Here is a 72,089-nt window from a genome sequence, read left to right as displayed (position 1 = left end):
TGCATATTCAATGCCTTTTAAATTCAATATTGTTAGAGTCAATTTAGTCATGGTAGTGACAACCTATGATCGTTGAAAGGTTAAAGAATATTGCAAGACATGAGTTGGAGATTTCTTTTAGGATATGGAGTTTAGTAGGCAGATATATATTGCAAAATAGCAAAATTGACCGAGAAAAAATAAGTTTTAAACCGATTCATATAGTTGTTGTTGCTATAGTAAATTTAAATCCTCATTAGTAAATTATCCTTCTTCCTCTCAATCAAGTTAAGAGATTGATTCGTGAAAATCAAACTCAACATCCTCAGAACATAACATGTTAGAAGGGATCTTTTAAAAGAAGAAATTTTATTCGTTATTATTGAAAGACGCAGTCATTATAATCATGGCACTAGTTGCTCATTATAATTTTGGAGTTACATAAGATAAGATGGTTATGAAAATTGTGTCTTTATCCTCAAGGAAAATTTAAAAGTGCTGAAGGGAGATCTTAAGAGGTGGGAGTAAAGAGCTTTTCTGTAATCTTGATCTTAAGATTGATGAGATGGTTGAGAAGGTCAAGTTTTTGCTGATATGTGGACTCTTATTAGCTCATGTTGATACCAATGTGTGTATTGTTATCAAAATCGCGACTTAAGTCCTAAAATCCAAGATTTTATGACTTTACTTGACTTCAACGACTCAAATTCATAGCGTAATCTAAAAAATAAGCAAAATTCATTCAAAATCGCACAAAATTGTGAAATCCATTCAAAATCGCAGGATTTTAAAGAATTTTGAAGAATTTTATACGGGTCAATTTTTGACCCAATTCGTCAAATAACCCGATTTGTACCTATGACCCGGTTTTATAAATAACAAAAGGCCAAATTTTTTCATTCTTTTCACTTCACACCACACTTCCTAGTTAGTCTCCATCATTGTTTCCTCTTCAATCCATCATCCATCATCTTTTCCATTTCTTCTTCACCAGAATTCATATTCGTTTGTCTCCATCGTCCAACTCATTTCTCCATATAATTGGTGATTTCTTCGTGATTTATCATTGCATATAGTTTAATCCATACGTTAGCCCTCTCGGATGCCAACATAATATATAACTAAAATTTAATAGAATATTGTATAAAAAAAAATCACAGTAAATACAAATACAACATAATATATAACTAAAATTTAATAGAATATTGTATCAAAACTGCAATTCCTAGTTTTAAGTTGAATCAATTTTATAGACAGAAACAATAAGCTGAACCAAACATAATTATGATCATTCATGAATCACTTAAAAATTGTGCTTATCGGACTTGAATTCCCTTTGGTTACATCACCATCCAGTGAAATATTAACTATAAAAAATAGGCTTAATTGCACTTTTGGACCCCTATCTTTCCAAAAGTTGCGGTTATGGACCCCTAACTAATTTAAATACAAAACAGCCCCATATGTTTTGATTCTTTGGCAGTTTTGGACCCCCAAGACAAAAAAAAAATAAAAAAATTGACACGTGGCACCTCACTTAGGGTGCCACGTCAGCGTTGACCGAGTCAACAATGGACTGGGGGTCCAAAATTGCCAAAGAATCAAAACATAGGAGGCTGTTTTGTATTTAAATTAGTAGGGGTCCAAAAGTACAATTAAGCCTAAAAAATAATTAGGAAAAGAGAGTTTAAAAATATATAAAGAAGAAATAGAACTTCAAATAGGAGAGAAATAGAATTCCACTAGCTAAATCTCTTGGAAAATATAGAGAGGGTTCCTCTAACAACCGCACCTGCCGTTATGATAGGCAACTCCACATCTATAACAAAATCTACAACTACACCTGCAATTTAAGAATACAATCAAATTAAATAATTAACTAGTTAAGAGAAGAAAAAAAAAAATTAAGTTTTTGGAAAACATGAAAAAATAAAATTTTGTTTCTACTTGAGTGAATAACTAGTCGAGGGAATATTTTCCAAAAGCTAGTTCTTTCGTGTTGCCCAACGTGACACTCGATCCTACCCCTCTACTTTCCTCGTTGATTATATCGTGCCACCGCAACGAGCATCTCTTTCTTGTTCAACATGCATCCTCCAACGCCATTTCAGTAGCAATGCAAGATTGAACAATTCAAGGTTTTTTACTCCTAAATCTCTCTCTTTTCTATCCTAACAGATTTCTTTCCAACAAACCCATGATGTTTTCCTATTTTCCTCATCTCCTCCCCATAGGAACCTTCTATCCATCTTCGTTTTCATAGGTGCTTTAAAATATGAGAAGAAATAAGGAGGCAATGAAGATAAGATGGAGTTGATCAACATCGCGCTACCTCAGATTGACAAGAATCTTCCTTTCCATGATGACAATCTAGACTTGAATGAAATGGATTACAGGTTCCTAAGTTGACAATCTTCTTGGATTTGTGCGAACGGATATTCCCAAGAACTTAAAGGGGATTGTACATATGGAGCAACCAAGAAAAGTTTTTGCATTTTTCACTTGCTCACTTACATTCACTCTAATCACGTTACGTTTTGCAAAATTGACGGCAAATGGTGTTATCTTCAAATTAAAATTACGAAACATGTATCTTGTCAGTCGTCACTAACCTTGAATCCTTCTAGGAAACCACCGACCGACGCGTTTTTTAAACTGTATATGTCCTATTTCATTTTTAATTAGTTGTCAAATAGTTGTTGATTTTTAGATGTTCAAATAACATTACGTTTCTTTAATATTTTAGTTAAGAAAAAGGCATAGATGCAGAGTAACATAGAAAAACCAAAGTCAAGGTTTGCACTAGAAAATTTATGTTGGAAGACACAATCTAGCAGAGTTATAGTGAAAGTTATCAGCAACATAATATATTGCATTCCCCTTGATTCAAAAAATTAACCTCCTCTAAGGTGAGAGTTTTGCTTGAAAAAGTAAAAGTGCACCATTAAAAAACTATGTCATTTCAAGTTATCTCTAAAATTGAAAATTGTTACTCAGTTTAGCCTCTTTTAAACTTCTGTCAATATGCTACAAAAAATATAAAGATCATCACTATGGAACATAATCATTATTATTATTATTTTCGGTACAATATTCATAAAATCACAAAGTAAGAGGATATTAAATAGAAAAGGTAACCTGCATTTCATGCTGTTGCAGCCATGAGATTTGGCAACATAAATTCTGCAATTAGGGCATCGCATCCACTTCTTATCCTTTGCAAGGCCTACCAACATAACATCCTCTTTCTCCCTCTCGTCCGCATTCAGCGTCTCGAACTCACTGCATTCAATCCCTTCATGCCATGGAACTTTACATTGTGCACAGAACATCCTTTCACAATAAGGACATTCTGCTTTCATAACAGCCTCCGTTTCATCATTGATCAACAGAGCTGAACAGTCTGCAAAGGGACAGTAGAATTTTTCCGAATCATCAATCAACACCTCGCAAGACGCGTTCCCCCATCGGTCAAAAACCTCGGCAGGAAGAATCGACTGGCAATAGTCCGATTCCAACAAACCACTGCATCCAGAAAAAGGACACCGAATGTTGATGATATTATCTTTGAGCTTGGAACCGATGTACATCGCCACACAATCAGAGCAATACGAGTGAGAGCAACCATTGATGCAAAAAACATCCTTCATTGTTTTCATATCTGTGCAGATTTCACAAAAGAACAGCTCGTCTTTCGAACTTGAAGCACACTCTCCTTTCTCAGTATTGTTATTTCCTTTTCGATTCAAACCTTTTCGTCTTCTGCATATGAATGGTAAATGATAGCAGAGATATTTCGGATGCTGGAAAATCGATAAGGTAGGACGTCTGCCATGAAAGGAAGAACGCCGCCTCTTCTTCTTGATGTTGTCCAGAACCATTGGAATTCAAGCCTGTTTGATTCAGTTTTCAAAAACAGTTTTTTTGTTTTTAAAAACTTAAAATAAAAAAAACTTGTTTGATTGACATGTTTCTAAAAACTGTTTTCATTTTAATGTTTTTTAAAACTGAAAAAGCAAAACTGCTAAAAGATGTTTCCGATTTCTGTTTTCAATTTTGTATTCTCCGGAGAAAAGTAACAATTTTCATTAATGGAAGTATTGTAATTTTGGCAATGCATGATAGAATACAATATATTTGAAAAAATTGCTTTGCTAAAGTAAAAAAGTTGAACAGTGTGATATGGCTTTGTAAATTTTAATGTACCAGCTTAATATTCTTTTTTATTTTTTACGTTAATTTTTTTTTTTTTGTCAAGTAGCCTAGTGGCTAGAGCTCACACAATTTAATCGTGGAGAAGTGGGATATCCGGTGTTCGAACCCCAACCTCTAAATATAATATGCAATATTCATACCAACTAAGCTAAGATTACAGGAATACGTTAATTTTCTTTCTATATTATATATATTATGGTAAAAAGTGTCAACGTAATAATTTGAATTACTGGGATTGCATATTATTGTCTTAATTTATTTTTATTGTAATTTTTTCGACTGTTCTTTTAGTTAATAATTTTTTGGGTTAACAGTGTTTTACCCCCTGTAATATAGGTCGTTTCTGTTTTCCCCTGTAAATTTTTTTTTTCTTTCAATTTCATCCTTGTAATTTAAAGATTTTTTGGTTTTGGACCTTCATGGAAAATTAATTTGACCAAATTTCGGTTTATTCCGTTGTAATTTGAGCAAATTTCGGTTTACCCCCTGTTAATTTGAGCGAATTTCGGTTTAACCCATGCCATATTTTCGATTTTGTACAGTCAAAATTCATGAAGGTCCAAAACCAAAAATCTTCAACTTACAAGGACGAAATCCAAAAAAATATATTTTACAGGGAGTAAAATCGGAAATGACCTATATTACAAGGGGTGAAACACTATTAACCCTAATTTATTTAGATAGACGAAATGACATCAATCACGTAAAATTTAGAACTCACACATATAAGTAAAGGAGTCGAGCACAACATCCGATCTAACAATTTTGACATTTTTGTCAATTAAGGTAGAATTTGTGAACATAATTTTTTGTTTAATTATAAAACTTAATTATATTTTTGGTCCTTTAATTTATCATATACATAAAAATAGTTTTTTTTACGATCAAACTTTTTTTGGTCTATCATATATCACATTTATTGCAATTAGAGTCTTATTTCAAAAATTTAACTCCAAAAATGAGGATTTGCAAAAACAAACTCATCAAACAATTTTTTTTTTATTTTCTCTTCTCTAGAACAGTTTTTAAAAATAGAACTACCAAACAAGTTTTTTTTTATTTACTTCTAAAAACCTGTTTTTGAAAATCGATTTATAAAATAGTTTTAGAAAACTAAAAAGCAGAAGTTAATCAAACAGGCTATGTAGAACACTGGGGGTGCACGTAATTACGCTGCCATTTCTTCTTGCTTAGTTATATTTAGGGTTCAAAATGAGCTGGGCCAACCACAAGAACCGGCCTATGAATATGAACAAAAAAAAAACAATTTAGCTAAAAAGACTAGGTTACATAGTGAAATCCCTTTTTTTTTAGAATTTGAAATTTTCTTAATTGAAATCCTTTTAAAGCGTACCAAATTGATCTATTTAATACTTGATAAAAAAATATTTATCTATTTAAATAAACATAAGACCCAAGAGCGTTTAGATGAGATGATACGGGTCTCTTTTAGCTTAACCAAACTCCTGAGTTCGAAGCTTTGGTCATGCAGCAACCTTAAAACTCTAAGGGAAAGTTTATTGTTCATTTGGATCTCACAAGGCTCGAGGGATTAGTCTCCATGAGTTGCGCGCGCGGAGAATACCCAGTTTAAAAAAAAAACATAAATATTTTTTTAACTATTTTTATCATATATATTTCTATCATTGTGTCATATGATGACACTTCAGGATATGATGTTTTTGCTATGTTTTGTAGTCATTTTAATAAGCAATTGAATATAATTTTGGAAAGTTTTAGATGAGTTGTTGATGGTTTAAGGGACATTTTATATTGCAATGATTTGTTCAACGGCTGTTGTTAAGTTTTGTATTGCAATGATTATATTCTTCACGCAAGTAATACTAATTTGGGTCACAATATCTCTTAACTAATGTAATTTAGGCTTAAACATATTTTTGACTCTCTAACATTACATTAATTTCTTTAAAAAAAAAACTTTACATTAGTTGTGATTTTAGTTCCTTATTAAAAAAAAAAAATTACAGCCTTCTTAGTTTCCACCATTTCCAATTTCAATTTTGATCATCCAAAATAACCATTCAAGATACTAAAAATAAGTGGGGTGTTTTGTTGAGCAAGTTTTAGATTTATAGGGCAAAGAATATGACTTGCGACTGGTTTTTTTTTATCTTCTACTGTTTTGAATGGTTGATTTTGAATGATCGAAATTGAAATTTGCAAAAAGAGATAAACTTAGGGACCTGAATTTTTTTTAGGGTAAATACCTCTTTTCGTCCTTGTAATATTAGTGAATTCCGGTTTTAGTCCCTGTAAAAAAAAGATTTAGATTCTGTCCTTGTAATTTCATATTCTTCCACTTTCGGTCCCTCATTTCACCACGTCAGCAGAATCTGCATACATGGCACGTAAAATGATGGACCAAAAGTGGAGGAATATGAAATTACAGGGATCAAAAGTTGGAGGAATTTGAAATTACAAGAACATAATTTATGTATATTCTGCTGATGTGATGAAAGGAGGGACCAAAAGTGGAAGAATATGAAATTACAGGGACAAAATCTAAATCTTTTTTTTACAGGGACTAAAACCGAAATTCGCTAATATTACAGGGACGAAAAGAGGTATTAACCCTTTTTTTTAATAGGAGACCAAAATCGCAACTAGTGCAAAGTTATGGGGTCTAGAGTGCATTTAAGCTTTTAATTTATTAATGTCACGCAAAACACGTTTGTTTACACCTAAAAATAATAAGTTTTTAATCAAAAATGGCTTAGAACCTAATTAAGGGTGAGAAGATTCTTAGATACCGGAGTGAGTGATCAGTCAAATTAGAACTTGATGAGTTGGCTTCAGTTTAATTTCTTAATACTTCATAATCTTTTTGTTCGTTTTGAATGTTGGTTTAAGGAGGCTACTTCTAATAAAATTAGAAGGGGTTTTTATTTGATTTGGGTTGATTCTATTTGGGCTATTTGGAAGAGATGGAATTGGTCGATAATATCAAGGTGTTATCTTGGTTTTGGAGTATGAGTAAGTTGAAAACATCATGTGTTTGTATTATAAGTGGTGTTAGAACCCTCGGTAATGCTTACTTAGATAGCAATTCGGTGTTCATTATTGGGGCTGTTTGTTAGAGGGCGTTGTAGTGGTTTTTTCGCTGTTTTAGCTGTGCAGCTGTGTTTTGGGGCACGGTATGTTGGCTACAGCGGGGGATGTTTATAGCATGCTGCTGTTTTTTTTGTTAATGTTTTTCAAGGTAACAACCACGGATAGAATATAAGGAAGCAAAGATAAAAATGACTCAAAACAAGGTGCATAGAAAAAAAAACACATACAAGAACAGTCACATTTGCAAAGGTTATAGACAGCAAAATAACGACAATCAAAGCTTAGTCTTTGTCGGTAACGATCATGACCTAAATTACATATACGCTTTGTAACTTTCGTCATAAATACCTTTTCTACATTTTATTTTAGAGCGGTGGTATTTAGTGGGAAAGAAAACATCAAGAAATTATCATGAATGGTTTGGAACCATTGGATTGAGGCCTTTAATACAATACATGGGTAGCTGGCAAATGATAAGATGGAGAAATGCAAGGTCGTGAAGTTTTCGGGAAGTTATTTCTCGGGAGAAGTAGCATTTTCCTTTATTTTAAACACGCTAATCAATAAAAACAATTTATTCTACTCGCATTTACCTATTTCTACATTTCCTTTAAGTTATATTTAAATTTTTCCTATTTTAGTAAGTAGTTCTTCAAAATCTTTAACTATGTCACACCAAAGGGACATAGTTACCTCATTGATGTAATTGTTTGAACAAAATGAAATCACTGTTGATACTTCCTCCGTTTTTAAATATAAGTAAAATTGGCTTTTTAGGTTCATTTATTTAATGATGAATGTGATCCATATTATGAACTACATTCATCATAAAATGAATGAACCTAAAAAATCAATTTTACTTATATTTAGAAACGAAGGGAGTACTATTAGTAGAAACATCTGCTAACTTTCAAGTTCAACAATAAATATGTAAGGGTAAGTACATCAAACCATACATAATATCTAATTAATGTTGATGTAAGAGAGGAACTCATGAGAAAAAGGAAAAACTCACATAAGATCGATAAACCCTTGAACAAAGAATTTGTAAGTCACTTCGTTTTCATTCAATGGAGTTGTGTTTTTTTTTTTGTTTTTGTGCGTTGAACGGTTGAATACTATTTTATTCAAACCATGAATAGTACTACATACAATAAAGTCGCAATAATTTTAAAAAACAACACAAAGCAGAACTATTATTAAATAGAAAAATAAATCCTTTAAAAAAAAAAAAAAGCAAAACAAATGGTCTTTTAATCAATATAACTTAACTAATCAAAACGAAGTTTAAGAAGCTTGAAATAAATCTTGTTCTGCCTCCTCTTGAGCAAATAACATGATTCTAATTACACAAAATTCCCCATGCTTTCATTTAATGATTACAATCTTTGTGAGGAGGATCAATGCCACGTCCACATTCGTAACAAAACTTGTGCGAACACCTACAATTCAAAGAATATAATTAATAAATAGTTTAAGTCATCAGTCATAAACTATAAGCTATCAACTAGTTTATCAGCTATCTACTATTTTTATTAAACAAAGTCATAGATGCATCACTTCGTGCATGTCGAGCGGCTTAGCTAATGAATTTGATTGAAGAGATTAGCAATGAGAAGTGTGAAGCGTTGACATTGAAGATTGATAACATCTAAGCTATCACCTTGCACGTAGTAAACATATACATAAGAAGTTCGATTACTTGATGTGCAAGTAATTCTGAATTAAGATGGAGTTCATAGTGTAATATTTTAATATTAGCCAATGATCTATTACTTGATGTGCAAGTAATTCTGAAATTTCAAATTTCAGTTTTGTTAGGTAAGGTAGTTAATTCGGTTATGTGTCACGCGTGTGTGATGTATCATATACCATATGCATATAAATACCTACAAGTGTGAAATGAATAGCAACATCACAATTACTGATTTTCTCCCCAATTTTCTAAAATCTTTATCTCCTTCTTCAACCTTTCTTTTCTGTTAAGAAACAAAAGTGTGTGAGCAAGAAAACCAACAGTGAGTTTTCTTGATCCAACGGTGGCTTTTTCTTATTATTGAAAGAAAATTTTGATTGTTTAACTCTACATCTATGAATCACTATCTCTTACCAGTTATCCTCCGCTAGTGGATAGTAGAATTAATCCTTGAGTTAGTCGATATTTAGGTCGGTTACCAAGTTTTCCAAGAAAAAATCTTTAATCAGTTATTAAAATACATATTAACTTCATTATTTTTTTAGAAAAGCAAAAATACTTCTACATGCAATCATCATGAACCCAGTGAATGTACTATATAATGTACTATACAATCCACTGTATAAGTAAGAGTTTGATTTTATATCATTAGGAGACGGAGTTTCGATCCCTGAAAATAAGGTCTAAAATTGCGATTTATGTCACTTTCATCGGTCTCATCTGATTATGAATGAAATAAATCCCCTAGATGAAAATATGTTATCCCCTCCCTATTACTAAACCATGGGTAGCCCAACTAATTTATATCGCTAATTTTGTTGTCGTGACGATACCTTTCTTAGTGAAAGATCGGAAAAAACTTCTCTTTGTTACATGAAACGCGCAAAAACATGCCACGCTAGCAAGAAATAAATGAATTCTAGATATTTTTGGCAAATCCAAAGAAGGCTTTTTAGTACGTTCATCATGAAATATTTCTAAATCCCAATAGACCCAATATCGAATATCCACCAAAAAACACAAGCTCGACAACTATGGCTATGGATTTTTTCCTTAACAAGGAGAGGAATCATTTTGGACTATAGAATACAATACGATTACTTTACCCGGTTCTCTCCTTTATCTTTCAAAGTTGTATAACCATGTAGTAATAAAACCTTAAAATGAAACCTTAAATAAGATTAATTGATTAATCAAGAATTCAAAGACATACACATTCAATGATTTTAAAAGAAAAACATTGTGTAGAAAGAAAAAAAAGAATAATAAAAAGGAAATGAATTACCAACCTGCATTTCATGTGATTGCATCCTTCAGACTTTTCAATAAACTGTTTACAAAGTGGACACTTTTTCCATTTCCTCCTATTAGCAAGATCAAACATAAGCTCATCATCACTATGCTTCAATTTCTGAAACTTCTCACAACTCATTTCTTGATGCCAAGGAGTTTTACATTGAACACAAATTATCCTTTTGCAATGAGGACATATGCATTGTGCAATCACTTCACTTTTTTGATTATTCTCACTAATTAAAAGTGCTGAACAATCATAAAAAGGACAATAGAATTTATTCTCTTCAGGAATCACTGATTCACTCAAAGATTTTTCCCACCAATCCAACACTTTGTTAGGTAAAATTGGTTTGCAATATTGAGCATTCAATACTCCAGAACAACTTGATTCAGGACAATTTAGGTTAAGCTTGTTTTCTTGAAGCTTTGAAACTATGTATTTGATTGTGCATTTGGTGCAAAAGAAATGAGTGCAACCTTGTATATTGAATGAGTCATTTAGAGGCTTTGATTCACAGCAAATTTCACAATCATAAAATGGAACTTCTTTTATTGGAAGAGGGGTGGGAATAGTAATTTCATTGTTTGCAAAATATTCATCTAGGGTAAAATTAGTTGAGGGATTAGGAAATGATGTTGGTGTTGAGAGGTTTTGTTTTATAGTCTTTCTTTTTTTAGTAGTTTTTATGGGGACACAAGCACAATTAAGCATGCAAACTTTGTTTCCCATGCTGTAAATTTTACTATCAAGAGTGGTTTTGTGTTGTTGTACATGAAATTGTACTTAAAACCTATTCAGAAAGTGTTAGTAATAGAAGTGATGTAGAATTTACCATATTTTATGGGGCAAGAGAGAGTAATCAGGTTGAAAGGGTCATTCAGATGTGATTAGTTATTTAACTGATCATGAATAAATTCGATCCAATTAACATGCAAAATGGTTTTTGACTGTTAACCAATTAATCAATTTAATTTGTTTTCTGAATAAATATTAATCAATTTATTATTTACATATCATTATCAACAATTCAATTTATCTTGACCCAAAGAAAAAAAATTACTTTAGAGATTTATTTGCTACTTAATAATGGCTGCGGTTATGGTGCATAAGGATTTCCTTATACACCCTACATAAATTCAGAAATGATTTATGTGAGTTATACTCCAAAATCATTAGATGTACTTAATGGTTTATAGCACCCTGCATAAATCATAGTATGTTTTGTATAAAATTATGCCAAAACCATTTTGCTGTGGAAATGGTTTCTGTGAGTTGTACTCCAAAACAATTTCTGAATTTATGCAGGGTGCATAAGGATTTCCTTATGCACCATAACTGCACCCCTTAATAATTAGCTTAAATGTATTATAACATAAGATGAACTTATTTGTAAATTGTCACCAAGATGTAGTTCAATTGGTTGAGCTCCGTTACAAGATATATACTCCCTCCGTCCTTATATCTAAGCACACCTTTTATTAGAGGAAAATGATGCTTACATATAGAGACAGAGGGAGTAAAAGACAAATGCAAGAAACAAAGAAAAAGATTATTGGTCGAGATGATAAGAAACTCTCATACGGTCCATCCTGAGCAACAAGGGAAGCTTCACAAGGGATCGAGGCACAATCAACATATCATTAGTACACATTGTTTCAAGGTTTGCCAAATAGTCGGCGCACCTATTCCCTTCCCTAAGAGTGTAACAGAGTTTGAACACCCAATCCTAAGCCATGTACTTTCTACTAATGGTTATCTCATTACCATAGAATTAGTATAGCAAACAATGTCTTTCAAACCTTTGTCCAACAAATTTGAATCTCGTGCATCAAAGCCAAAACTGTTGCATGAAGAATATTCAAGTAACCAATATTACCACAGAAACGCGCATGAATTCTCCATTGAAGTCTCTAATTAAGCCACCAAAATCTGCCATCTCTAGGTTAGTTTGAGCATTGTCATCCACGTTAAGAATATACGAACCAAATTGGCCTCTTTCCCAAGCAATGAGCCGAGGTTGACTGATACTAATCTCCTTATGGTTGCCACTGAAAGCAAGGTTGTCAAAATCGGGATTTTGCTTCAAGTTGAAAGGGAATAGCAAAATCAAAAATCGTAAAATCGCAATCAAAATCTAAGGATTTTACTTAACTACTTTTGTAGAATCGATATAGGATAGTAAAATCGAAAATCGTAATCAAATCGATGGATTCTACCAAAATAAAAATAATGTTAAATATATGATAGAAATTGCATGTAGTCATAAATGACTCAAAGTTTAAAGTCCACAAAATACTTTTGCATAAATGACTAAAAGCTTAGATACCAAAAATTCTTTACTAGTCATAATAATCAATCCTAAACAACCTAGACAAAATATTTGATCATAAGTAAGTGAGTGACTGTTAAGTTTCAAGACAAAAGACTAGATGCCTAACAAAATATTTAAAAGCAAAACATAGATGCAATCATAAATCACGAAGAAATTGTCAATTATATGGATTATCCCCTATCATATCAACACGTTCGTCTTCATCAATCTCTTACGGTGAAGAGACTGTGCGGTGTGAAAGAATAAAAAAAAAAAACATAGTCTTTTATGTGTTTATAGAACCAAGTCACATGTCAATTGACGAACGGGGCTAAACTTGACCTGCATCATAATAATGGACAGATGCATTCAAAATCCTTTAAAATCTTGCGACTTTGCATGGATTTCACGATTTTGTGCAATTTTACTAAGATTTTTCCCTATTTCAAGAGTCTGCTATGGATTTGAATCGCTAAAGATGAGTAAAGTCGTAAAATCCTGAATTTTAAAATTTAAGTCGGGATTTTGACAACAATGATTAAAAGCTTTAGTCACATCTCGAGTCATAACTTTGATTTTAGACAAAGTGGCCTCTGCCATGAGACGCCTATTGCTATCATCAAAAACATATTTCTAGCACACCAAATGACACACATGGTAATAAGTATCACAATTCTGAGCTACTCAATGTTTTCACTGGACCACATGAAAATCAAGAATTAGGACCCAAAGTTCAAACTTTAACTACTAATAGTATAATATGGTAAAAAAAAAAGTGGCAATGACAACTCATTGCCTAGTAATCTTGTTAAGCACGCGAAATCTAATTCCAAAAGAACCTTGAACACTGATTCTTTGAAACATTGCGGCGAAAAAAATTCAATGCAAAAAATTTGTTGCACCACTGCATCGAGAGAGAGAGGATTCGAATCGGAGAAACCTCTCAATAAGGATAGAAGATTTCAAGAAACAAAACTAATAATTTATTTAATCCATTGGTAAAGTTATTAACATATTCACATGATAAACTGGTGTATTTGTCAAGTGCATCAGGATATAAAATTCAAGTATTGGTCCATGATCCCTAATGACTTCAAATATGCAAATTGAGGAACCACATTCAAGGACTCAATGAATGTGACAGAGTTATATATACAGCGGATAGAATGACGAGTGCGATTTATATACAGCTGGAAGTAGAACTAACAGCTTAAACTGGAATATAAGTCTTTCAGAGCCCCATACAACGGCTCAGCAGCCTCCGGTCTGTCCACCATCCCTAAAAGAATGTCAGATGTGGTGAGACAAGGATTTCCATAAAACTGCATATTTGCATCCATTCTGGTTGCAACTATATTTCCTTCTAACGACGCTCCCACAAATGCACCTACGGTTTGAGAACATTCCATGTTAGTCATTCTTTCAAGCATTCATCATAAGAATAAAATGAGAAGAACTATGATGGGAGAAACTAAATTAGCCCACTCAAATTGGCACCAGAGAGAATCGAACCTGAGACCTTGGGGAGGAGCACACTCTCAGGTCCCAAGTCAATACCAGTAGACCAACCCAAGTGGGTTGCCATAGTATGAATATTATTAACATGGCACAAAATTGCCTAATGGTTATGTAACTAAATGAATCTTGCACAACAAATGTTCTTGTCATTTCAATTCATCCAAAAGAAGTTTAAGAGATAAGAAACAAAGTTTTACGGCAAACTACCTTTACTGCAACTGTAAGTATAACACATGCAAGAACCTCTGTCACCAGCACGAATGTCTGCTTCAAGAACTCTTCCAATAGGTCCTGCAGCAGCGCTACAACCAGCACCAAGAGAAAAATGCATGTGACTGCAAAATGTCCTCACGGCTTTGATATCACGAAGCACGATAATAAAGTCCATAAGTTCACCACCAATCTGTGTCGATCAGAGAAATCGTAAGCATGTCAACAAGCAGGCGCGTAGACCTAACCTAACAGTTTAGTTTTGATTTTAGGGCCTGTATGGATTGACATATTTGAACTTATCTACTGACATAAGCATTTCTGAGACTGTTTGGGCGAGCTTATAGAAACAGCTTATATCAAAACAATTTAAATTTATTTTATCTTTTCATTATAGAAAAAGCTTATATACAAGCACTTAATTAAGCTCCGTATCCAAACAGGGTCGTAATATTGTATTATTAGTGACTTCCTATTATATTTGGTTAAACAAAGCTTTCAGCGAACACAAGATCAGCATACAAAATATACTATAAATATAAAGATTTCAAAAGAAATTATGTGACACATCCTATTCTTTCTTCTTCATTTTCCATTAATCCAAAACAACGAGCACAACCGTAGAGTTATATTTCTACACATCATAGAAATCAACTTATGATTCATTACCTGAGCACCCCATCCTAAACCTAGGGAGAATATTGCTGATGGTGCTGACCATGATCCATCTGATTTTCTCGAAACAACCAAACCAGTACCCAGTTTGTATGAGAGAAATGCACCAGCCTTGACAACTGTTAAAATTGCTAGGCCTTTGGCTTCCTTAAGAATGGCTAAAGGGATTGACTTCTCAGGATTGGACCTGGCAACCTACCAGGAGATACATATGAGTAATCTACTGTTATCATAGCAACAATGCAATCACTTGATTATAATTCACAGTCCATACTTGATGGAATTAGCAACCACTCACTCAAACTAATAGCATACAAGCCTTAGAAGCCCAGATATATAGTAGGACACGGATACAGATACCATAAAATTTTCAAATTCAAGATAAATGTGTGTGTTGGCAAATAATAGTAGCTAGAGAGACATTTACTTTGCTAATTGCTCATTAAATCATAATATATTGACAGTCGATATATGATGATTAAAAAAAATGATCATATCAAATATGCTTAGCTACATGTTTTCCCCCACCTATATCAGTATATAGTTTTATACTGCGAATCTGTCACAAAAAACGTAGTTTATAATAAGATGTACTGAACATATATCATATCCAAGTGACATTAGTGTCTTTAGTTGGTAATAAGTGTCGAAGATATTATGTTAGGTATCGGATGCATATAAATATCGGATATTTGTTGGTGCCGATAATTTTCCATATGAAGTACTTGTGCTCCATAGATACAGGCAATAGGATAAGTCATCGATGAAATAAAATAACAAGTCACTCAATGCAATCTTAGACTAAGCAATAAGAAAGAACGAAAGAAAGAAAACCTTGCAGTAGTTTCTCAAAGTATTTGATGATTTATATATCTCATCCTCCATAGAAAAACCAATAGGAAGGTTAAGCCACCCTTTAGCACAAGTCCAATCCATTACATCATGCTTTGCAACCTGCACAGCATTGCTAATATTACTGATAAGAAAATCCTGCACAGGATCAAGCTTCCCATGGCAAGCATCACAAACCCTCTGCGGATTCCTTTCCCTAAACGCAACTGGCAACAAACACCTCCCCTTCGTACACCCCCGACAAAAAACACCTCCACAAAATCGACAATGATGCCTTCCACGAGTAAGCGCAGTAAACGGAGCACTACACTGCATACAAGCAGTAGCAGAACTATCACGAAGCCACTCAGGCGGCTCGACCTCTAGCACCTCTTTATAAGCACTATAATCGATCTCAATCGGTGGCGCACTTGGCATGTACACCGAAGGGTCAATGACAATATCTCCATCCTTTCCGACGCCAAGGAACGATACATCATTGGTGTCCGATGTTTTGTTTCGTCGGGTCAAAATGGAAAATGCCCTAGAAATCACATTCTTAAACCTAACCTCAGAAGGCTTGTTTGTGAAAGAGGGTATGATACTAACTGAATCATCACTTGATTCGTAACAACCATCAAAAATGCCTAATGCATTTTCACAATAGCTATGATTTTGATTAGCATCATCATTGGAGAATTGCATGTTACAAAGAAAATGAAAAGAATAGAGAAAATGAAAATGAAAATGAACCTAAATTAAGGAGAATAATTAATGGATATAGGTTGGGAAGTTGAAGTAACCTTGGAAGACGGAATTATACGTTGGAATCGGATTATTGTTGTATGGAGCAGCGAGGGAATACACTTTTTTCAAATGTGTTCTACTATTGGCCACTGTATGGATCAGTATTTTGTTTCTTTTTGGAATAATTATGGGCCAATATATGAATTAGGTGTTAGAACTTTAACAATGTAAAATCATACACACTCCCTCCTTGCTTTTTACTACTATAAGACTATTTTACAAACAAAAAAAAAATCCTCTAAATGTAAAACTATCTACGAAATTTTAGATGCATTTATTACTCTTTTCTAAAAAAAGACATTAAATGTCTCTATAAATAAAGGATAATTTGGTAATAGTAACATACATTTATGATAAATTTACCATTTCAAACACTTTTCTTAATACCTCCGATTGTTGTAAACTATTCTTACAAAAAGGGTCGGAGGGAGTACAAGTTAGCATCACAGAGATCGCCGTTAAGAGAAAGCGAGTACAAGAGGGATGACTATCCTCGTTACCATGCAGGTTTTCTCCACACCAATTATCAAACCATTTATCTAATGAGGTGATGTTTAAAGAGTTAAACGGTTGAGACATGACCTCTCTTTGTGCTTGACAGAATGGTCAAACCTATGATAGTTCACTAGGAAAAAAATAGTCCAATGAAATCGATGATAAATAAAATTTGACGTTGAAATCATTGATAAATGATCATTAGTGTTTAATAACACAGGACAATAATTTAAATTAATAATAATTCATAATATATACTCCGTCCGTCCCAAATTGTATGTCACTTTAGAAAAAAATATTTGTTCCAAATTGTATGTCACTTTACAATACCAATGAAACATTAATGTTACTTTTCCTATTATAATCTTAACTATTTATTACTCTCTCTTCTTTCAAGTCTTTTATTTATCTTTCCCATATTATTTATTAAGGACAATTTTGTAAAACAACTCATAATATTTCTTTTCCACACAATATTAATTACATTTCTTAATATGTGTGAAATGCTCAAAACGTCATATAATTTGGGACGGAGAGAGTAATTAATAATGGTCAATCCTTAATTAATTAATTGAATAATTGATCATAGGTACTAAAACAGTATAGATTCTAGTATAATCTTATTTTGTATATATTTTTGTTGATGAAGCTAGAGATTAGTCGATGAATCAGTTTAAGTCCTCAACTGTGATTCTCTTTCTTTAAGGGATTGAAGTTGATTCCCTTTCGTTAAGTATGATAGTTTTTGAATTTTTCGTTACTAGACTAAGAAATGCATACAAACTAAGATTATGGAAGAGTGGTAAATGGATAAAATAGAGAAAATACCTTGTGTGTTGATTAATTTTCTACCGAATACATTGTACATAGTAAGTATTGGTAGCCAAATCTATTCCTGGAGGCTATGTGGTGTACAACCTTGTTTGGCTAATTATGTGGGTAGAGCACGAGTTTATCCTCGTTGAGGTGTTCGTGGAGCCCTATGTTTGTCTATCAGCTTTCGACTTCACAACATGATCCGTTGACAAGGTCCAAAGTGCAGAGCACTTCCTCAAAACATGCTTCGTTTATCGCTTCTTGTGGCGCTATAATCGGTGAGCATTGGTTTAGTGCCTCAATGTTAATTTCTACCTGAGCTTTGACTTAGTCTGATGTCTTCAAGACCCACATACTAGCCAGTAGACTCAAGAAAGAATTTGACAATCCTTGTTTGGTAAAAATAGCACTCAATTGACTTTTCGTCTATTGGGGAAAACTTGTTTAACCTTTAGTAGGGTATTTGTCGATTTCGACTAACAAAATAATTATTTTTAGGTGTAAATAAATGTCACCTGTGTTGTGATATCGATTTGCAAATGATACCACGTAATTGAACCGACTGCGCGTGAACATTGTCATCATTGCGTTGTAAAAGCATGAACTACTCAAATATAGTGTAGAAGAGAGGTGAAGAAGTCCATTGAAGCCTATTTTAATCCAACAGATCAGTAGTCTCGCACTGTAGGTGACATAAATTACTCGCGCACTGAAGCCTTCGCCGTTTTTAAATCCCTAAAAAAAAGATTTGGATTGTATAACTTTATGGAGGAAAAGTTATGTAACTTTGAGTCAATATCCATCATTGGATTCATCTCATGGCTCAGATTTAAACACATGTCTTATTCTTTTTCTATGTTAAAAAATAAAAACAAAATTAGATTGATAGACCCACCATTTCACAAATCAGTACCCATTTTACTGTACCTGGCCGCTATCTCCGCCGCTGGCCGCCGTCTTGGTTGTTGTGCGCCATCATTTTCACCGCGAATCTGTTCAGTGTTTACTGGGTAAAAATCAATGCTCAATGAAATTTGAAATACTCGTTTTCATTTTAATGTCTCAATTCTTTTTTACTATCAAGATGATTCTGATTTAGCACGTTGAATGGATTTTAAAAATACTAGAGAAGATAATTTAGAAAATCATAACCCATTAAATTGAATGGATTTCATTCTCATCAATGTCAATACCCATTTAACTTTCTTTTTATTGTAGAAGCAGCTAGCATGATTGATTGTATTTCTTGTGATTATTGTGTAACCATGGTTGTTTTCATGTTGGTGTGAGTATTTCGTCTGTGTAATTAATGTATGTTGGTGTGTATGTATACAATGTATTTTCTTCAATATCTCCTTTTTTTAGATCCAATCCAATTTGTGAACAAATCAAAACGAAAACGAGGAAGGGTAGAGAGGAAGAACGGGTTGTGAAAATGGTTATAGTCTCTCAATCTAATTTGTTTTTGTTTTTGTTTTTTAACATAAAAAATGACTAGGACACATGTCAAAATTTGGACCATAGGATTTATCCAGTGATGGATATTGACTCAAAGTTACATAATTTTCCCTCTATAATAAAGTTATACAATCCGGATCCTAAAAAAAGCATCCCTTCTTTTCTCCCGCGCATTCTTCTCTCCCGCCGCACGAAAGTCACCCACCGTTGAAATATTTCATTTTCAGTCAATTTAGTCGATAGGGTGTTGTTAATTGCACCCCCACTTTCGTCTCTCACCCTCACCCCAATTCTCTTCGTCATTCTTCTTCTTCTTCCAGCGCCAGCACTTCTCTCTCTCTCTCTCGCATCCATTCAGGTTTGTTTGTTTTCAATTGTCATATTCATTTAATTCAAACTATGCTATGTTTCTTCTTTATTAATTGGGGGAAAATTGAATCCTAGAAATTGAAAATTGAGAGATTTGTATTCTATATATTCTGTGAAAATTGATGATTCATTGTGAAATTGCTGATCTCTGCTTCTGTTGAATCGTTTTTTTATGTTACTTGTTACTGTTCTTTTTCTCCGTTTATTTTAGGGTTAATTAAGTAAATAATTGTTATGAATATTCAGAATTTTGTTTTTAGTCCATAGAGACGAAAAAAAAATAGCATTTTTTTAGTTCATGTCACATTTTAGTTTTTACCTTTGCAAAATGTGTTCAAATCAAGGAAAGGAATTTGAAATTTCATGGAAGCATGATTAATGTCTCTCGTCTAGTTTGTAGTTTGTTTCCCTTTTGTTGTTTTTTGCGTTTTGATCTTTTTATTCTTCTGCTATACTATTTTAAGGCATGTATATGATTCTTTAATTGGGAGGATTTAATAATATTGCTATGTTGAATAAAATGGTGTGGGATTTGCATCTGAATTTGAGAAAATAATGGGTGGCCATCTTAAAAAATCAGTACCTGAAGTGTAGTAATTTGTGGAGGCTAGATGCATGAAAGATGTGGTTTATGGGTAGTACATTTTGTAGCATGTTTGATGACAATGTTTATGGCTACCATGTTTAACTCTACCATGTTATGTCGTTGAGAGTGCACTTAGTGCCAAGAAGTTGGAAACTGTGGGTTCGAACCGGTGCCCCAACATATCAAAATGTGTCTGTAGTCTTTTACCAAGTTGTACTTATGGGACTATATCAATTATTTAATTAGAATATTATCAATGCAGATTCAGTCACGACCGCGTTGGATTTCACTAACATAAAAAGTTATTACGTCGCAGTCCAGACTGTGGTCACGGACCTCTACTTAAAACCTTATATATTGTATTAAAAAAAATTAAAAATTATTTAATTATCAGTAGTTTGACCGCTGTCGAACATCATTCTGACACTGTTCATGTTTCATCACTGTATCTAATGAGGTTAGAACAAAAAACACATTAACACATTCTCTGCTTAACTCTTTTCAGGTGGCCATGCTCTTGGTTCTTTTCATTGAATAGCACTGAGCAACAAAATTGAAAAATAACACTTGCAGAACATTTTCATTGTAAATTTTGATCAATGGGTTCAAGATCTGCGGAAGGAGAACAATCATCGCTCGCTGATGATTATGATGCCTTGATTTCAACCACTGATGTTGAGCTTCTCAAGCGAGCATGGCGTAACGAAAAGGCAGCCCCCGAGATTCTTCGTTTTGAATCTGATTTGATCAACCGCGTCAAAGGACAGATTGAATTGATGGTAACGTTTCGAAAACTCATTACCTTTTACTTTTTGTGATTTCTTATCATAGCTTACCAACTGAAATGAATTTCAATTTTGAAGACATGGATATAAAGTTCAAGTTTTTTTATAAAAAATTTTGAAGTGAGAAAAGAAACGTAAATTTCTTATTGTTGGTTTTTCATTCATTAGTAACCTTTCATTGATGTTTTGGTGGTTTTCCTAGTTACTTCACATTTAATAAATGTGTTTTTCTCCTTTTACAGGAAGAAACTGTGGAGGAGAAATTGTCTGTTGGTAGTGACCCTCTTTCAGTATCTCTGTATCAGATGGACTTAGATAGAACCTTATTTCTATTAAGGTCATATCTTCGCATCCGCATCCTGAAGGTAATCAGTCATAAGCTTTTAGCTTTTACACTCAAAGCAATAGGATTATTTATGGGTGTTTACTATTAAGTCTAAATTAGTTCATTTGATAGAAATTAAGAAAAACGAACCAATAATTTATTGTTGCCTTACCCTCAAGTATTAACAGCGGCCTTATTAATCTTTAACTAGATTGAAATATGATTTTCGGTATAGCCTCTATTTTGCGAGATAATATTTTTTACCACCTTAGTTTCTACCTGTATCATAGGTTTTATGGAATTAAGATACACGTTAATTGTTGAAATATTTGAATACTGATAGCATGACCTATTGCTGTATTCACTAGATTGATTTTTGTTTTAATTTTACAACCATATTTATATTGCAGATCGAAAAGTACATGTTCCACATCCGAAAAACTCAAGAACTTTGGAACAGGCTTTCTAGGGATGAGAAACTTTTCACTGAAAGGTAAGGCTATCCAATGTGTTGTAAAAGATAGCTCAATGTGTTTTAACAAGAAATTTTTCTGACTCAATGCGTTTTAAAAGATAGCAAAGTAGGCTAGTTGGGGTTTTTTAATCTAGTTTTCTGGGTGCAGGTGCACAGATGACCTGAAGGAACATCTGGAGAGCAGTGTTCTATCGAAACTGCCTGAAAATTATCAGTCTTACGAGAGACAATCTGTCATTAGTGAAGAGGATGACATGGGTAATTTACCATTATTAGTTGTCATTTTTGGTTTTGTTATTTCTTATGGACCATTTTGTGTCTGTCTAGGACTCTAGGTATTCAAATTTGATTTTTCTGAAACCAGTCTTGAGAGAAAATTTCTTGCTAGCATTTTGGCAAGCAATATGAAAGATTTTGGAATGATTGGATTGAATGAATTAAACTCAAAGTATGATGATCATTTCTTGTAGCACTATTTTTTCAACATTTTATAAACTTTATGCTTTGTAGCTTTCTTTGCATATTTGACTTGAAGTTGTTTTAAAGTGCATGAATCCCTTAGGCTGTTCATCCTTCCATTACCAAATCAGGATGATGCTAAATGATTTTGATGTAATACTTTATGGTGATGGCTATAGAGATTATTTATATATCCCTGTAAGCACTTAATGACCTTTGGTTGTGCTTAATTTTGAATATTTTGATAGCTAATTCTCAAAAGTCATTTTTACATTCAGAATCTTTCATTAACCATGGAAACCTAGAAATTTGAAAAGATTCATTAACCATGCAAACCTAGAAAATTGAAAAGAGAAGGGCCAAATGAGGGTGTGGGCCAAAATGTGCAGTTAGCACATGAGCTGCCTAAAACCTACAGTGTGGAGAGTTTATGTTAGGAAACATAAGAAGGGTGAGGGAAAAAAATGTTGATGTGGCAGAGAGAGATGGATCATTTGTGTGATGGGTTCTGTTATATTTGGATCTGAAGAAGATAGTGGGAAGAGAGCATCTGTTCTCTGAATAAGCTTAGCACTGGGCAACACCTAACAAACTATATTACTGCTTGCGACTGGCTATCTTATAAACCTTGTCGCTTCACTGATAATAACTACAGTTGGACAGAAGTCATGTAAAGAGAAGACCTGCGGATTCTGTAGTAAAGAGAGTAGATCAGATGGAGGGGAGTCAAATCACTAGAGATAGAGGAAGACCTAGAAAAACTATAAGAGAAACTATTGAGAAAGATCTAGAGATTAATGATTTGGATAGAAATATGGTATTTGATAGAACATTCTGTCGTCGTTTAATCCATGTAGCCAACTCCACTTAGTGGGATAAGGCTTAGTTGTTGCGCGTGCATTTAAATTATTGTAGATTCCTTTCCATGAAAAACCATATTAGAGAGGCTTTTCCCTCGTTTTTTGCCATTTGTGTTTTCACTCTTCCTAATTGAGGGTTTGGATCTGCTTTACTATAGTCATGCTGTCTTTTTTTATGTTATGTCTTTGACACTAGGATGTCTCCTGACATAAACGAACCATCTACAATGACAATTTGTTTTGAATGTTTCAGTCCCAGAACCCAGACTAGACACATTTGTTTTGTGTAGAAGTAAAGAATATCTCACAGGAATTCAACTTGAAGATGGACCTGTTGACGACAGGCAATTATCTTTTCCTCGCATGAATTTGTTCTGCTGTTTTTTAAAAGTTAGAAAGCCGTTTAATTTGATTATGCTGGTATGCTGGCAGGTCGAAGCTGTTTGAGATGGAGCCTGATGTCCTTTACTTCATATGTTACAAGTCGATAAAACCACTTGTAGAGAGTGGGAAAATTGATCTACTATGACAAGTGAACAATGTTGATATTGGTGCAATGGTGCTCATGAGACCCCTCTATTGCTATTGTTACTTGCTAAGATTAGAATTTCACTCGTGACAATGCCCGTTTTCTGAATACTTTTTTATGGAGTTGATCCAAAATGTCAAAGTGGAAGCGCGATGATTTATTCAGTAGGTGTTTTCCTGAATCAAATATTTGTTGTCATTGTTTTTATTTATGTTGTAAAAGATCTGCAGAATAGCAAGCAATATTAGCCAATAGTTGTGATGTTAAAATTTTTGCCACAAAAATTACAAATGATTTGGCATGGTTCAGAAGTATTGTGGTGGCTTAACTATTCTTTTAGGACTGTTAAGCTTTATATATAACATAGTAGCCAATGGTTGCTTAATATTAGCCAATACTCAATGTTTTGAACCGTTTCAGCTTAAAACTGATTCACTTTGGTGTGGTTCTCCAGTTTGGTTCCTTGGTTTTTTTTAACACCCTTGTTTCTTTATCTATAAGTAATTAATTAGTTACTTTTTTTTATAATTGAATCTGAAGGGAGTGATAAACATGTGCAAGATCCTGCTCCTACACTAGCAACAAACTAAAAATGTTTGCCAATAAAAATTTATGGTAAACTAATGTATCTCTCTTAATACGTGTTTTTACATTCATAATAGAAGAAATTCAAAGAGGTTCACCCCTTAAGTTTTAACAGTGCATCAAGATTGAAACTTCATCCAAATCTCTCTATTGTTGCTACTACCACAGTTATGGCACTACCATCAGTTCATTCTATTTGGTGACTGTTTCTTCTGCTTGCACTATCAAGTTTTCATTCACAATAATTTCACGAATATAAAACAAATCACGAATGAATGACATGAATGAGAAAATAAAAATTCATGAAATAATTTCAAAGGAATTGGGAAAAAAAATCCTTTGCTTATTCGTAAAAAAGGTTGCAAATTGCTTTTTTTTTTTTTAAGGAACAAATTGCTTTTTATATCTCAATAATATTAACAGTCGTCGACAAAATTAACACACTAGACGAGTAAACTCCATGATCCAGCCAATCAGCACTTATTCAACAGCCAGACATAAATTTATGTCCTCAGTTTTCATGAAAACTGGTAGAAGTTAGATACCCAGTTCATATTTATGCCAATTATTTTCATTTTTTTTTTTTTGGTAGAGACCAATATTTTCATTCTATGAACATGAGAAAACAACCTCAACTAAGTTTCGAAGAGGGGAAAAAAATATAAATTTCATTACATCACCATCTTAAGATAGATATAAATTGAATACACATCTCATCATATAAATATTACATTACATTCTACCAAAAAAATAATACTACATTACAGTCTGGTGAACAGGACTCATACTCGAACCTTCTTTCCAGGGGTTGGCTCATCATCATAATCGCCACCTTCACCGCCCCCTTCCTTATCCATCTTCTTTCTTGAGAGTATCTTGTTGATTTTGTGCAAATCATTGTTGAGCTTCTGGTCCTTGTTTTGCTTTCTGGTTTTCCGACCATCTTGCATCTTCACACCAAACTGGAATGCAGCTTTTGGCATTGCTTCCTTCTGCTCGTTGTAAGTAGCCCATTCCTCTTCAGTTTCAAAATCCCATCTATGAAGTCGGCCCTTTGCCTGTCAGAATGCACATTTCAGTATTGGATATTTCAACACATCAATTGGTTATAGCAATGCTGTCGATGGCAGACCATGGAGGAAAGCCCAAAATCTGACATACCGGATGAAATATGGCGCCACCATACACGAGTATGGCGCCGCCATCCTTCACAAAGTTGGCCATGACGGAAAGCAAAAAATCCACCACCATGGCCGATAAGCAAGTTTATCAAAATTATTTTTCTGTAGTAGCTATTTTTAGATAAATGCAAGTATCAACGTATAATTATCACTATGCTTTATTTTATTTTGATTTATATGAAATAGTTTACTGAAATAATGACAAGATATATTGGACATTATACCTTTCTCGGCCTTTTGGCTAAGATCAAGTGTAATATCTGTTCTTATCAGTTTAATACTGATATGTGACCCATTGGGTCACACAATATTAAATTACCTTTTTGAGGGGGAGAAGCCACTTCAATAGCTTGCTATTGGGCTTCTCAAGTGTCACTTATGCGTTGCACTATTGCATAAGCTTGGCGCACCCCACCAAAAAGAAAAAAAAAGATATATTGGACACCACTTCAACTAAATAAAAAGAAATACAAGAAGTTCCCACATGAGAAAAGCAAATGTTACTTACCCTTCCTCCCATATCCATTTTGGACAAGTCAGCTTCATCATCACTGTCCACTACCTCACGGTTATATTCTTGATACCCAGGGTAACATTCAGAGTAACTCTCTGAGATGAAGTTAGGATCTTTCTCACGAGCATCTTTCTCCCTCAGCTGTTGAAGTCTCCCATCATCTCGTTTAAAAACTGATCCTAAACCTCGATCCTTCTCTTCTTGAGTCATAAAGCGTGGATCTTGTGGAATATTTGCATCTGGTTGGACATCATAACCCTGCATATTTTGCTGAAGATATTGATCAGGGTAAGCCAGTTGTTCAGCATACTGGTACTCCTGCTGCCATTCCCCTTGGTAGCCACCAACCATGGCTTGGGTTTGCATTACATCATATCCATTCTGAGACCAGACAGTGAAACAAATTAAGATAGGAACTCAATGCACCATCAAACATAATTCAAGCAGAATAGTCTCATGAAAGGAAGAAAAGCACCGACAATATAATTAATTTTTTAATAGTTCTGGATTTCTTATAAAATTTGGCTTAACTAACTTCCGTCCTCACCGACATGTGAGTTTTTATTTTTAGTCCCTATTTACACTGTTTTATTTCTTCCAAAAGCTAAGAGTTGTATGTAATCCCCAAGTGACGAGGTGACTGATGGAATACCATAAATTATTGTTGTTTCAGTACTCATCCCCATATGGCACATTTGATGCCACTTGGAATCTGATGTGGAAGTCGGTTATTTTAAGTTCCTTAAATAATTTTTGGGTTTGTCGTTGGTATAGCTGGATTCAAGTGGGAAAAGAAAAACACAGTTGTAACTTGTATTCAATTTTATCCTTTGAAGATTTTATCTAGAGTTCAAAGAAGATCGATCCCTAAGATTGTGTTTGGATGGGGGAATGTTTTGAGGGAATTCAAATAAGTTGATGTATCCAGAAATTGACCCCTCAAATTTTTCAAAAATTATAATGTGACCCCTAAAATTTTTTGAAATTTACAAATTGATCCCTAATTCAATTTTCAAATTTGGCCCAAAAAAAATAATATTTATAAAAGTTGCCCAAAAATTACGACAATGAAATTTTTTATTTCTTCATCCAAACAAAAGTATTGAGAAATGAAAGTAATTTAATTGAATCATTTAAATTGCCTAGAATTCTAATTCTTTAAAATTTCTCAATTACCTCATCCAAACACACTCTAAAGGAGTCTGTTCATCTACCTTCAATAAACAAAGTTGATGTATCATATATGAGACATGGACAAAGCTCTCAATGAAAAGAAGTTCACAAAGGGTGTGCATGACCCTGCTTAGGGCATGACAAAGTTGTTGGTGTTTCATGGGCTTTGTGCGAGCATTTCCTCATTGCAACCAGTTTTTGCATGATTAAAAACCATGTGACAAAATGTCAAATGCATCTACAACCAACATTGGGGTGGTGAAGGGACCAAATGAGAAGATTCATAGGAGCCTTTAATTAGGAATAATAAATATTGTACCCCTACTCTATGCATGAATTTGACACTGGAGATTCCCCATAGAGAAGTATTTGTGAAGAAGACATAGCTCATTTACAGGGGACGAGACACCAAACATATAGGCATATATATGCAGTCAAACTTTGAACCAGGTCATTCATAAGTGAATGAAGGTATGAGGATGCTGTAAACTGAGATGGAGAGGTGGGTCAAGCGTTGGAGATCGATTGATTTTTTATGTTGGGAAAATCATGCCATCGAGATGGTTAGTTTCACAATTTGCAATAGGTGTGAGACTCGTATTTAGAAGATATAAGGGTATCAAACCCAATACCCAGTGCAAGACTTAAACTAGATGAAATATTACTAGAAGAGAGTGGTGATGTTTATGGAGGGACCTGAGCAAAGATGGTAAGTAATCTAATGAAGGCATGGATGATAACATCTGTGAAGTTCGCAGCAGTGATATTAGATTCAAAGAGAAATGTAGGACTGGACAAAAGATTTGAAAACGGGGGAAGTAGGCACATAAAAACAGGTGTTTGAAAATGAATAAAAACTCCAGTGATGACAATGCCTAAAAAAAGACCCTGTGGGTAAAGAAAAAATGTGAAAAGTAAAATCTCAAAATGAGAACAAAATATTTTAGTTGTTCCAAATGAATGATAATGAATGAGTAGGTGTTGAAGATGATGAGAATGAAGAAAATGGAAATTAAGGGTATCCATACTAAAATGTTTGTTCCATGAGAAGAGACAACATGTATGTTATAACAGGAGTGCGAAAAAATTTCCAATTATGTTGCAAAGTAAATCAGCAATCCAAAATTAAAATACATAGCATCAACTTACCGTTTCTTGCCATCCTTGATCCATCACAGGTGGGATAGGACCATAAACAGGTTCAGGTTCAGGTTCAGCAAAATATTGAGGTCTTTCTTTGTTTTTCGGAGATTCTTCCATGTCTTCAGAGACAGGACTTGGGGGACCCGGTATTTCATAGTTAACACCTTCACCAACAAAAATGTCATCATCTTCTTCTCTAGCAACAGCTGGACCTTGATTCTCTCTTGAAATAATAGGATTTTTCTTCATGGGAGGTGGAGGTGGAAGGATAGGTTCTCTTTCTGTATGATACTTTGTCCCCACACCTTCAACCTTTGCCAGCTTATCCTCTTTGTCATATCCATTACCAACAGCCAAAAACTTCCCTGGGGTATAAGAGAGTGTAAGGAATTTATTACCCATTAAATCCTTTTTTTTAAGTAAAAAATGCATATAAGAGGGGAAAGTGTTTCACATCATTGACCTATGCCACTCAAACTAATCAAAAGCTTTTCACCCCACATCAAAAACATGATCACCACAAATCATGACAGCGAAGCAATAAAAAAAAAAAAAAAAAAACCATTGTGATCTTTTACATAAAATAATAATGCACCTACCAGAAACATGGTTTTGATGAAAACTGTATGAATCAATATTAGCATGCATCTATAAGATAATAACCCTACTTCACAAATAATCTTCTTGGAACAATACCTTTAGCATCTTTTTCCTTTTTCTTCTTCTTTAGGACCTTTCCAGAAGAACCAAGACGAAGGTATGACATTATTTTAGCAATTCGATCTAGAACAGATCCATCAACATTAACTGTAACCATTTCCTGTTCCAAATTAAAGCAAAGTATATTAGGAAAATGTAAAGGTGTAGACAAGCTGTCAAACATAAGAGTAATTGCAGGATCACAAACCTCGGGCACTGGACAATCAGCTTTACTACGGTGCAAGGTTGTTGGAATATCATGATGGTATCCGCTCTCCTACCAGATTAAACATAAGTTATGTCAGAAAAATGCTTTCAGAGAATTTTTTTTAAAAAATATTATAATAAGATTGGATACACTAGTCTATACATGAGTTTAACCCTCAACTTCACAAATGATTTTTCCTGTCATTACTTTGAGTATTATAATGTTAAGTTATCACTGAGATAGCAATGGCTAGGGTACTATGATACTCATCCACATACCGATAATTGAAAAAGTATTCTTACCCACTAGGTAACTAAGTGAGTGTACTCCTATCCATTACTCACATTTTAACTATAATAAATTGATAATAACAAATTATTATTAGGGTTTTCTATCATGTGCAAATTTGCACATGTTAAGAAGTTTAAAGTAGTAACTTTGACTTGGAACTTGTGTTTTTTGTATTAAATATGTAACTTTTAATCAATAATTGTTGGTTTTCAATGAAAAGTTACTACTTTTAGTTACCTTAACATGTGCAATATTGCACATGTTAGACAAACCCTTATTATTATTATTAGAACTTGACTAAACACCGATCAAAAGTCTCCAAAGGAGTGGTTCAGTGGTATGGGCTGGAGCATTGAAGAAGTATTATGAAGGAGTTCTAGGGCATAATCCTCAAATCCCCCTCCCATTAACAAATTAACCATTAAGAATAGGTCTATAAAAAAAGAAAAAACATTTGAATATCTTTTAAGATCAAATCAAGATATTTTACTAAAAACATCCAAACTACCATCCAAAATATTCTGATAGTAGCAGATACACTTATAAGGTCTTTTTCTTAATCTGTTACTCAAATAATTAGACGACCCACCATCTATATTTTGCACTTTTAACAAGATTGATTATCTTATATTCCTATAGGGTCTTCTTGTACAAATTTCAATGTTTATGCAAATGGTTTTTCCATCAGATCTTCTACTTGCCATATGCATGTTGCAATAATTGCATATAGCTGTTCCTTCATTAACTATTTTTTTCTCAAGGTTGTGTGGAAGAAGAGCTATTTTGAAATTCCTTTGATTGAATCAATCCACATGGATTTTTCAACTAGATTTTTTGTTGTTTGAAACAATATTACTTGAGGAGAATGGGGTAGTTATGAAGCACCTAAATCATCAATGATGTAACAGAATTGAGATTATGAGTGCATCTTACTGAACCCAATTTATAACTTACAACTGTCTAGCTATTTTAGCATTGAGTTCAGAGTTGAGATTATATCTACGAAGTACAAGAAAATGCCTATGCCATCAGGTTTACCCTACTCATAATGGATATATTTTGTGGGTACCAAACAGGTCCAATATCCATTGCAATGTGTAATGCGATGCAAATCAAAATAAAGACAGATGCAATATGCATTAGTACTAGCCACTAGTTAAAATATCAAGTCATATGATCATCAGATGGATTAATTTTGAGTCTTCTCTGTCCATATAAACTAATAGTCAAGATTCACTCCTTTCATTTCTCAAATAATTATAAGAACAGTTTTCTACACACATAATCATGCACAAAACAAGAGCATTTGAGAACATCTGTAGATTGCAAAAGGCCAAATGTTCATGTCTTGGAGTACAAGTACACACGCATACATGTTGCAAGACTATACACGCCAATTCTATGATTATAAGAGTATAACCATCATCTATTCTAGTAAACAACAGAACCTTGTCAACAAAATGGAGATACTCACCATATTATAAATGAATGTCATTCGACCAGGGAGGAACATCTCATTTGTCTTGCTAATGGTCTGTGGCTTGACTATCCACTGATAAACTGACTGAAATAAAGAGTAAAAGTATTAATACCAACGGCTGACAATAATTCTCAACTGTCAGCTTCAATTTCAACGTAAATTGTAAAATCATTCTCCAGTTCCTATTTTATATAAATCTACAAAAGAACCTTAGCAACTGCTGTGCGGATTGACACTTTCTGGTCTTCCTTGGGTGCCCTACAAAAGAACAAATTTTACTAAACAATTTTTAAAGGACAATAAAATGCTTTAATTGATAGCAGTACAACCACATAACTACTACTGCAGAAAATTCTGACTCAGTCACCTGGGTTTCCCATCGCCATCATCCCCAGCATCTGGCTTCTTAATCTCACTTCTTACTTTGTTCAGCAAAGCATAATCCAAACCTTTAACCAAATGTGTATGCTCCACATCACCTGACCAATGTAATTAACGCAAACAAGGTAAGTTATTAAAATAACACATTCAGTTAGGGCTTCATGTTTTAACCTACTCTATCATAAAGCAAGAATGTCAAAATGTAATCAAAAGCGTAAGAATATAAACCTGAATAAGAAAATATCACGAGGCATGCAGCATAGGAAATTCAAAATTCCAAGTTAAAACCTACTCACTAGATATTAGAGTCTACAATATATGGAAATTTGAGATCATCGAGGTTTAGGATGACAACTATGCGTATGTGCATCACAAAGCCCGACCCAGCCCCCCTCCTACAAATAAGGAGGGTTGCGTTAGACAAATAACAACCAACGTAAAACTTTGTTAAATCTTTATGGAACAAATCATTGATGATCTGGAAGGAGGTACATAATTGCTAAATTCGAGGTGAAAATTGGAGAATGAACTATTTACTAAGCAGCATGGTTTAGGTAATATTAGGTCTAATTCACAAAATAACGAAGAAACAGAAGGAGATGTCAATTACAAGATCCAACCAGAGTAGATGAAATGGAAGAACACTTAGGGGTAACATTTGACAAAAAAATACCACTCAGAAGTCAGAATTAGATGACACTTTTATCGCACAACTACAACACTGAATGTTGGGTAGTAAAGAGCCTATGAAAAGGTAAGTTCAGTGTTGCACAAATAAGAATGATACAATGGATAAGTGATCAAACAGCAAGATAAAAGTAGAAACAAAAGTATTAGAGAAAAAGTAGGGGTAGACCCCATTGTTTAAAAATGTTAGTACTAGTAGAGACTCATTTACGATGTTTTGAGATTCTTGGAAGACACCTATAGATGTATCGATTAGGAGGCTAGAGCAAATTAAATATAGTCCAGACTCTAATAACTAGGTATAGAAGGAGACCCAAATAACCTATATACAAAAGCATTAAAAGATTATATTATTCGATAAGATTTATGATAAAAAAATTACAACTTTGCTTGATCCATGTAGTCAACCCCATCTAGTGGGAAAAGACATTGTTTCTAGTTGTTGAATTATTGTCATGATGAGGATGACAACAACAAGTGAATGTTCAATTTATTTTTAGGTTTCTAATGCACCAAAGTAATAAACCTTCCCAGAAACAAGAATTATATAGTAATTAACAATTTTATGAACATGCAGAAGAGACCTAAAACAAGCTTTTATGCAGTGTGTCAATCGCAGATCGCAAAAAATATTGGTTTGTTCCAATTCCACTATGCTACAGTACTAAAGCACGCTATCTGTATTGTCGATGGCTCATGGCAGAGAGCCAAAAATGTAACAAACCAGACCAGTCTCCTATTGCTATTTGACAAAACTTTGTACTAAATTGTGTATCGCAGAACAACAGTGGTTTATTAATATTTCATTACACTATAGCGCAGCCATTTGACAACGCTGAATTTAGATTAACAGTTTCCTTGCAAACCAAAACAGCTTTTAGAACAATAGCAGTCTGTTAAACTTTCATTAAACTATAGCACGGCCAGTTGACAATGCTACTTTTAAAATAACTTTCTTTGCAAACCAAGACAGTTTTGAGAACAAATAGTCATTTGTTAAAATTTCATTAAACTACAGTGCTGCTATTTGACAACACTGCTTTAAGACTAACTATTTCTTTGCAAACCAAGACAGCTTTTAGAACAATACAACAACCGAGCCTTTTTCCGACTAAGTGGGGTCGGCTACATGGATCAAACGACATCATAGTGTTCTATCATATATCGTATATGTATCCAATTCAATAATATCTAAATCTTTCGTAATAGTTTCTCATATAGTTTTCCTACATGACTACGTCTTTCTCTACCTTTCTGATTCGAATACCCTCTATCTATCTATCTACTCACCTTACTTCAAAATCTACAAGTCTTTTTTCTACACTACCGGTTTGTTAAAATTTCATTATACCATAGCACAAACCAAGATAATATTAATCATTGTAGAACAAAATAAAAGTACAAGACGAACCTCCAAGGTACTTGCTCTTCTCAATAGACAATTTGTGCGCATCAGATGCCCTATAAAACATAATCAACATTAGACAATACCAAAAAAAGTCTCTTCTAGCTTAACTATCGTCTCGAGTTCAAACTCAAGTTTGGGTATGCAACAACATTAAAACTGATAGTTCGCCACCCATTTGGGTTGCTTGAGAGATTAGTCTTCATAGTTGCGCGCCAATTCACACCCAACAAAAAAAAAACTCTTTTTTGTGCTTCATGCATTGATTAAAAAACAAAAAGGCAAAAATCGAAACTTTACCTGATATCAACGGTACCAGGAGGAGCAACAGCATGAAAACCAAGTTCAGTTTGTTCATAATCAGGATTTTGATCTTCCCTACGTTCTTTAGCTCGATCTCTATATTTTGGCAATTCTGGTTCTTCCGGTTTCTCTTCCCTGTACAAATTCAAACACTTTACTATTTGCACCCCACAGAAGTTACTATTTGCACCTCCCACTCCATAAAAAATACTATGATTTTGTAAAAAAAAATGAGATTGGATGAAACTTACTTGCGGCGAATTGGTTTATCTTTGTGATTTTTCTTCGATTGTGTCATATTTGAAACTCGATTGAAAGTGTTGAAATGTGAGATTGAATTTTTGGATTGAGTTTTGTTTTTGGTTTAGGGTTTTGCGAGGGAACGAGAGAAAGAAAGACGTGAAGCTGCTGCTGGTGAATGAAGGAGATTAGAGAGGTTTTAAATTACGGAAATATCCTTCACTTTCAGGACTTTTGGGCGAAAGTAAGAAAAAATGAGGAATTGAAGGAAAGATATAAAACAAGTAATTTTTGGCCTCTAAAAAAAAATATTTTTGGTTTTTTTATTGAAACTAATTCAATAAATTTTTTTGTTCTAGTGGCTAGAATTCACGTGTTCGTGATTCGAACTCCGACCCCATATAATAATGTATTGTCCTACCAATTGAGTTGTGCTCACGGGACCAATAATTTTTTTATGAGTAAATAGTCAATTTTCCCCCTGAAATTGTAAGTTTCATCAATTACCCCCCTGAAATTAACAAAACTTCAATTACCCCTCTAAAATTTCACAACGTTAGTCAATTTACCCCCTCCGTCAAATTTTTCTGTTAGTGAACATGACGTTTTGCAAATACCCCCCTGAAGTTTTGCACTTATGTGCAAAATGCCCCCCAAACTTAAAAATTTATATTATTTTTTTCTTAAAAACAAACAATTAATAGTTAAATATTAAAGCTAACTATTAATTTTGGAGTTTGGAAAAACTACATACATATATACATCAAAATAGGGAAAAATGTTTATTTTTAAAGTGACAATAATGGTTATTTCTAATAGACAAATTATTATTTTTAGAGGTTTATAAACAAATTAATAATCAGATTTAAATTTATATTTTCTCCTTCACCATCTTAGTCTTTTAACTCCTCCAACTCCTTCAACAATTTGCTCAAACCATTTAAACTACACAACCCCCAATATTAATCCACAAATCATCCCATTATTGTCACTTTAAAAAATACATATTTTTTCCCATTTTGGAGCCTATTTTGATGTATATATGCATGTAGTTTTCCCAAATTCCAAAATTAATAGTTAGTTTTAATATTTAACTATTAATTGTTTGTTTTTAAGAAAAAAATAATATAAATTTTTAAGTTTGGGGGGCATTTTGCACATAAGTGCAAAACTTCAGGGGGGTATTTGCAAAACGTCATGTTCACTAACAGAAAAATTTGACGGAGGGGGTAAATTGACTAACGTTGTGAAATTTCAGGGGGGTAATTGAAGTTTTGTTAATTTCAGGGGGGTAATTGATGAAACTTACAATTTCAGGGGGGAAATTGACTATTTACTCTTTTTTTATTGATAGAGAATTGATTTAATAAGTTCCTCCGTAGTTTTGTCATCGTGAGTATATATCAATTGACAAAATAATGTATTGTTATCTATGTATGGGAGTCGGGTTTCAAACATCAGATACTCTACTTATTTACCTTAACAGATGAATTTTAACCCATCAAACAACTTGACAAAAAATGTTATTTTAGGAAGAAAAATTTGTGTCAACTATAAGTCGTTTTTACAATTTTAATGAAGCTTATATTTTATGTTATATTCTTAACTATTTATTACTCTATCTTTTTTCATTTCTCTGATTTTATCTTTTTCATATCATCAATGAATGATGATTTTGTAAAATAATTCATATTTTTTTCCTAATACTTTCTATTTTTTATACAAAATTGATTAGATTTCTTAATTTATGTGAAATTGTTGAAACAATTTATAATTTAGGACGAAGCAAGTTTAAGTTTTTTTATTTTTATTTTGAGGTGGAGAGTAGTAACTACTAAGTTGTAAGTTAGTTTGTTGACATTACCATCGAGAGTTTGAATATTTTTTCGTTCCGACAAAATTATCAATTTTTTTGTCTTTATAAAAAAAAGACACTTTTTTTTTATCCTTACAAAATTTGTCGAGATGTATTTTGGTCATGTTGTAAAGTCAAGATGTATTTAAATGATTTTTTACACATAAATTTAGGACTCATAAATGTTTTTTTTGGAACATCTGTTTATAAACTCTTAAATATAGACGAACTCAAAAATATATTCAAGAAAACTTTGCATGATTTTAAATAACTTTCTAAATCATTCTTATTTCTTTATTGACTTGTTTGAAACCAATGGAAACCCAATAGGCATGTAGGGTAAATTGAGGATCCCATTATTTCCTTAATGGACCATCCGAACATCCACCCGTATCCAAGTCCATATCACTTAAATAATTAATTATTATTTTAATAGAAACTTAATAAGCCTTTTTCATTATTTGATCACTAATAATTAAGGCCCTTAAAAATAAATAGATAAAATAATTAAAACATATATATATATATATATATATATGCCCATATAATAATTATTGGAATATTATAATTAAATAAATTATAATTAAATATTTCAACATGGCATTGAGACTTGGGTTGGTTCAGAGGTGGGTGTGGGTTTTTTCCTTGTTGCTGCTGGTTGTTGTTGCTACATTGGTTGTTTGTTTTGGGGGTCTGACAGCGTTTTGGGGTGCACGTTATTGTTCCTTTTTGATTGTGAATTCATGTCTTGGCTTGTTGTTTAAGTGTTTTGACATTATGTAAGATCTGATTGTTTTACAATATTGATTGAATTATGGTAATGTTATTATTAGTTTGATATTGAATTTACAATGTATAACTTCTCAATTTTAGTGTCACAATATAAACTCAACCCTTTACACAAGGACAATGATGGATAAAAGAAAACAATATAAGCTCCACAACAAAATTTGTTTTTAGTGTCACGGCTTAAATTTGATTATTGTTCGAAACACATGATTGTCACTCGCTTCAACTAAAAACTTTCTAATTATCAATCCATATTATATTTTTGTTGCCAGTGAAGGAATGAAATGGACATGTCATGTATAATATAAATGAATGAATTAATTGTGTTTGCACTGGACCTGCCAAGTTAAGGAGAAATAATGAAACTGTCGTGTATCTAAAACTGCACATGTATGCTTAGTTAACTGATACTGATAGTACAAAACAAACTTAGGCAACTCACTATTTTTATTAATAAAAATTACAGGCATAAGGTATAACAAAATTACAAGCATCATTTCAAAAGTAATGTTATACCATTCAATATCGTTTTACTCGATTCATATTTTTCAAATTTGACCGTTTGATTATAAGTTTATATCATTTAGATGATCCATGTAAATTTTCACATAAAACTAAAATCATTTGATATGTTATTGAGACCCATCAAGATAAACAATTTATTCATTTTTATAGAACATCGTTAATCTTAGTGGTTCACAAAAACATATCAAATAATTTTCGATTTGTATAAAATTTTACATAGATGACCTATATGATATAAACTTATAATTAACGGTCAAACTTGAAAATATTAATCGAGTAAAACTATATTGAATGGTATAACATTGATTCAACATTACTTTAGTGTAATTTAATTCCTTTTATATATATATATATATATATATATATATATATATATATATATATGTGTGTGTGTGTGTGTGTGTGTGTGTGTGTTGGTAGGTAATATTTTTAGAGAAATGTTAAGGTCACACCACTAGTTCACTCTTTTGACACATTAAATAAAAATTAGTCATGTGTTATATTTTTTTAATTCAATCTACTGATGACTGGTTCATCCTTTTAGTGTTACTAATTATTTTATTTTTTATTATTAAATTAGCTTTTAACTTTTTATCTCATGTGATCCAACTCCCACACACACATTCTTTTCATGTTCACTTTCAGGTTCTTCTCTATCAATGAAATTGGCTGCTTTCATAAAATTGATTAAACCTATTTTCTCTATCAATGAAATCATGTTCATGTTCTAACTTGCTTTCACTCTTTATTTATTTTTTTTATTTCCATTTCTCACCATTGACATGTACTAGTACGACATATTTCCTTGTTATTATTTAAATCAAAGTTTATATTGTTATCATATCATTATGAGTTATTGTTATCATTTCTTATATTAGTTTATTATGATAGTCATATCATATATGAGTTATCGTTACTATTTAAATCATAGATTATATCATGTAAGAAATTTATTTTAAGTAGATGAAAAATATAGAGATTATTATCAAGAGTTTCGAGATGTTATTTCATTTAATACAAATAAGTATAAAATGTCATGTTCTCCTTTTATTGGTGTGAATAATAACTTTCAGTCAAGGTTACTTGGTTACACATTACTAGTAGATTAGACCTCAAATACTCTCATATGGATGATGAAAACATGGCTCAAAACGTCGGGCGTAAAACCTCCAATTGCAATAATATGTGATCAAGATAGAGCAATAAAAGTGACTATCAGAGAGATATTTCCAAACACTCAACACTGATTTTGTCTTTGGCATATACTTAGAAATGTTCTTGAGAAGTTTTGTCATGTATTAAGAAATATGACGACTTTATCAGATATCTAAACTCGAGCATTTATATATCTTGGTTAAAGCAACTATTTATACATAAATGACAAGAGATTGTGAAATTATTTCAATTATATGGGTATGGGTGAATTAAGTCTTTATATGATAAACATGATCATTGAGTTCCTATTTACATAATGGATACTTTTTTTTGTGGTATGTCAACAACTCAGATATATGAGAGCATTAATTCATTTTTCGACAAATATGTAGGTTATAATAAAACTACATTAAATGAGTTTGTTGAAAAATATATAGTTTCCTTGCAAGATAGAGAAGAGACAAAAAAACAAGTAATTGATTTTAATACATGACACACGGAACCGATTCTTAAAACACCTTCACTGTTTGAAAAGCAAATTGTACACATGAAATCTTCATGAAATTTCAAGTTGAAGTTTTGGGATTACTTGGAACTCATATTTTGAATGAGACTAAAGACAATCAAATTACCACCGTAGAAATCTTAGACTTTCAGAAAAATGAAGAGTTTGTTGTAGAGTGGGATGCATCAAAAGCTGAAATATATTATTTATGTCATTTATTTGAGTTTAATGGATATCTTAGTAGACATTCATTGATGACACTTCTTGTTGTCGGTGTCTTCGCTGTCTCATCAATACTTTCATATGGATGATGAAATGTTGCTCCCTCAAAGCAAAACTTCTGGATCCGTCACTGCGTGTGACCTTAGAAAATGTTTACCATCTACACTCCAAGTTGCAGCAAAATCGTAATAATTATATATGGAGAAAGTTTTTTAAAGCAAATTTTATAAATCTATTTTATGAGAACGGGGCGGTGGAGTAAACCGAAATATGGCATAGGAATGGAATATGTTGTGATCCTCTTTGATTCGCGGACGTGCCAAAAATAATACATTGATCTTACATAATATATTTGTCGTTAATATAATGTACTTGTCGTTAATGTCAACCTTGTATCTGGAAGGTTTGATGTGCCCAAGGTGCTTGCCAGAAGATATGAAAATCGTGCTAGTAATAGTCATGTAAAGTGCAGAGATTATCATAATGCTCCAAAGTACATATCAGTTTTGCTAAGATCAACTAAAGTGCAACGAAGCTGATCTTACATACTCTAAAGATTATAGGATGTGTTTGGAATCCTCCTCCAAATGTACGAAATCGAAACCCTCTAATTTGGAGCTTCTACATTTTACTGTAAATATTACACAGATAACTATGATAGACAACTCGTTTTTGTTGTGCATAACGTCAAACCAAACACATACATACTTGTTTGTTTTATGACAATTCAAGTTAATGTGTAAGTATTTTATTAATTTTGATGATGATTATTAACAGAAATATTTGGGTAGAAAGACAAAATTGATTGATATTTTGAATTTATTAAACTAATTTGTTATTTCAATTTTTTGAAAAAGACAAACTACTCCACCAAAATGAGCACAAGAGAGAATCAAAACTTTGAATATTTACATTTAGAGATTGCTCAACTTTAGGGACATAAATGTTTGTTTACTTTTTTCTTTGAGGGAATGTTTACTAGTATTTGATACATATACTACTACGGATCCGTTTCTTTCATTTAGTACAAGTCATTTTTCCGTAAAATATTTTAGTAATTTAATGTTTATTTTTGGAGATTATATAAAAATATTTGTTTTGGTTATTTTTTTAGGTTAATCCTCCGATTCTTAAAGAAAAGAATTTTAGTGATTCGAAGTTAGGCCATGAGGTAAGTAAAGTTTGATTAAAAATTATTTCATACATGAATCGAACTCGAGTCCTCCGTAACAATTTCATCATTTATTGACAATAATTTTCTAAAAAACAAATACTCAAAATAGCTTTATATTTTTTAAATAAAAGAAAATCAGGTTTCAACATTATAAGAAGTATTTAAATTTTTATTTTCTAAAGTGTTGTAACATGAACAATTTCTTTTTAGGAAAACATAAACAAATTCTTAAACAACATTAACTTTTAAGAAATATTGTAATTTCAAATAGACATTTCCCGCTTAAATAATTCATTAACAAACACTCATTTAGAGACGAATCTTTTGACTATGGATCTAGAAGTTTTGCTTTGAGGTATTTCCAAACACTCGACATTGATTTTATCTTTGGTATATACTTAGAAATGTTCTTGAGAAGTTTAGTCATGTATTAAGAAAATATGACGACTTTATGAGATATCTCAACTCGAGCATTTACAGGTCTTGGTTAAAGAAACTATTTATACATAAATGGCAAGAGATGGTGAAAATATTTCAATTATATAGGCATGAGTGAATTAAGTCTTTATATGAAAAACGTGATCATTGGGTTCCTAGTCACACGATGGATACATTTTCTTTTTATGGTATGTCAACAACTCGTATAAATGAGAGCATTAATTCATTTTTCGACAAATATGTAGGTAAGAAAACTACATTAAAGGAGTTTAATGAAAAATATATAGTTTCCTTGCAAGATAAAGAAGAGACAGAAAAACAAGTAATTGATTTTAATACATGACACACGGAACCGATTCTTAAAACCCCTTCACTGTTTGAAAAGCAAATTGTCAGTGATTTGTATACATGAAATCTTCATGTTGAAGTTTTGGGATTACTTGGAACTCATATTTTGAATGTGATTAAAGACAATCAAATTACCACTATTGAAATCTTAGACTTTCAGAACAATGAAGAATTTGTTGTAGAGTGGGATGCATCAAAAGCTGAAATATATTATTTATGTTGCTTATTTGAGTTTAATGAATATCTTAGTAGACATTGATTGATGGCACTTCTTGCCGTCAGTGTCTTCGCTGTCCCATCACACTATATATTGCGAAGGTTGATAAAGGATGTTAGAAGTAACCATCATAAATGAAAAAATCAATGAAAATGTTGGTTTTAAAATAGAGAAATTTGATCGTTTGTATGAAAATGTTGTTTAGTTTTTTGAGGAAGGATCATTAAGTCACGAGAGTTACAATTTTTCATGCTATGCACTTGATGAGCCCTAATACGATGTGCGACTATTAAGAAATTATTGAAAGTGGACACTGTAACGACCCAAAATTTGAGAGATTAACTTATGAAATTCTTAGTGAAAAAGATGAACATTTTTTAAAAAAAATAATAATAAAAGTAACTGAAAACTCATTGACTTCAAAAAATTGAATAAATAAGTTTCTCTTGAATTTTCAGAATAGTAAATCAGAGTTGTTTTACATCAAAATATAAAATTCTAAGAACAAGGCTTTCCGCCTTTCACTACCCAAAGACACATCCTAACTGGTCATAACTTTGGACACTTGTGAGAAATCTCACCAAGGCGCACCAAAGGTCCACATATCTCGGAGCCTCCAACTGTAAGTCATTATCATTATCTGATTTTCAAATACGGAAAAGGGTCAACTCCCAAACAAACAAATATACAAGTTATACATTTATTTAACATGTATTTAAAGGTATGCAAATAGTACAAATATTAATATAAAGTACACAAAATGTCATCACCCAAAACAACAATGGACTCGACAAATGCACAGCGCCCTAAAGGTTGACCTAGATGCGACACAAATGATCCGGATATCACCTCCCTTATAGGGCAACAAAAGTTCTTCGTAGATATTTGTGGGCTTCAACCAATTATGAACACTCCACCGTGACTCCAACCAATTATGGACACCACATACCCCACGGGTCCCAACCAATTATGGGCACCAAAAGAAGACAACGAGCCTTAACCAATTATGAGCACTCAAATGGAAACAATAAGCCCCAACCAATTATGGGCACTCAAGACTTCGGGTCCCAACCAATTATGGGCACCATGCGACAATGAATGTATGCATGCAACACCTGCTTATTAACTCCACAAAATAGGCCACTCACAATGAGTATCCGACTAAATTAATCATTATCTTAACCACCTGCTAGAGACACTGATTACACCGATAGTAATACCGACTTACAAAATATGCAAGACCACAATTCAGACATGAAAACAACAAGTTATACTCACAACCAAGCAATACAAAATCAAGTTCACATAGCACATAGTATGTAAGCATGGTACAATACTTAAACATGTTAAAAACATCATCATTTTAACAACAAGTAAATACATATATAAAATAGAAAAATGGAGCGCCCTTTCCCTTACCTTAACAATAGAAGTTCCTACACTTTTCACGCCATAGTCTTTGTTTGAGTACCTCTATACCTTCACAAGTTCAATATTTACCAACTGAGTTTCGATCACACTCACTCCTACAATATTTGGTTACCTAGAATTGAATGCCTTGCTCTATTTTCTTTCTCCTTCAAACATCTTCTATGTTCCTCTTTCTCTCTTTGTGTTCCTCTCTCTATACCTTTTGTTTTCTTTCTTTCTAAAAAGATGGAACCGAATATGTAGTGTGGAAAGTGGAACTGACCAAGTAACTAAGAAGAGAAGTTGAAATTGATTTACCTATTTTCTCTCACGCCAACCACTATAATGTATTGCCTTATGTTTCACTTGGTTCCTACATTTAATACTTTAATAAATTAAAAACCTAAGAGTGGGTTTGGGAATTTCTATAATGACGGTGATCTAAGAAGGTGGTATAACCTGCTAGTTGTATGTGCAAGGTGCATGTGCCATGAAACCAAGTCAAAATCCCTTGTATAATACTCCATAATATTAGGCTTACTAATCACACTATTTAATAATTAGTATAATGAATTTTGGCTATATAATTTGAAAGAAAAATACAAAATAATATTATCATTCAATAAATCAAAAAGGTAAATTATTTTAAAATCAAAGTAAGATAAAATAATTTAGAATAAAAATATGATAAAATATCGGGATCTTACAGACACGAAGAAAGTCGGAATTTTTTTTATTTGTTAAGCCACTACTTGATCCTAAAGATGAAAAAACAAAAGGGGCTCTAAAAAGAATAAGGAGTTGAATCGAGAAAGGTCGTAAGAAAACATCCAGTAGTATTGAGAAAAATGTTAGAAATTCTTAACTTTATTTTTTGTGATTTTCACTCTGTCAATTTTTTCATTGTTCTTATGATGACATGATTTTTCATTGTAATGCATTGTAATGCACTTGATGAGCCCTAACATTTGTTATTATCCTTGGAATTTTACTCATTCAAAACAATTTCAGCTCAATCTCATCTCTTAATTCACATCAGGGGGAAAAAATTCCAAAATTGTATGTCTTTTTGCATCATTAGAATAATAGAGAAATAAAACCCAACTCCATTTTCCATATGATGAACAGTTCACATTGACGATATGTTTATATTGACGATAAATTATTTAACAAAGGTTGAGGAGAGACTCCTCCCTTGATGCTCCTAGCGCCTACCTTCATCTTGAACTGTTTCGTTCTGAATGAGAATTTGTGAATGAATGCTTATGTATTTATAGGCTTATTTCGAAGTGGGTTTTAGCTGAAAAATTGGGATTTTTCCCCAAACCTATATGGGAAGAAACGACAAAATGATGTTTTTTCCTAAACCCACATGCGCCTCGCACATGGTGCCTATGATAAGCGCTTTTCAATATTGTTTTACACACCTGGGTTTATTTTTTCTGAAGTGATCGACTAAAAAATTATGAAGGATTAAATTGGATCGTCACTCTAATTTAAATTTGCGATAGTGAGCACACAAGAATTGCTTCAACTAAAAATTTGTCACTCTAATATGACTAATGATTACAACTTGCTCATCTTGGCAGACCCCATCTCCTTTGCCTTAGCCCTCAACAGATTCTTCTGTATCTTCCCAGTAGCTGTCTTAGGTAATGGTCCAAACACAACTGATTTTGGGACCATATAAGAAGACATCTTAGCCTTACAAAAACTCAATATATCCTCAACTAAACACTTTTCATTACTACTATCCACTCTTGGCTTTAATGTCACAAATGCACATGGAGACTCACCCCATTTCTCATCTGGCCTTGCAACCACTGATGCTTCCAATATTGCATGATGTGAGTACAAAGTACTCTCTATTTCTACACTGCTAATATTTTCACCACCTGAGATAATAATATCTTTTGATCTATCTTTGATTTCTATATATCCATCTTCATGCTTCACAGCAAGATCACCGGAATGAAACCATCCATTTGCAAATGTCTCTTCATTAGCTTTAGGATTCTTTAAGTATCCTTTCATCACGACATTACCACGCATCACAATTTCGCCGATGGTCTTACCATCAGATGGAACAGGTTGCATTGTTTTTGTGTTCACAACTTCGAGGTGTTCCAAGCCGATGTATCGAACACCTTGTCTTGCGTGGAGCCGAGCTTTGGATTCTGGCGGAAGTGAGTCCCACTCCGGTTTCCAAGCACAATAGACGGACGGACCAAAAGTTTCTGAAAGGCCGTATTGGTGTGTAATGCGAAATCCAAGTTGGGACATGCCGGAAAGAAGAGAAGGTGGAGGAGGAGCACCACCTGTATTCACATGCACAATATGAGGTAGAGGAAGTATTGTGTCCTCAGCCGGGGCATTCATTATGGAGTTAAGCACAACTGGTGCTGCACAAAAATGAGTCACTTTGTACTTGTCAATGGCTTCATATACTGCCTTAGCTGATACCTGCATAAACAAATAAATCTTTTAGACTATTATAAATGTAATTAGTTAGTTATTAGTAAGTTTTTTTTTTGTCGTGGCCAGGGTTTGAACTTCGAACCTTGCATATATTATGTATTGTCCAAAACAACTGAGCTAAACTCATGAGGACAGTTATTGGTAAGTTATTACTAACTTATTTTCATTACCATTAATACAATTTTAATTTTACTTTCTACGTTTTTCTCTTATCCATAGCTTCCATCTGAAATTGTGCTCCCTCCGTTACAAAATAACTATCCTTTTAACGTATAAAAAATATTTTAAAATAAGTATTGTTTTGTTTCTTCAATGTAACATTTTGTTTTCTTCGTGTTCTACTCTAAAATTAATATTTTTCCGCAACACAATTATTTTAGAACGGAGAGAGTAAAATGGTATGAGACATTAGTTTTAATTACCTGGCGAAGGCATATGCTTGTGCCAAAGAGAGCTGCAAGTGTCCAAATGTAGCACCAACCATTGCAATGAAACATGGGTAGAGTCCAAAGAAAAACAGCTCCTTCATTCATTCCCCACATAAGTGCTGCACTAAGAGACATGAGATACGCCCCACGGTGATGTAATACAACACCTTTCGGACTAGAAGTCGTTCCAGATGTGTAACCTAATGCAATGCTCTGCCATTCATCCTCTGGAGGTTTCCAATCGTACTCAGGGTCACCACTTTGAAGAAAGTCCTCGTAATTGATAGCTCCTTTGCTCAACGCATATCTATGTGCGTTAGGGTCGCAGTTTTCATCACCAATCACAATTAAAATTGGAGGCTTGAATGTGTTTGTTTTCTTAGAACATATTTTCAAAGCTTCTTCTGCTAATAAAAAGAACTCTTGATCTACAATCACAACTGATGCAGTACAATGATCTATAAGAAAAGCTACTGTGGAAGCATTTAGCCTAATATTCACTGTGTTCAACACAGACCCTGCCATTGGAACCCCAAAATGAGCTTCATAAAGAGCTGGAACATTAGGTGCAATAACAGCTACCTGTTGACAGTAAAGTGAAATAAAATTATGTTACACATTACTACCATTTAGCAGCTGACCCAAAAAAAATAGCTTATAGGTCTCTATATAATTTTGAGGTTATAACTTATAATTTATGTCTTGGCTCAGGCTAGCGTGGGAGACCAAATCAGGTCTCTCACGGTGGGAGGGGAGAAAAAACCTGCAATTGCAGGTCACCACTAGTTTTAATAGTTTTATATTATTTTTGCTATTTATACTTTTGACCCACCTAAGTTAATTATAAATATTTCACTCGAGTTTTTTTATTTACGAAATTGGCATGTCCCCCTTTTTTTTATTATTATTTAAAAAACCAAATAAGTTACTACCTTTAATTATTATTTTCTTTCTTCTTTATTATCTCCTTGTTCTGATTTCCCTGCATCTCTTTCGAGCACCATCATCACAACAATAGTGCTCATGGCACTGGTAAAAACTATTTTTTCTGATATTCATCCTTGTTACTACATGACCAGCATCACCATTCCACAAGTTACTACCACCACCATCATCGGTATCATCAATATTCATTAAACAACAACAACCACCGCAACAAGTCAATTTTTTTTATTTAAATAACCATTTATAAATTAAAAGAGCTTTATTTCCCATGACTGAGGTTGGATATTTTGTTGGAAAACAAAAATATTTCAGTTTTGAGTGTTTAAAGATGCAGAAAATTGCTTGAAATCACAAGGAATTGTTATTTGCTTCATGATTCTAGATTAAAATTGAGTTTTCTAAAATGGCATAAAGTTATAGCTTTTCTATTCCGGGTCGCGAGGATTTTCGACTGGGTTGTTTTGACCCTTCTAGAGGTTGAAGATGCAGTAGTAAAAACAAATAAAAAAAAAAAACTCATACAATGCAGGTGATGGGTATCGAACCGACGACAATTTTTTTCATCAACAGACACTAATCAAACCAACTGTACCACTAATTCTATTGTATACTTACATAATTTGATTATTATTAACTGTAAAAGGTTAAGCAATAAAAAATTGATATGATTAATTCAATATATTAATTAAGCAATAAAAGAGTCATATGATTAATGCAATATATTACATCAAATGCTCGCAGTTATATATACCATCCGGTAACTATTATAAACAATAATTCATATTTTATGTTCATTTAATAATTGTTGTATGTGGTATTTAATAAAGACCGTATACATTATTTATTAAATTAAATGAATTTAAAATGTAAATTTTTGCTTATAATAGTGACCTAAGGGTGTGTGTGATATTAAAAATTTATATAAAAGATTTCGACCAAGTTGACTACTTTTGTGAAGGAATAGTTTGTCGGATTAACTTATATGAAATATTTAGATTGCCGAAATTTTAATTCTTACTTCGTTCTTAATTCATTTAGATCATATCAAACTAACCGTTAGTTAATTAAGTCCGTCTTGGTCGGAGGAGGAATGTCATTTTTAACTAGGTTTCTAAAGTGAAAGTTTGTCAGATTGACTTATGCCAAAAAGAAAAAAATTTACAAAGCGCTTAAAATTAGATTATTTTTACAAGATATGAAATAAATGTGAATTTTCAAGCGCTCAAAATTTAAAATTCATATAAAATTCATCCCTTTTTTAAAAAAATTAAACTATTGCAGGAGATAATTTTATAATGTATTAAATAAGAGTTCAAAAAATAATTTTAAATTTTGAATGATACACATGAGTTTGCTAAATATGCAGGGACCAAAAATGCAGGGTCTCAATTTACATTACGTTTACGGATTAAATATGAATTGATTTGAAATCAATTGGTATTAATAAAAATGCTTGGCACAGTTGGTGTAAATTGGATACTTTGATGATCAAGGTTGTCTGTTCGATACTTTTGTTGCATCGATGTCTTTTTATTAATTTTTTTTACCTGCATCTTCAACCTCCAGACGGGTCGAAACGACCCGTTTTATGACCCGGAAGAGAAAACCATAACTTTAAGCCATTTTAACACCAAAAACTCAATTTTAACCTAGACTCACGAACCAAATACCATTTCTTTGTGATTTCAAGCAATTTTTTGCATCTTTAAACACTCAAAATTGAAATAATTTTGATTAGTTTCAACAAAACTCAACTTCAGTTATGGATAAAAACCCTCTTGATTTAAAAATGGTTCTGGAAATAAAAAATTGATTTATTGCCGTTTTTGTTGTTGTTCAATGAATACTAAATATCAGAAAAATATTTTTTAAGTTGTTGTTGTTCTTCAATGAATACTAGATATCAGCAAAATATTTTTTAATGGTGCCATGAACACTGGTGTTGGGTGTAAAGAACTCATGATGCTGGACATATTGATAGTAAGGATGGATGGTAATGGGAAGGAAACCAGAAAAAGGAGAGAAGATAAAGAAGAAAGAAAAGAGTGGTCAAGAAATTATGTGTGAAAAGATTACCATGACCATTGATCATGTCTCACGTTATATTTTGTTAAGTCTGATTTTTTTTTAAGTTGTTAAATAAATTTATCTGTAAAATAAAGGTTATAAATAATAATAAAAAAAGAGTTATATCACGTTTACTTTAAATATTTAAGACCGGAGGTATTTATAAATATTCTATTCATTAGGGCAAGTTGTGTAATTCTCAAATTTTAGTTATGGGTAAAATCACATGCAAAAGTACAATTTGCAATTCACCTACTAGGTACTGTAACAACAGGTCCTTGGTAAGCAATCTGGACCGCATGTTGATTTTGAGGTACATCCAACGGTTTAAACACGGTCACTCACGGTGAGAGACCTGATTTGGTCTCCCACACTAGAAGCCGCCTTATGTCTTACATGTTTATTTGACTAAACAAGTTTATCTTTTTGTCAAAAATAAAAAGATATATATAGGACGCTAACATACACCTTCTAAAAATAAGGTGGGAACATTACTCATATATATAACTTTTATAAAAAGATGTAGTTAAACCGTTAATTTTATAAAAAATTACAAATTCAATCAGCTATCTTATCCGTTAGCAGTTATAAATTAGTTTAGCAGGTATATGTTATAAATTAGCTTATCATATATTCAACATTTTTTTATCAAACAACTATGGTAAATTATTAATAGTCCCCGTGAGCTAAACTCAGTTGATAGGGACATTGCATATGCAGAAACTGAGGTTCAAACTCCGGACACCTCACTTATTCACTTTAAAAATGTGAATTTCTAACCACTAAACCATTTGACAAAAAATATATATTATTATTCATTAAAGTGAAGCGTGAATACCTTTTGATATAAAACACGCATAAATTAGATTACACAATAATCCAAAACTAAATTTTCACTTAAAAAGAAATTCAAAACTATATTTTTGTCATTTAGATGTTCATCTTTTTTGGGTTTCATAAATTATTTCTACCGAAAGTAATTTTGTTTGTGTTGTTTCAGGGATTTGGATCCTCTCCAGTGAAAATTTCATTAGATATTCTGTAGTGAATGGAGAGGATCTCACTGGACTCTCCACTCACAGGAGAGAATCCCCTCCCTTATTTCAGACATTAAATATTAGTATCTCTCTCAATTGGTATTTGAGCAATAACTCGCTACATTTTGTGTTAGATGATAGATGATATTATTTTAAAGTTGAAAACAATAATTTGTTAAGAAAGTTGTCCTTGCAAAAACAACGATAATAAATAAATGCATCTAAATTTCATACACTTATTTAACACTTTATTTTTTGTTTTATACCTATATCTTTCTATTATATCACCAAAATATTAAATTTCACCACTCAATATTTTTTGATCAAGTAGCCTAATAATTAGATATTCACTCTATAAAATAAATAAGTGAGGTACCCCGTATATTACATGCAATATCGCTAATAATTGAATTATGCTCACAAAGACGACATTAATCTCTTACTATTTTATTTCAAGATATATACATGATAAAGGGTGTACACGTTTCCCATGAAAAAAACATACCATCAATATCCATTGGCACCCTTCATCATTGCAATTAAAATATAGCTAATTAGTTGAAAAGAAAGCTGTCCATGCCTTAAAAAATTTTATCATCATCCATTGGCCACCTTCATCATTGGAATTAAAAAATCGATAATCTTTTGTTTTTCAAAAAATGATATATTTTATTTAATAATTAAAGAACGTGAAATAATGATATTGAAAAAGACAAATTAAGATTTTAGAGATAAGTCTATATGGGCCATTCTCTCATATTATTCAGAATCTCTCAATTATATGTGAGAGTTTTCATGTAATGTTTGCCACTCTATCTACAAACTAAAAAGATATTGATAAAGATAAAATAAATTTTAGTAACTTTAGTAAGGATGGCAACTAGATACAACCTAATTGAGTACCAACTTCCAACAAAACATCCAGTATCCCTAAAAAAGACACAAAACATCCTGTATGGCAAAATATTATATTGGTCCAACATATATCTCAACCAATAATAAAGTGACGATGTATTGGCGTTTCATCCCGATTTTTATTCACTCTATAAAAACGGTAAAAAACGGCAACGTCACCTGTTTATACTTTTTGTTGCAGCCTTTTTCTCAGTAACAGACCGCTTTTTTTTTTTTGAAGGAAGTAACGGACCGCTTTTTAAAACCTTAGTTGTTAGTACTACCTTTTATTAGAGTAGTGTTACCAACATTCACCCTAGACTTTTCCCTAACAGTCACTCTCTTATTGAGTCAATACATGTTGGTCACACCAATTTACGTGATATCTAATTCTAAAATAGTAGTATGTGATATAAAAGAATAAATGTTAGAAAAGTGAGTATTGAGAAGAGAAAAGAAATAGAGGGAGAGAAAAAGAGCATTACAGTGTTTCCAAGACCAATGGAGTAGTTGGAAAGAGCTGAAGCAAATCGACAACAACGTTGGTAAGTTTGATGCCAAGTGTAGTGACATGATCCATGAATGAGTGATTTTCTGTTAGGATGAACCTTAGCTGCTCTTTCTAAAAACCATAACGGTGTTAAGGCTGTGTAGTTTGCTGTGTTCTTTGGCAGTTCATCTATGTCTTTTTTCATCACCATTGCTACCCTAACACTAACACTCTTGTGCTATCTTTTGTTTGTGGTAGAAAACAAAACAACTTTGTCTTTCTTATGAGAAGTTTTGAAGGTATAAATAATCAAAACCTCGTAAAAAGTTCAAATTAAAATATTCATGGAAGCAACGCACCCATATTTCTTATGTGACACTTCAAATTTTAGGTATAAACAATTGTAACATTATTTACACCGCGTCCAAATTAAAATAATATTATGAAAAATTATACATACATGCATGATCTGATTCTATCTTATTGGGAAATCACCACCATCCAGACCACCTCTCATGCCAGTCCCTATAATTGTCTAAAACAATTTATTTTAAGAGAAAAGCTAACAAGAAACTTTACTTTAAAAATTGTGCCTTTAATATGTTGAATAATAAATGGGATAATAGTCACTCTTATCTTTGAATGTGTAATATAGTCATGATAGTCCTTTAATGTATCAAAATTTTAAAATAGTTTCTGATTATGCACTTTGTTAGTCAAAATATTCTCTGATGTTAAGATGTATTATTAATATTGTCTTATTAGTCCTTCAATATATTTACTTATTGTCATAGCAGTTCTTATAAGTACTTACATATTGTCATTTCAGTCTCTATATGAAAAGAGTTATTGTGATCATTGAGAGTTTATTTTAGCATCAGAAATTATTTTGACTCGGTCTACGCTAACATGACATCCTAAGTGAGGTGCCACGTGTTATTTTATTATTTTCTTTACCAAAAATTGGCCTTGGGGGGCCAAAACTGCTACAGTTGTAAAACTTAGGGGGTGGTTTTGTAGTTTTTTTTTAGGGGGCCAAAATCGCAACTTTGTGAAAATTAGGGGGCGAAAATTGCTATTAAGCCTATTTTTTCATAAAAAATATTTAAATTTTTTAAAATTGTGAAACCTATTTTCACTATTTCTTTAGCGTCATAAAATAATAAATGATAATATCAAATAATAAATTACATCATAAAATACTTGCAACAAACTAAATTTGATTGACATAAAATTACATTAGCATCAAAATAACAAAAAAATGCAACATCCTAATTTGCAACTCTAGCATGTTTTGATTTTCAATATAGAGGGTTCACTATATAAAGTTTTAGAAATTTAATTTGGTTTATGACTAAAACCTTTGGTATTCTCCATCTTCCTTAAGAAAATAAAAATAAAAAATGTTGATATCATTAAATAAGTGGATTTCTTGCGTTTGTGTATCGTTTTACCCGGAACCCGTGTTTTTATGGGATTTTTGTTTTTGTTTTTTGAAACCATACACACCCAATTACTCGGTCTAATTAACTTTTTTTAGATTTTTATATAAATTTGACGGGGTTCTTTTTGAGTTGACCCAACTCAGATACACCCTACCTACTGGCCAAAACAATGTAGCCTACAAAATATAGTCCTCTTTCACCTTAGTTGTATATTCTCACACATTGTGCGGGTTTCTTCTCGTTGCTAGGGGTATGTGATGCCCCAAACATACATTGCCACTTATGAACAATCTCTATGAAAATAATCTTTTCATTTTTGTAGTGTCACTAACATGTAACACAAGTCTATCAGCTACATTGTCCAGTTCCACGTAGCTATGATAAATTATGATACTTTCATGACCCTCATGAGACTTAGTGGACTTTGAGAAGGGTTTGCCTTACTTGCATTCGGTTGTTTCTAACTCAACTAGCCTTAATTCATTTATATTTAGACATTGATTAAATCTAAATCGACTGCTTGATATCAACTTAGATTATATTTAGGTTTAAAAGAATGTCCTAGGCATTGCATTATTTTTTAAGCTTAAGCTAAGAGTTGATGTAAGTTTAATAATTCATTAGTGAAGTTTGAAACTGTTGTTCATAATCTTCCAAAATGCGTCAATACTTATTATCTTCAGTCATCAGATTTGAAGTCCAATTTTGGAGTTCATTATTTTATGTGTTTTGTAGTCTGTGCGGATCTGACATTCTGAATATGAAATAGGAGTACATTGATTGTATTTGAATTAATTATAAAAGGCTTAAATATGAAAATAGTCCCTGTAAATATCCGTCATTTTGGTTTTAGTCCTTGTAAAAATATTTTTTTTTATTTTAGTCCCTGCAAATATAAAAAATTTGGTTTTGGTCCTTGGTATTTTGTTTTAGTCCTTGTAAAATTGATTCATATTGGATTTGGTCCTTGTAATATGTAGAATATTTGATTTTAGTCCCTCAAAATGAGGACTAGAATGAATATTATAGGGACCAATTTCAATATGAAATGATTTTACAAGGATTAAAACAAAATACCAAGGACCAAAACCAAATATTCTATATTTGCAGGGACTAAAACCAAAAAAATATTTTTATAAGGACTAAAATCAAAACGCTAAATATTTGCAGGGACCATTTCCATATTTAAGCCATTATAAAACCGTGGTTATTTGACTGAAACCATAAATAATTGGAGGCAGCGTGTCAATTTGTATTATTTCCCTTATTTATTAAAATAGTCTTGCTAACTAGTGCCCTAAAAAAATAAAAACAATTGATAATTTTTATGTTGAAAAAGTTATTTTTTTATGTTTCAATGTGTTGAATACATAAATCTCAAGATAAAACTTCAATTTTAAGTTTCTTATCTAATACCCGAGAGACATTTGTTAGCATTTCCTTTATTAAAAAAAACTTTTGAAATCAAAAAAGGCGATACTTTGATGTCAGAAATGTATGAATGCCATCAGACAAGTTCACACCCTCTAGGTTGAATTGCATTTGGATTATAATTATATTCTATTTAAAAAATTCAACATATCTCAGATACTCTTAGTTTATAATAACTATTTTAGGAAAGTTTATACGATACACTTGTAAATTGAAGTGTATCTGTATCAACATCTCAGATACTCTTAGTTTATAATAACTGTTTTATCAAAGTTTATATGTAACTGTTTTATGAAAGTTTATATGGTACACTTGTAAATTGAAGTGGATCAGTATCAACATGTCAGATACTCTTAGTTTATAATTATTGTTTTGCGAAAATTTATATGGTACACTTATAATTGAAGTGTATCAGTATATTTGTTTTGTAATTCAATAAATTAATGATAATTTTTATGAAATAAATAGTTATTTGTCGATTTTTATATTTTAAGAAATAATATTTCACAAGAAAAAAACATTTTTTCATCATTTATATAAATTAAAATAAATTTTGTGGGCACTTTTTGTTAAATAAGATGTAGTTATAAAACGTTTCTTTGGTTTGATGTGTGGTTAGAGGGGGATCTTTATTTAGACGTCTTTTTTTTTATTTAGTTGAGTATCGTTTATTGTTGGTTGATGAGACGTGTTTGTTAGACTAGAGAGTAGGGGAGAGGTTTGAAAATGGTGGCGACAATTGTTAGCTTGGGAGGATGAGCAGATGGGGGAGTGTTGTGAGTGAGTTGTTAAATAACACTACTTTGTAGGTTGGTGTGGAAGAGGGAAGATGACATCTTGTGCCAAATGAAGATTACATTGTCGCGGGAGTTTTATCATGTGTTGACTTCGACGAAGCCATTTACTCAGGTGGAGGTTAATAGTATTATTTGGAACAAATCAGTCCCGTTAAAAGTTTCTCCATTTTCTTAACGTTTATTACGTAATCGGATCCCAACAAAGGATAATTTGCCTAGGCGTGGAATTATTCAAAATAATGTTAAATTTGTGTGTCAGCGGATGTAACACCTCGTTTTCCCAACATAAAAATTTCATTAAATTAATCAGAGTAATCATCACAAACGGAATGTCACACTTCATAAAAATCATAAATGGAATAATTAATTAATTTTCCTTCAAAGTTCAATCAACATAATATTCAAAAACTTCGCAGCGGAATTTATTTCAACATCTAAAATAGTCTTGGCACGAATGTCTCATCAAAATATCTCATAAAAATTCAATTAACAACTTAATCTTGTAAATTCATAAACAATACGTAAGGAATAGAAAAGCATGCAACAAAGTTCTCATCCCGTTACGTATCAGAGCACCTAAAGACACACGTGAGAGATAATCCACTCACGACAACAATCTAACAACAACTTAACCTCGATCACCTGCAAGTTACTCATACAAAGAGCAACATTTCCAAGCAGAAGGGGTGAGATTTCACATTCAATAATAATAAGCATATAATTCAACAAAAGCATTTAACAACTTATACTTCATCAATTAATAAAATTACTCTTCTTATAAAACTTCATTAATAACTCAATCAACTTCTAATCATCATTAACTTCATATTCATTACATTATACACAACGTCATACAACAAGATAAACATCACATCATAACATCATATACTTCACATCATAAACATCATCATATAACAACATAATCACATCATAAACAACATAACAACATCATAATCAACATCATAAGCACTTCATTAACGACACATGGATGAATAACAACTTAACAACAACGACACGACTTCAACTCGGCAATGCAACTTAGACATCTTACACATCTTGAACCATATAGACAAAAATGCAACTACGACCTCTTAATCATGCATGTGGTACCAACCAGGGCATCAAGCCCCCAACGTATTGAGCGTAAATAGGCTCACAGGGCATCAAGCCCTCAACTTACAGGGCATCATGTCCTCAACTTATTAAGCGTAAATAGGCTCACAGGGCATCAAGCCCTCAACTTACAAGGCATCAAGCCCTCAACATAATATATATAAATATACATTACAGGGCATCAAGCCCTCAACTTGAATGAGTATGCATGAACTCAATGTCTTACAACTTAGAAACATCGACCTCTTATATAAATCCAATAATTTGGAAGAACATCTTTCATCTTAGACCGACTCGTGCAATTTAATTAATATACAACAGCAACATAGGCAACACATAAACATCTCAAGATATAACAATGTCAAATAATAATCAATCATCAACTTAAGCATCTTATATAATTCATATAATGCATATACAAATATATCACATTACTAACAACTTCAAATCATATTCATCAACATATACATTCATATACATATTAAATCATCCAACAAGGATATTCACATCAAACCAAATTAGATCCATCACCACATAGGTTAAATACTCTTAAACCCCTTAATTAAACTCCTAGTACTTCTAGTTTTGAGGTTTGTAATTATTTCATAAGTTTTGGATTAACTTAGAAACGGTTATGCTGAATTTTCATAAAATTTCACTAAGACCTCCTTGGAGTATTTTTCATCATATCTCAAGAACCACATATCATTTTCACGTCAAACCAAAGCCACTGGAAAGCTAACTCAATTATCTACAACTTTCATGTTTAAACCAAAAGCCAATTCAAAACAGAAACGTGTGAAAAAGACGCAAGAACATGAAAGAGGACGTGCTGTTAGAGAGCAACTCGGAAAAAACCTACTTTTCACCCCAAAATCCCAATTTTAACTTCCCTATGCCCAAATTTGATCCAAAAACTTGTATAATCATTTTTATACATGTTAAGGCACTCAAAACCATATAAAACATTGCACTAAAAATAACTCATGATCTGAACATCAATTCTACCCAAATTCAACAGATTTTCTACTCTATTAACAACCAATTACAACTTCAAAACCTAATTCCCAAATTCCTATAACTACAACCTACAACATGATAAACTCAATTTCAGAATTATACAACTTAGAATTAGAGAAAGTTAGTCTCACCCTTAACTTAGGTTAGATGATCGCAAGGTTCTACCGCTTTCTCTTCTCTGACTCTTCCCTTCTCTTGTTTCTCCCTTTTTTTTCTTCCCAAAAACAGTTTTCACGTAATCCTTATTTTCTAATTCTAACTCTCCCCTTTTATATAAATCCTTAACCTACTTATTTCTATAACAAATAACAAATATAAAATATTTCTATAACAAATAACAAATATATCTCTATAACAAATATATTTCTATAACATACATATTTTTACACCAAATAAGAAATATATTTCTACACCAGATAACATATATATATTTCTACACCAAATAACAAATATATTTCTACACCAAATAACATATATATTTCCACACCAAATAACATAATATTTCTACACCAAATAACGTAATATTTCCACAGCAAATAACAAATATATTTCTACACCACATAACATATATATTATACTAATAAATATCAACATATAACATAACAAAATATCACTCATCAAAATAAATCGACTAAATTATAAAAAGACATCTAAACTCAATAAAATAAATAAATAATAAAATTGGGCGTTATAGTGGATGCGGGAAGTCAGAAAGTATTGATCATTTGTTTATGGGCTTCAACATTTTTGAGACTATTTAAAGCCTAGTTATGGAATTGCTCAGAGTAGACTCAGCGAATATGGTACACTTGTATGATCATCATATGCAATTAATTAGTAATTTAGGAGACTTTTCAGAACTATTTGGTCTTCTTTAGAACTGATTTGGTTAGTTTGCGTTTGAGTCATATGTAAAGAAAGGATCTGTCACATTTTTCAAAGAAAGGAGGATTTGATAATTCACTTGTTCAATAAAGTCAAATGTTTATCCTTTTGGTGGTTGAAGGTGAAAAATTCAAACTTAACTTGTGATCATCATCTTTGGTAGTTTAATCATATTACGTGTTTGAGTTTTGTCACTTCGCTTATAAGTGATGGTCGGGTTAGGCAAGTGTACCAAATCTTTTACCAAATAATAATGTGATAAGTGAGTATCGTATCCACAAGGATTGTCGTTTCATCCAAACAACTCACATTACTTATTTTAAGTTTGACAAAAAAAATAAAGTGTTATTCTAAGTGGTTACCTGTTTTTGGTTGCAGAAATGTTCCAGTGGTTAGAGGATTATTTGAATCTCCCCTATTTATTTGTTGGATATTAAATTAACATGTGTGTTGCATCTAGTTATTCTAAGTGAACTATCTATGTGATGAGGTCGTGGGACGTTTCTACCCTAATCGGTCGTCAAGTTGCACCTACTGATCGCACAGTGATCATTACGCTCGGGGTCTTACTCTCTCAGTTGATTAAAGGCTATCCCTCCGATGGCTAATTGCACATGCTGGTCACACAGTGATCTTTACGTGTGGGGTCTTGTTAGTTCAAAGGTAATTGAAACATGAACTTAAATTGATCGTACAGTTTTTCCTAAGGCTATGAAGTGCCAAAAATCCATTAGATTAACCCATCCATGAATCTTAGGTATCTCAACTCACACTCTCCTTCTCAGTAGTTCTACAAATGGGCAGCCCTATCAGCGTCTACCTTACCAAGGGTCAAGAAGAATGGTTCTATTAGGTTTCAATTTATTTCCTTCAAGCAACCGCTTGTTTCCCTAATCTTTAACTAGTTACCTCCTAGGTCCAGCATATTTTACTTAGTATTACTAATGTCACCTCCTATGTGCTTACCACTAGGGTCAACTCACTCTCGATATCTTTCGCTAGTTATCAACTACTTACTTTCTAGACAAATAGTTATTAGTGTAAGAACATAAATATCAAGATATAAGCATCCAGATAGTAATGACAATGTTAAGCCCTGTCACAATCTAAGTATCTAATATAGGGTTGCGCCTACTACAAAAATAAACCTAAACTAACAAAACTAAATAGCGACCATAAAATAACAAAATAAACGACATATTATTAAATAATTATCCAACAAAATAAACAAAGGTTCATCTTAGAACTCTAACTTATAACTACTTAGTTACCTATGGTAACTAAAAAGAAGATACAAAAAGATAAAACCATACCCTAGAAAAGATAGGAGAAGATAAAACTTCTCCTTGGCTCCTAGAATCGCCTTCCTCTTGAACTGCTCAAGTTCTGAACGAGAAATTATGAATGAGGAAGGCGGTATTTATAGGAAAATTTTCCACCTGATTTGGGCTAAAAATATGTGCTTTCTAGGGGTGAAAAAGTCACAAAAAGTGACTTTTTCGCAAATCAGCATGTGCGAGACGCTTTTTCTATGCGCCTAGGCGCATTAGGCTATTCCAGCCATGCACCAGGCACTTTATGTATGCGCGGGGTGCTTTTATGTAGTTGAAATGTCTTTTTTCTTTGTTCGTCTTGGTGTTTTCATCAATGTAAGATGTCTTGGAACTTGAGAACATAATTCCTCTCTCTGTAACGTCTCGTAAGGCCTCTTGAATCTTCAATCTTTGCTTCCCAAGGACCACGTAAATCTTCAGACGTGTTGCTTTGCCGATTTGCATGATTTCTTTGTGAATTTCATCAAGAACACCTAAAAATTGCTATGTTTCGGGAAAACTCAGATTACAGACTCAAATATTGAAATTCTGGCGCGTTGGCTTTCATGTTTTATACGATGTTCCAACACCAGACACAAAAGAAGAATGTTGAGTTTAATGTTTAAACATCGTGCTATCAATAACAAATAGAATAAGGTAAAAGTAAAAGACAAGAAAGTAAATGCCACATGTGAATTGTTAACCTTGTTTGGTGACAAACACACCTACTCTGGGGCTATCAAGCCAGGAAGGAAATCCACTAGTGTAGTCCTTGTTCTAAGTTCTCAGCAAACTCCGAGTTCCAAACTTATAACCTAAGACCTACCCGTTCTGACTTCAACCTAGGAACGCCTAGATCTGAGATCCCATCTCACTTCCACTCAATTACACACCATGTGATTATCTGATTACAAAACAATGGTGAGGTTACCTTCAAACACAAACTACCTCCGTGCTTCAAAGCTTAGGAGTAGTATACAATTGCAACTCGATAAAAACACAGTCTTATACTTGCATCAAAGTGAGACAAGAAAGGCTCACAATAAAAAACGACTCAAAAACCTAAAAGCTTTAATATGTAAATGACGACTTGAATGAATAATTAGGTTTGCGTCCTTGTATAAATACATTGAATTAGTACGGGTTGAATAGACTTGTTGGGCTTCAGAAAACACTACAGATCCAATAGATGACCCCGCTTCACAAGAATCAGGAACAAACAGGTTGTCTCCTAAAATGTCGGAACATCTTTAGAAACAACTAAAGCACATCCAAAGTTTCCTAAAATATTTTCGCTACTTTAGGAATAAATCAAACAATTGATTATGGACAAAAAGCACGTGTCTTGGCCAACAAGTAATAATGCGTGGATTCCTTAAATAGATAAAGCGCGTGTAAATCATGGCACATAAGCAGGGCACACTGAACCGTGCTAACATGTTGGAACATCATATCCAACATCAAGTATGAATATTTTTTTTAGCAATAATGAAGCCAATATACAAACATTAGCGCACCAATGGGTGGAGAGATGTAAGAAAAAAATCTGCACGCCTTACAAACATTAACTCCTATAACTTCTCATGTAGGCAAATCCCTAATTTGCCCCTTAATTTTTCGAATTGCTTAGTGTCCAAGGCTATGATAAAAATATCTGCTGTAACACCCCATTTTCCCAACATATAAATAATATAAAATATAATAGATCAGAGTTCATCACAAACAGGATGTCACATTTTGTTCTTCCAAAATAATATTTAACACAAATAGAGTTAAAATCCACAATTTATTTAAATCATCTGCTTCCAATAATTTTCAACAACATCGCAGCGGAAAATAATTATTCTTTCAACAAAATTTGCACTAAGGCCTCAACATAAACAACGTCATTAAAATCCAACAATAAATTCATAAGGAAAAATACGTAACAATTGCAATAAACATCAAAGTCCTCATCCCGCTACGTATCAGAGGGACTCCTAAGACGACACGAGGAATCAACTCACATCAGCGGTTATTCCTGGTTATCTGCACGTTACCCACGTAGAGGCAACATTCAAACAGAAGGGGTGATATTTCACATTCAATAATAATAAGCAATAATTCTATAAAAGAATTTAACAACATGAAACAACAATAATTCATCATCAACAATACTTCACATAATTCCAACTACAAATCATCAATTAATTTTGCTCAACAATGTAACAACAACAACAACTCAACGATGCAAAATCCATGACAACTCAACAATGCAAAAACCATGACAACTCAACAACTACAATATGCATGTGGTATCATCAGAGCATCAAGCTCTCTTCATTAATGTCATAATTCGACTTGACAGGCTACAACCCCCTTCGCTTAAAATTAACAGAGCATCAAGCCCTCTTCACTTAGAACTGACAGAGCATCAAGCCCTTTTCGTTTAAAATGATTATGCATTGACACTACCAATGCTACAACAACAACAACATCAACAACAACAATAGCAGCAACAACAACTTCATAGTCTTACAATTCATTAATAGGGAATACATCATATAGGCATTATATTCAACAACCACAATTCATCATACATCTTCGTAAAAACATAATAAATTTTCCACAAAAGGTTTTCATGTCAAACCAAAGCTACTGGAAAGATAACACAATTATCAATAATTTTTATATTTACACTAAAGGCCAACTCAAAACAGAAACGTGCGAAACAGACGCAAGAACACAAAACAGGGAAGACTGCCACTGAACAACTCGCGAGGCGAGCCAATCTACTCGCCATGGCGAGTTCAACATATGGACTACTCGTCATGGCGACCAAGGTACTCGCCGTGACGAGTTAAAACTGATAGACTCTAAACTCAATCAAATAAATAAATAATGAAATAGGGTGTTACATCTGTCAATTGTTCCTTCATAACACCATGTTCAATAGTCACTATGTTTTCCTCAACAAAATTCCTAATGGATGGAGTGATCAATATGCTTGGTCCTACTATGTTGAATGTGGTTCTTGAAAGTGTTGAAAGCATTCAAGTTGTCACAAAACATAGTTCAACATCTTGTTCAACATCATACTCCTTTAGCATATGATGTTCCAACTTCGCATGCAACATTCTAGTTGGCTGACCAATCTGACCTTCTTCTTGTGGTACCCACATTTAACAATTTTCCTTAAATCTAATACCTCTCATTAGTATTTCTCCTTTCTCATCAGTTACCAAACATTCAGATTTGTTGAAGTTCACTTCCATCCCTTGATTACACAGCTGGATTATGCTAATCAAGTTGGAGGATAACCCTTTTATTAATAGGACATTGTCTAGCTTTGGAAATTTATCATTGCTCAAGTTTCCAATACCTAAATTTTTTCCTTTAGCTCCATGTCCAAAGGTCACATGGCTGCTTTTGTAAGATCTCATATCTTCAAGGAATATGTTTACTTCAGTCATATGCCTAGAGTATCAACTGTCAAAGTACTAGTCTTCTCTAGATGAAGCTCTTAGAGATGTGTGAGAAATTAACCCAACATTATCCAGTTTGGGTTTCCACTCTTCTCGACATTAACCACTTTAGGTTCATGTATTCTATGCTGAAAATGATTGGGATATCCATACAACTTGAAACAGTACGACCTTATGTATCCATTTCTACCGCAATAATGGCATACCCAAGGGCGATATATCGCTTTGCTTTTAGAACTTGGATGTTCCACTGGATGTTGCAACATTTGTCTACTTATAGTGAGATCATCAGTTCCTTCAGCAACTACAAATTTTATATCTTTGTCTGGTTTTTGCTTGCTTACCATTCCATAATCTTCTAAAGCATAGGCAAAATTTATTTTTTGTTCTTTCTTGTTTAGTGGTTTATAATTAAAGCCTATACCTTTTGGTTTCTCTTTATTGTTTCAGAATCTTATTAAACTGTCTTCCAAGTAACACAATAGCCTCTGACAAGCTTTGATCATCCTCAAGATCTCCTTGTGACTCTTCAGCATCAACATTTGAAACAAAAGCAATGCCTTTGCGTTTCTTATCAGTCCTTTTATCAACAAGTAAATCAAAATTCTGAAGAGATCCTATGAGTTCATCAACCTTCATGCTGGAAATGTCTTGAGCTTCTTCAATTGAAATTACCTTCTTATCAAATCTCTTAGGAAGAGATCTGAGAATTTTCCTTACTAGTTTTTCATCAGATAATTTTTCCCCAAGTGAGTCAAAAGAGTTAGCAATGTCAAGGACATTTGAAGCTTACACTATTTACTTTATATGTTTTTGATTATGTTTCTTAGCTTAGTTTATCTTTTGATGCATGTCTTATGGTTAGCATGTTAAAGCACCTAGTAGTCTATAGGTCTCATGTACAAATGTGTCTTAATTCATCCTTAGGTATTGAATCCATTCACCAAAACCCGGAATCGATTCATGACTTATGATGAATCGATTCTTTTTCTGTTTGAATCGTCTCACAAAAGTCTCTGACATACACTGAATCGATTCATAAAAGTATATGAATCGATTCATCCTTTTTATGGGTTCACTTGAAACGACTCACACACTGAATCATCTCATTCCTCATGCCTTGTTGGGTTATTTTCCTACTGTCTGAATCGATTCATTTATTTAGTGAATCGATTCACTGTATTCTTTTTGTGCGAAAACTATGCCTTTTCACTCCTCACTATATATTCTCTTGATCTCATAACGCCAAATTCATTGTATCATTTGCATCTATTCTCTCTAGGTCTCAAAAACTCATTCTTCATACATTCTTCAAGATTAAACACTTTTTTTTAGAATATTGTCCATATAGACCAACAACATTCATATAATAATCATGTATGTTCTCACCCTCCTTCATTTTTAGATTCTCAAACTTGGTAGTAAGAAGTTGAAGTCGTGAACTTTTCACTTTAGATGTACCTTCATGAGCAGTTTTGAGAATTTTCCAAAAATGCATATTTTGCTAAACATGGTAATATTAGGGGGTCAAAACTGCATTTTTTTTGGTAGGGGGCCAAAATTGCTACGAAGACAAACATAGGGGGCCAAAAGTGCATTTAAGCCTTTTAATTTTTCAAATTTTCATTTTGGTCCTCAGATTTTCAAAAATTTAAATTTGACTCCAATACATTTTCAAAAAATTGAAAATTGATCCCTATATTTTTTTTTCAAAAATTATTTGAAATTTAAAAATTGATCCCTAATTTCAATTTTCAAATTTGGTCCAAAAAAAATAAAATTTATAAGAGTGGTAAAAAATATGACAATGAAATTTTTTTATTACTCCATCCAAACAAAAGTATTGAGAAATGAAAGTAATTTAATCAAAACATTTAAATTGCCTAAAATTTTAATTTTTTTAAAATTTTCCAATTACCTCATCCAAACACACACTCTTAAGTTTTTTAAGTTTCAAATATGTCTTTTAAGTTTTTAATTTAATGCACCTAAGATGAATGCTAGAGACACTCTCTTTTCAACACTCTCTTGAACACTCATTCTCTTATTGGATAAAACCAATGTATGACCCACCACTTTAAGTGAAACCTATTTCCAAAGTATGAGACCCACCATGATTTAAACTAATTAGAAAGTGAGTGTTGGAGAGAGTGTTGAAAAGAGAGTGTTGCTAGCATTCCTCATGCACCTAAATGACCCATGATCACCCCCTTAAGGAAGAAAATGGAAGAGAGAACCTAGAAAGAGAAAACTAAGGTCGACTTATTGAAGAGGGAGAACCTACGATTTTTTTTGTCTTCTTTTAGTGTTATTTTTTTATTTTAAAGTGTAATATTAAATTGTATTATATTTTACTCAAGGTCACTTTATATTTTTACGTTTTAGTTTTTCTTATTTTAAATTGTAATATTAAATAGTAGATTTAATTGTAATTTTGGTCTATTTGTTTTCACCATTTTGTGAATTTGTCCCCTATTTTATTATATATCAGTTTTGGTCATTCCATCATATTTTTGAACAAAAAATCGACGATGTAATATGTTTTAAATTACGTGGTATACATAAAATACCATTTGTATTTGTTGTTTCACATTAACATTTAATTTTATCTAAATGTGGTCAATCCTAAATGCTAAGAACACTCGATTAAATTCTTTATTTGAAATTTCCAATATTGTCTTTTTTTTATCATGTGAAATTTATATATATCACATCCCTTCATGCGAGACTTGTATCAATTTCATCGATGAGAAAGACGTTAATCCTTCCGTCCCATATTAAGTGATATACTTGACTCTGTCACATATATCAATGTATATTTTTTATCTTTAATATCTTTAATTATCTATTATAAAAAATTATGAAAATTAAATATTTAAAAAATATTAATCGAGACGAATCCAACATCTTATTTGATAGTATTATTTATCTTTGTATATTAACAAAAAAACATAATCAAAATATGTCAGATCAATGATACATCTTAAAGAATGTGATCTATACGATTTTCTACAATTCCACCTATAGTGACTGTGATCCTGTCGGATATACTTTCATTTCCCACACACAAAAACACATGGCCGCTTAATTAGGCAACCCACCCCAAATCCCAATAATGAAAAGGAATATGTTAAAATATGCATGGTGATATAATTTCTCTTCTCTATATATAGCGACAAGGACACCCTTTCACTCCCCACACAAAAACCATTTTGCAAAACAACCAAATAATAGAGTCCAATTTGTTCACTACAGCCCTATGGCCACTCAAGGCAACTTACCAATTATAGTGTCTAGAATTGGCATCATAGGTGCTGGAGTGAGTGGTTTAGCCGTAGCAAAACAACTATCACACTACAACCCTATTGTTTTTGAAGCCACTAACTCCATTGGTGGTGTTTGGAGACATTGTTCCTATAGGTGTACTAAACTTCAATCACAAACATGGAATTATGAATTTAGTGATTTTCCTTGGCCTAAAAGAGAGAGTATTGATTACCCTTCTCATGCTGAGATTTTGGAATACTTGCATACTTATGTTGTTCATTTTGATTTATTCAAGTATGTTATGTTCAACACCAAAGTGGTGGAAATGAAGTTTGTTCGGGACAAAGAAGGTTTTGATTTCGGACGTCTACCCAATGACCATGGAAATCCACTTCCTGGTCGTCCAGTATGGGAGCTTTCTGTTCAAACTAATGAATCAGACGCAATTCAGGTCTTTATTCACTTCAAACTTATCACTTACGATACTAAACAAGCTTTTTGAAAAAGATTAAGTTTGCAATAGCAATCTGGGTTACGACATCAAAATATTTGACATTTCATGTCCTTGACGTGACCGCAATTAAACACTTAAAACTAACTTTGCTACACTTCATTGCGACAATGACAACATAAAGAATCATGGTGCAACCGAGTTAAAATTTGATAATTTTTTTACATTTAAAATGTTAAGAGTCCCCCATCGGTTAGGAGTTGGCCTGACAGTTTGTTTATAAGTGGGGACAATCCTCACCTCACAAGCCGGTTTTGTGGGGTTGTGTTAGGCCCAACCACGATTTCTAATATAAAATGTCAAATGTTATTGGTTATTTTTATTAGTGAGAAAAACATAAGACATGCATGTGTAAAAATTGGTAACAAATTAAAAGAAGAAAATATATATTAAGTTACTTTTATAGGGACAAAAAAATTATTTATGAGGTGTTGTAGATGGATAAGAAATGGACAAGTGAATTCTAAGGAAAATCGAGTCTAACAGAATGGACTAGACTCCCACAACGTAGTGAACAACAATTCGAATTTATCTGGTATGGGTACTCACATTAGTTTCTGAGACCCTCATAAGATGATTTTATCTGACATATGAATATCTCATCTATATCAAGGTTAACAACAGCATACATAGACTTAAGTTAGTTTTGTTGTTTTTTAGTATTAATATATTAGCTGAGAAAACTATTTTTTTACTAAATAAAAGACTATTTATTTTGCTTTGTCTACTTGAATTTTCAGCGGTACCACTTCGAGTTTGTTGTTGTTTGCACTGGAAAATATGGAGACATACCATTGATGCCAACATTTCCATGCAACAAGGGACCTGAGGTGTTTAAGGGTAAGGTTTTGCATACCATTGATTATTGTAAACTTGATAAAGAAGCTACTAATGACCTTGTTAAGGGAAAGAAGGTTGTCGTTGTGGGTTACAAAAAATCAGCTATTGATCTAGCCATGGAGTGTGCACAGGCAAACCAAGGTAACAATTTGCTTTAAGACGTAACTTGTTCTAAATTGCGGTTGTAGTAAAACTTATGTTAACAACTCATCAACTCATTCCATGAACTTAACTCGGTTGTTAGAGATATTGCATAGAAGAATGTTAGAGACACTTTTTCCAACACTTACTTTCTCATTGGTTTAAATCAAGGTGGGTCTAACACTTTAAAAATGGATTCCACTTAAAGTGGTGGAACATACATATTAATTTCATCCAATAAGAAAATGAGTGTTAGAGAGAGTGCTTAAAAGAGAGTGTCTCTAGCATTCTTCTGTTGCATATTATATGCAGGGACCAGGGTTCAAATCTCAAAAACTCCACTTTTCCATAATTAAATTATGCGAGATCTAGCCACTAAACTACTTGAAAAAAAAAATTATACATGAAAAGAAAAATCATAATGCATATATAACATATCTTAACACTCAACCTCAATATAACTAATATTTCTAAATTCTTTGTTTTAAATTATTTACTAAACCAACTATCAATCAAATTTTAACTTAAGTGATTATTGAACTCTACCTGAGAAGAATGGTTTAGGACATCCGACTTTGATTTCTGATGTAAATATTTCTTATCCTAACTTTACTTTATTAACAGTCAAACTTCGGATTACTAAGATCCTTTTCTGATAAAAACCAGAAGGTTAATTAACACCAAAATAAATTTATCTAGTAGAAATAAATTTACCTACTTACTACTAGAACTTGTTTACCTAAGTTAAGACAAGAAAATTAAAATTTCGTCAAAAGAAAGATAGGAATGAATCCTTGTGAATATAACCTATTTGGCAAGATCAGTGCGATATCATAGGGCGGAAGTTCGAACCTTAAATTATTCATTTACTTGCGTGAAATTGTCGCCACTAAACTAATTAAAAAAATAAGAAGGACAATAATATCTCTACGTTAAACAAAATATCAAATATTTTTTAATTGAAATATTACAAGAGCTGCACTGAGCCGTACTAAATTCAGCTAAAATGTCACGGTGAGCTTAACTCAGTTAGTATGGACAATGTATAAAATATGCAAGGTTCGGAGTTCAAACCTCGGTCATAACCAAAAAAAGATTCAACTAAAATGTTCTCGTGAACTTAACTCAGTTGGTATGAACAATGCATAATATATCCAAAGTCGGGATTCAAACTCCGGCCACTAGCAAAAAAAAAATATTTAGCTAAAAATATTTTTTTTAATCACCACCCATACCCATTTTGCTAGTTGATCAAGGAGCAAGAGTGGCTTTACTGTTTTGATGGATTTATCCTTTATTTTAGATTATCTTTCTCTTAACTTAATAATCATCACGTGTAACTGTAACTGTATGCCTTTCAGGTGGTATTAGGTATTTTGGTAATGTCTTTTCAGGTCCATTATTTCTAATTGATAAGATTGACGTTACTAATTATTAACAAAACTAATTTAGTCAAGACAAAACATAAATCTTTGACTTAACTTTTTTATTAGCAATTTTGCCTTTTTATGTTTTTCTTTATAATTTAGCATGTGAGTTTAAACATTTGCGTTTTTAAATATCAAAACATCATAATGACAATGTTGCTTCAAACTTGTAATGAAGGACCAGAAGGGCAACCATGCACAATGGTCATAAGGAGTTTGCATTGGACACTTCCACATTATAGGATGTGGGGAATACCATTTTTCATGTTCTATGCAACAAGATCTGCACAGTTCCTCCACCATACACCAAATCAGGGTTTACTTAAAAGCCTTTTATGCCTCCTATTATCTCCAATGGTATGCTCTTAATTAATTGAATTATTTGTTAAATGTATGCTTTTACTCTTTTTTTTTTTTTTTTTTTAAGGATAGAAAAAGTCAACTTAATAACACAAGTAAATTTAGTCACGAGTAAAATAGTGATGTATAAAAGATGATTCTATGTTAAAACTTAGGAGTCATTCATTTGAAAGACAATTGAGACACGCGAGAGAAAAACAAACCTAAATATATGTATTGCTTCTGACTCGATGATTAGTTGTAAAGTGAACTCAAAAGGTTAATCACTAGCAATACTTTGAGCCGTCTGATGGGATCTTCGATCGAAACTACTAGGGTTAAAAAAAATTGTGACATATCTTTTGTTAATTATTGTCTTTATGTTTGGCTATAAAATTCTGCTACAAAAGTTTCTTTTGACATTTAAAAAAAAAAAATTATTTATAGTTAATTTTTTTCTTTTAGTAATTAGAAAAGTAATTGAATATTATTTTTTTTGAATTGATGACTTTTAACAGAGGCTTGTGATTTCAAAGTTCATAGAGTCCTACTTGCTATGGAAACTTCCATTAGAGAAGTATGGGTTGAAACCAGAACACCCTTTTGAGGAAGATTTTGCATCTTGTCAAATAGCTATAACACCAGAAAGTTTTTTCAATGAGGCTGATAAAGGTAAAATAATCTTCAAAAGAGCATCAAAGTGGTGTTTTTGGAATGGAGGAATTGAATTTGATGACAACACTAAAATTGATGCTGATGTTGTTCTTCTTGCAACTGGTTATGATGGGAAAAAGAAGCTCAAAACCATTTTGCCAGAGCCTTTTTCTAGCTTGTTGGAATACCCTACTGGTATCATGCCATTGTACAGGTAAACACAATTTTGGATTATTGAAATAAAGTAATTAATACTTCCATAATATTCTAAAGCGAACACAGATTGCCTGTTGTCATTATCTACAAGCAATCATGTCAGCAGGGAGATCGTGATCCTCTGATGATCTGAGTTTGACTATCCGATCTCAATGGAGGGTCATGATCTCCCTCACTACATGATTTGTCATTATCTACAGGCAATCATGTCATCAGGGAGATCGTGATCGTCTGATGATTTGACTATCCGATCTCAATGGATGATCATGATCTCCCTCACTACATGATTGGTTTTAATCGGTGACCAGTGACTACAGAGAATCTACACTCCTTTCTAAGCATAGTTGAGAATGAAAAGTCAAATTTTGATGTACTTTTTACAGGGGAACAGTTCATCCATCGATTCCAAACATGGCCTTTGTGGGTTACGTTGAGAGTGTTTCAAATCTTTACACATCTGAGATACGTTCCATGTGGCTGGCTGGTCTAATTGATAACAAATTTAAGCTTCCTAGTGCTGAGAAGATGCTTTCACAAACAATTAAGGACATGGAAACAATGAAAAAGTCTACAAGGTTTTACAAAAGGAATTGCATCACAACATTTGGTATCAATCATAATGATGAAATATGTGAAGATTTGGGTTGGCATACTTGGAGGAAGAAGAACTTCATCAAAGAGGCATTTACTCCTTACACTGCTGGTGACTATAAGAAGAAAGATTGAGATTACTATTTGGTGCATAACGACTATGCTATTATATTCTTGCATTTAATATTACGATTTTGCGTATGAAAATAAAAGTATGTGGATAACTAAGTAGTGTGTTTGTTGTTCTTTAAGAATAATAATTGAAGGCCTAGATTTTCATAAAAAATTTCTTACCCCTCAATTTTTCACCGAATTATGTTAACATGAAAAAAATTGTTGTTCAGACATATCATAAGGCTGAGACACACAAGTAAAATACGTTTTTGCCCCCTCGGCAGTTAACTGCCGAGAAATTCAAAATCCAGTTGCAGTTACCTGCCGAGGAAAACCTCGGTAGTTAACTGCCGAGAAATATGTTTCATCGGATGAAACAGTCACTTGTTCCCACTACACACTATTTCATCATCAACTTCCATACCACTTCCATCCAAATCCTAAATCCAATAATTTTTTTTCATCAAATCTTGCTCCAAAATCATTCAAGTATCAAGCATAGGAGGTATCAACACACATTTGACGTAAAAAAACAGGTATTGAGCATTTTAATCGGTTTATTTTTTGGTTTTGTTATGGGTTTCTACGTCAGTTACGTAGAACCCTATCATGGGAATCCTCGGTACTTTACTACCGAAGTAAACTTCGGTAGTTTACTGCCGAGGAAAAGCTCGGTAGTTAGGTACCGAGAAATACTTGTGAAAATTTTGTCACACCGAAAAAATGGCAGCTACTGTCAAGTGAAACATGTCTGAGGTTGCAAAAATTGTCTGAGGTTTTCCTTAGCAGTTAACTGCAGCCGCTTTTTGAATTGCTCGGCAGTTTACTGCCGATGGGGTAAAAACGTATTTTACTTGTGTGTCTCAGCCTTATGATATGTGTCAACAACAATTTGCTAACATGAATGCAAGACAAATTTATGTACTTTAATATGTTTTTGATATTATTTAGAATTTCATAACTAATAATCCTGGAGCCTTTTGGTTGAATGTTTAAAAGACCTAATTCCAATTTTATTTCTAGAAGCTAATGACAGAAATTAAGCTAGCTACACTTGAAAAAGTATTCATAATGCAGCCTTTGGATTTTCGAACCTGAATTTAATTGGACGTTGCTTTGTGGAATGATGGAAGATGGGGCATCACTTCTTCTGAAAGGGGTAGAGGAGTATGCTCAAAATTTCAATTGCCTTGTGACAACAATTCAGGATTGTCATTTCCAAACATATGACCACATGGTTAAACCTTTGGGCTCAAAATAGACTATTATTTTTTTCACTGTATGGTTTACTCGCGCGCTCTATTTTTTTTTTTTTTTTTTTACTTTTTTAAATACTCTTTGTTCATATGTTATATTTGAATGTTTTTTTTTCTTCTGCGGATTATAGATTTCGAAATGATCTAGGTTACAACATCCATCATGTACTGATTTCATTTCTATGTGGAGTCAACAAATTTTCATTATATAAACAAATTTTCATTTCCAA

General features: G+C 32.7%; 6 protein-coding genes and 1 non-coding gene across 9 annotated transcripts; 3 read left to right on the top strand and 4 right to left on the bottom strand.

Moving 5' to 3' along the window:
- Positions 1–2,987: 2,987 nt before the first annotated feature.
- LOC25486586 (probable E3 ubiquitin-protein ligase RNF144A-A) lies at positions 2,988–3,860 on the bottom strand. Its single transcript, XM_024776990.1, has 2 exons — positions 3,118–3,860; positions 2,988–3,006 (listed from the first exon to the last, which is right to left on the bottom strand). Exons 1-2 carry the CDS (start codon positions 3,858–3,860, stop codon positions 2,988–2,990), a joined length of 762 nt encoding a protein of 253 aa, XP_024632758.1.
- Positions 3,861–12,117: 8,257 nt separating this feature from the next.
- Positions 12,118–16,509, bottom strand: LOC25486584 (uncharacterized). The gene is made up of 6 exons (XM_013608179.2): positions 15,808–16,509; positions 14,968–15,168; positions 14,296–14,491; positions 13,778–13,957; positions 12,908–12,912; positions 12,118–12,339 (listed from the first exon to the last, which is right to left on the bottom strand). Exons 1-6 carry the CDS (start codon positions 16,507–16,509, stop codon positions 12,118–12,120), a joined length of 1,506 nt encoding a protein of 501 aa, XP_013463633.2.
- Positions 16,510–19,528: 3,019 nt separating this feature from the next.
- On the top strand, positions 19,529–24,170 carry LOC25486583 (DNA replication complex GINS protein SLD5). Of its 2 annotated transcripts, none has more exons than XM_013608178.3 (7): positions 19,529–19,738; positions 20,841–21,114; positions 21,363–21,485; positions 21,856–21,938; positions 22,069–22,178; positions 23,493–23,583; positions 23,672–24,170. In XM_013608178.3, the coding sequence occupies exons 2-7, from the start codon at positions 20,935–20,937 to the stop codon at positions 23,766–23,768; spliced, it is 684 nt and encodes a 227-aa protein (XP_013463632.1). In that variant the 5' UTR covers positions 19,529–19,738; positions 20,841–20,934; the 3' UTR covers positions 23,769–24,170. The 2 variants fall into 2 exon arrangements, with proteins under 2 accessions (XP_013463632.1, XP_039686442.1); XM_039830508.1 differs by having other exon boundaries at positions 19,529–19,740; positions 20,844–21,114.
- Positions 24,171–24,993: 823 nt separating this feature from the next.
- LOC25486582 (suppressor of mec-8 and unc-52 protein homolog 2) lies at positions 24,994–34,291 on the bottom strand. 2 transcript variants are annotated; one of them, XM_024776759.2, is made up of 11 exons: positions 34,070–34,291; positions 33,816–33,953; positions 33,522–33,571; positions 31,410–31,521; positions 31,252–31,300; positions 31,037–31,126; positions 29,272–29,340; positions 29,061–29,184; positions 28,371–28,729; positions 26,043–26,435; positions 24,994–25,411 (listed from the first exon to the last, which is right to left on the bottom strand). In XM_024776759.2, the coding sequence occupies exons 1-11, from the start codon at positions 34,114–34,116 to the stop codon at positions 25,136–25,138; spliced, it is 1,707 nt and encodes a 568-aa protein (XP_024632527.1). In that variant the 5' UTR covers positions 34,117–34,291; the 3' UTR covers positions 24,994–25,135. The 2 variants fall into 2 exon arrangements, with proteins under 2 accessions (XP_024632527.1, XP_013463630.1); XM_013608176.3 differs by having other exon boundaries at positions 26,043–26,429.
- LOC112419541 (U2 spliceosomal RNA) lies at positions 25,755–25,949 on the top strand. Its single transcript, XR_003009674.1, has one exon. It is a non-coding gene; the product is annotated as a U2 spliceosomal RNA (small nuclear RNA).
- Positions 34,292–44,211: 9,920 nt separating the features above from the next.
- On the bottom strand, positions 44,212–51,376 carry LOC25486581 (acetate/butyrate--CoA ligase AAE7, peroxisomal). The gene is made up of 3 exons (XM_013608174.3): positions 51,031–51,376; positions 45,597–46,184; positions 44,212–45,159 (listed from the first exon to the last, which is right to left on the bottom strand). Exons 1-3 carry the CDS (start codon positions 51,244–51,246, stop codon positions 44,263–44,265), a joined length of 1,701 nt encoding a protein of 566 aa, XP_013463628.1. The 5' UTR covers positions 51,247–51,376; the 3' UTR covers positions 44,212–44,262.
- Positions 51,377–65,592: 14,216 nt separating this feature from the next.
- LOC25486579 (probable flavin-containing monooxygenase 1) lies at positions 65,593–70,775 on the top strand. Its single transcript, XM_013608172.3, has 5 exons — positions 65,593–66,221; positions 67,022–67,262; positions 68,868–69,046; positions 69,547–69,896; positions 70,282–70,775. Exons 1-5 carry the CDS (start codon positions 65,763–65,765, stop codon positions 70,622–70,624), a joined length of 1,572 nt encoding a protein of 523 aa, XP_013463626.2. The 5' UTR covers positions 65,593–65,762; the 3' UTR covers positions 70,625–70,775.
- Positions 70,776–72,089: the final 1,314 nt, after the last annotated feature.

Source organism: Medicago truncatula, chromosome 2 (genome assembly GCF_003473485.1).
Source record: "Medicago truncatula cultivar Jemalong A17 chromosome 2, MtrunA17r5.0-ANR, whole genome shotgun sequence".
NCBI lineage: Eukaryota > Viridiplantae > Streptophyta > Magnoliopsida > Fabales > Fabaceae > Medicago > Medicago truncatula.
The sequence above is the reverse complement of the archived record's forward strand: the minus strand, read 5'-3'. Positions and strand labels throughout refer to the sequence as shown.

Coding starts and splice junctions, on each gene's coding strand:
- LOC25486586 (XM_024776990.1), bottom strand. CDS start 3,860: ATGGTTCTGGACAACATCAAGAAGAAGAGGCGGCGTTCTTCCTTTCAT.
- LOC25486584 (XM_013608179.2), bottom strand. CDS start 16,509: ATGCAATTCTCCAATGATGATGCTAATCAAAATCATAGCTATTGTGAA. Junction 15,169..15,807: donor CTTTGAGAAACTACTGCAAG/GTTTTCTTTCTT, acceptor ATCTCCTGGTAG/GTTGCCAGGTCCAATCCTGA. Junction 14,492..14,967: donor GTTTAGGATGGGGTGCTCAG/GTAATGAATCAT, acceptor TGATCGACACAG/ATTGGTGGTGAACTTATGGA.
- LOC25486583 (XM_013608178.3), top strand. CDS start 20,935: ATGGGTTCAAGATCTGCGGAAGGAGAACAATCATCGCTCGCTGATGAT. Junction 22,179..23,492: donor TAGTGAAGAGGATGACATGG/GTAATTTACCAT, acceptor TGAATGTTTCAG/TCCCAGAACCCAGACTAGAC. Junction 23,584..23,671: donor GATGGACCTGTTGACGACAG/GCAATTATCTTT, acceptor GTATGCTGGCAG/GTCGAAGCTGTTTGAGATGG.
- LOC25486582 (XM_024776759.2), bottom strand. CDS start 34,116: ATGACACAATCGAAGAAAAATCACAAAGATAAACCAATTCGCCGCAA. Junction 29,341..31,036: donor TGACATTCATTTATAATATG/GTGAGTATCTCC, acceptor TTAATCTGGTAG/GAGAGCGGATACCATCATGA. Junction 25,412..26,042: donor AAATGGATATGGGAGGAAGG/GTAAGTAACATT, acceptor GCATTCTGACAG/GCAAAGGGCCGACTTCATAG.
- LOC25486581 (XM_013608174.3), bottom strand. CDS start 51,246: ATGGTGATGAAAAAAGACATAGATGAACTGCCAAAGAACACAGCAAAC. Junction 46,185..51,030: donor CCATTGGTCTTGGAAACACT/GTAATGCTCTTT, acceptor TACTGTCAACAG/GTAGCTGTTATTGCACCTAA. Junction 45,160..45,596: donor CAAGCATATGCCTTCGCCAG/GTAATTAAAACT, acceptor TTGTTTATGCAG/GTATCAGCTAAGGCAGTATA.
- LOC25486579 (XM_013608172.3), top strand. CDS start 65,763: ATGGCCACTCAAGGCAACTTACCAATTATAGTGTCTAGAATTGGCATC. Junction 66,222..67,021: donor ATGAATCAGACGCAATTCAG/GTCTTTATTCAC, acceptor TTGAATTTTCAG/CGGTACCACTTCGAGTTTGT. Junction 69,897..70,281: donor GGTATCATGCCATTGTACAG/GTAAACACAATT, acceptor TACTTTTTACAG/GGGAACAGTTCATCCATCGA.